This window comes from Coenobita brevimanus, chromosome 8 (genome assembly GCF_032717465.1).
Source record: "Coenobita brevimanus isolate Jiangsu-jjx chromosome 8, ASM3271746v2, whole genome shotgun sequence".
NCBI classification, from domain to species: Eukaryota; Metazoa; Arthropoda; class Malacostraca; order Decapoda; family Coenobitidae; genus Coenobita; species Coenobita brevimanus.
In genome coordinates, this window is record NC_136961.1 from 37,297,357 (window position 1) to 37,369,445 (window position 72,089).

At 42.9% G+C, this 72,089-nt stretch overlaps 1 protein-coding gene and 1 pseudogene across 1 annotated transcript; both read left to right on the forward strand.

The window, feature by feature from the left end:
- The first annotated feature begins 4,850 nt into the window (after nt 1-4,850).
- LOC145407545 (glutamate receptor ionotropic, kainate 1-like) lies at nt 4,851-53,361 on the forward strand. Its single transcript, XM_080278471.1, has 9 exons — nt 4,851-4,923; nt 5,664-5,733; nt 8,036-8,126; nt 13,132-13,432; nt 14,477-14,694; nt 42,276-42,456; nt 43,051-43,150; nt 45,505-45,634; nt 53,242-53,361. Exons 1-9 carry the CDS (start codon nt 4,851-4,853, stop codon nt 53,359-53,361), a joined length of 1,284 nt encoding a protein of 427 aa, XP_080134597.1.
- Nucleotides 37,644-37,762, forward strand: LOC145409090 (5S ribosomal RNA; annotated as a pseudogene).
- Nucleotides 53,362-72,089: the final 18,728 nt, after the last annotated feature.

The window sequence follows — 72,089 nt, forward strand, 5'->3', positions numbered from 1 at the left end:
CTTCTTTACCCCTGCACAATTGTTGACTCTATACACGTGTTTTATCCTCCCCTGTGTGGAGTACAACTCTCATGTGTGGGGAGGCTCCGCACATACAGCTCTTCTCAATAAGGTGGAGTCAGAGGCTTTTCGTCTCATTAACTCTCCTCCTCTTACTGGCTCCTTTCAATCTTTGTCTCTTCACCACATTGTTGCATCTTTATCTCTTTTCTATCGTTACTTCAGTGATCACTGCTCTTCTGAACTGTCTGCATGCATTCCTCCTCCTCTATGATGGGCACATGGCACCTGTCTAGCAGCAAACTCTCATCCTTTTCTGTCCAACTCTCTAATGCAAGAGTTAACCGTTACTCCCAGTCCTTCATTTATGCAACAGGTCAACTCTGGAACTGTCTCCCTCTGTCTGTATTTCCTGCTTCCAATGATCTCCAGTCTTTCAAACGCAGTGTGTCTTGGCATCTCGGAATGATCGGATCTTGAATTTAGCTCTCTCTTGTATTTTGTTTTCTCTTGGAAGGAACAATAATTGCAGGCCCGTGGCCTTTGGTTCCTTCTTCCTTGCATAAAAAAAAATGTTAATCTCAAAAAGTTCAGAGGTAAACACAGATTTATGAGTTGACAACCAATACCTGAAGGCACGTTCAGTCAAGCACACACTACTGTAGTACCCACACATTCACTTGACTTGGAGCCATCACTGTACGACTTGTGGGACCTCAAATGACTAACGATCATGTTACCTGACAAATGGTGGAGCCACGCCTCCGACGCCTTGGTTTTCGGTGCTGGGAGCCATGAGACATCAACAGTATAGTTGGGTGGCTCCCAAGATGCTATATTTTAAAGCACCGACTTGTCACAGCCATTGAGGTCCACAGCAAACTCCATAGTCAGTAAGTGGAGGCAAATGGCAAGTGGCTGACGAACCCCCTCCCCCCGAGTTGATGGTATTGACGCATGGGGGCACAGGCCACATTCACTATATCACTTTTCTCATTGTCCTGACGTCATAGGGCAGCAGCAGGTGGTCGTGGTGTAAATGGAGGGGAGGCATTCACCTCTATTTCCATACAAGCTACACGTGTAGACCTCAAGGTTCCAAGACACATTCACAAATATTTATTGTGTTACATATCCAACATCCTCAATGTGGCATCGGACGTCGATCCATACATCTTTGAGTCATAGTCCAGCAACTTATATGTCATAAACGAAGATCGTCCGTCGGTACCTCAAGAGGTACCTGCTAGGTACCTGAGGACATTTAATGGTTTACCACAATGAGCAAGCAAATTATTAACATAAAATATAAAGTTAAATCTACGGTCAAAGTGAAGGCCCAAAAATTTAACAGACTTTTGAAAAGGTACTGCCTGATTATCATGAGTCAAACACAATTTGGGGGCATTAAGATTAGTAAAAACTATGGCGGCATACTTAGGGATGGAAAACTTAATTCCCACTGCAAGGCCCATTGGTGAACGGAATCAAGGGCTGCTTTAATCTGCCCTGCCCAAAATTGTGCATTATGGGAAGAGTGCCAATCATCAGTGTAGAGTGAATATTTAAGATTCCTGGGGATGGGAACCGATGGCATAATATCATTCATCATAATACTAAGGAAAGTGAGACTAAGCACACTTCTCTGAGGCACCCCGTTTTCTTGGATAAATATATTCGATGTTACAATACAGGGGAAATTGACAGAATGTTCTGCTTCTTGAGAAATTGGATATTAAAATGGGTAAATCACCTCTTAAACCATAAGCATAGACCATTATTAGTATACCGCGTTGCCACGTCATGTCATAAGCTTTATGGATGTGCAAGAACAATGAGTTCTTTATATGCAAATACCACTGAAGTACAATGCTCCAAATTCATTAAATGATCTAGTGAACCTCTGTATTTATGGACGCGACACTGTCGATGATTTAACAAATTCCTTGACTAAAACAGAAAGAAACCTATTATTGAATATTCGTTCCATAACCTTAAATAGACAAGAAGTCAAAACAATAGGGCATAATGAAATGGGGCTCATAAGAAGAGCGGTCTGTTTGGGTATTGGTATGACGTGCGCAAAGTGCCATGAGTTTGAGAACGATTGGGACTCCCAAAGCTCATTGTACAATGCTAACAATTTAATCAGGTTGTCCTGATTAAGATGCTGGATCATACCGTACATGGTGGTGTCTGGTCCAGGGCTGGTGTCTTTACAGGATTTAAGAGCGAGGAGCAGCTCACCTACCATAGTTGTACAGGAAGCCTACGTCTTCTGTGGCAAAGTCTAATATTTGTAGCTCAGCCATGCGTTTATGATGTCGGAAACACTGGTCATAATTGGCTGATATACTTACATGAGTAAAACTCCTGGTGAGGATGTTAGCTACGTTCACGGGATCATCATAGATGTTATTATTCACCTGCAGAGTGGTAACAGGGATGGAAGGGCTTTTATTATTTAGTAATTTAATGGCTAACCAGACTTTACGTAATGGGGTAAAATGATTCATCATGGACACAGTAGACCGCTTCACGTTCAGCCCTTCAGATAATTCTTCTTGCCTCAGCCCGTGCCTGTTTGTATGGAATGAAGTTTTCCTCAGTAGGCTGGCCATCAAAAGCCCTGTATTTCCTATTGCATTTCCTTAACCTGCCGCGTCCTGGCAGATTTTTCACCAATGACCCCCCCCCCCCACCAATTTCGGCAGGTTTTCGAAAAATTTCCTTTTTTGGCTAAAACCTCTGCTTTTTATGAGAAACATCGAAAATTCAGAGAGAAAATGCTCAGTTGAGTTTAGAAATACGGTAGAAGTAAGAGTACCTTTACCTTGTTACCATGTTCTCTCAGGCCAGGCTCGAGAGAAAACGTTTTCTATGGGAGGGGTAGCTATTTCAAACCATTCATAACTGGTTAGATATTTATTCATTTGGTACGAATTTATATGTAGTACAAGAGTATATTGGTTTTCAGATAATAATATTGATGATATAAGCATTGTTCACTCACGAAAAACATCACCTCTGCTTGCTTCTTCCTCTGGCGTATTTCTTCCTTTGTCCTCTACCTCAGGAATCACCCGAGACCGTAGTGCAACATGTCTTTACTGGACAGGTCACTACTAACAGGTGAGTTGCCGAGAAAATGGCGTGCGGGGGGGGAGGGGGGTCAGGTGGTGCCAGGGATTATCCCCGCCTGGTGTTGGGTAGAGGAAGGTCTCCCACATATGCCTACCAAAAATCACTCGTGAAACTTGAGAAGTGTGCAAATGATGGACCTCGCAATTGCAAAATGTATGGACATGTCATTGGGTGTCACTATGACAGAATGTGGTGATGTATCCGTACGTCGTCAGGCGGCCTCAGGTTAATGCTTGTCGGCAATCCAGCATCCACCAGTGAGCTCTATGCTTTGCATGAACTATAGAAGTCTTTGGATCTGTAGCCTCAACTACGTGTAATATGGAATTGGTTAAAGTCTCGATCTTTACATTTATGGTCTTCCCAGACTTATCTAAATCGGCGATCTTTGAGAAGCATCCCCAATCTGCTTTCTTATAATTAAGTTTTGGCGGTGGGGGGTCAGAAATAACGTCACTTGTATAAGAAATACAAATGAGTAAATGATCACTTCCCATGGAGTCATCATAAGGGTCCCACGAGAGATATTGATGTATACCTTGGGAGGCCAGAGATAAGTCAATGACAGTAAAGATCCGTACGATAATCTACATGAGTCGCACTACCATCGTTCAGAAGACAAAGGCTGGACTGTAGTATGAGGTCGGCTATTGGCTTCCCATAACCATCGATCCTCAAGCTACCCCATTCATGGTGATTGGCGTTAAAGTCGCCCAACAATTAGTCCAGACAGATGGTCATATAAAGGATTCAAAGCATCACTGTCACTGGGGCTATGTGGTGGACAGTGGAGAGAGCAAATAAACAGATACGTGTTATTAAATTATACTGTGCATGCGACAGCTTCCAGAGTAGAATTTAGAATGATTCTGTTTGTGGGTGTGATTTCTGTGAGTATATATGGCAACTCCGAGACCATCATGTCGACATACGAGTGGTAGTGTTTGAACTGTGGAGGATCAGATTGATCCACCAAGGGCATCTCGTTTAAATGAATAACGTCTGGCCTGTGAATGAATAGAAAGATTGCTATATTATGTATTTTATTCTTGAGAGTCCTACATTTCTACTGTAACAGAGTGAATGCAACAGTTTAAGATTAACAAAATGGGCTAGCGTGATTATTTATATATTCATTTTTTTTTAAATGCCGGCCGCTGCCAGGCGCGTGACTACAAGCAGACTTTTACCGTCACTTGCAAATCAAAACCTCCATATTATCAACTACAAGGCTCCGAGACTCCCCAGAGGAAGAGCTAACTCTTCTCTCCCATGCGAAACGTGACTGTTTGGGAAGGGTGGTCAAATGAATCTTATCAGACTTGTTGGCCTTCTTAGGCCGTCCTGACAGTGAAGCAGCAGCGAAATGAAAGTATGAAGCTGTAACAGGCATATCAGAAATAGAGTTGGAGCATACACGTGGAGCAGACGAGTGGGCAGAGTGAATGACATGAGTGATGGGGACAGGGTCCGTCTTTTTCTTCACTGTGTACATCACAGGACGAGGCACAACCGCCGATGCCAATTCATAGGAAATATTAGGCTTGGGAGGCGCATGTAACATTCTTACCTTCTTCCTGATATCGTAATAGGATATGCCCTTTGTTGCCTTCACCGTGCAGACCTAGTTTTCGTTCATCCATTAGTACAATCCCTCAAGGAGATGGAGTGTGCATCTGTGCAATGAAAGCAACTTACAGGCTTGGATGTCTAGTGTTCAGCATCATGACCCTGAGCTGCACACCTACCACACATTGGTTGGGAAGCCCGACAGGCCTTGTCAGTAATGTCCATAAAGCTGGCATTTAGAACAGCAAAGGGGATTGAGGATGCAATATCTGACGTTAAGAATATCATACCCAAATTGACACACAAGGGGAGTGTGACCCTGCCAAAAGTTATGACAATAGTAGCATTGTTCTTCCTTATGCCTTCCGAAAATCTGGTGAAAAACCTGGCATGAATTACATCTTGCTCAGTAAGTTCACATACGATATCGTCCTCTTTAACCATGAGGTCCCTGCAGGTGATAACTCCCTTGTAGGAGTTTATGGAATGAGGGATCCTTGGCTCAATATCGTAGCAATGGAACTAAAGCAGCTTTAGCAATTGTTTATCCTGGATTGAGTTTACTGTCCTAATAAGGAGATCTCCAGAAGCAATTTCTTTTTTTTACCTGTTCAACTTCACCATCACAGCCATCAATTACCTTCTTGATAAGAATAGGTTTGATACTAGCCAATGAAATAGACCCACCAGCGTGTAGCAGGACATAAGTTGCATTATGTACAGGTTTGTCATGCGGTGCTCTAGTCTGGGGGCGGTCATGCTGTAAGTCAGTCCATGTAGCTTTAGTTGGATTGTCAAAGCCTCCCTCCTTCCCTATCGGAGGGAGGGACAGAATGGGGGGTCAACATAGTAACCACCTCCCCTTTTCAAAAGACGTGGAAAGAAAGAGGAAGAAAAGCAAAGGACACGATACCGTAGGTAATACACTACATCTGAGATTACTGTCTCAGACTACCCTCGGGACATCGCATCTGTGTTTATTCTCACCCCAGAGCGATCAGTGGGGGAATCACCCCAGAGGTAAGTAAGGAAAGATAATTTTAGGAATCGATACAAATACCTATTGTATCTCTAAACAGGGAAGGGTGGAGCGTGAGTACTAACACCTTATGAACACTCTAACGGTGAACTAAAGCTAAAACTGGTGGGACAGCCCTATATCTAGAGGAGAGCTTAGGGCATACGAGGCGGTGGCTGAATCGGTAGAGAGGCTGCCTGCAGTCCTGAAGGACACAGGTTCGAATCCCGGCTGGGGCAGGGAATAGTTTAAGGATTTGAATTTCATAAAAGCAGACTTTCCTGATCTACCAGATGACCTGCCGACATGTCATAAAAGTACTCCCGCTAATACACCAGTCCTGTATGAGACAGCCCTAGCATGTATTCATTATGGACGTTGGGTGTTAGTGCCGAAGTGGTGACACGTAAAGAGGTGTATGGTATGTAGGAGGACTACTGGGCCTTAAGAGCAGGCTGTGAAGCCTATGCCCAGAGTCGGACACATAAAAAAAAAAATACATCCGTCCCCACAGAGAATATAAAAATAGGAGTCACTGCTGCCTTGTCGTGATAAACCAAGTATAGAAAGCAATGAAGTTTCATTAGATCTGCTGTGCTTCAAAAGGTACTCTACATAACGTACTTATGTAATGTGGGGGACTGTGCTCTGTCTCCAACCGTTTCACGTATAGGTGGGGGCACTCACCGTCCACTCATTCGATGTAGTGCTGCTTTCTGGTGACTGCCCTTTCCTCTCCTCCATCCATCTTTCTTCCATCCTCTTCTGTCTTTTTTTCCTTCATTCTTTCCTCGTCCTTCTGCCTGTGGGTGACTCTACACTGAGTGATAAACATAATGGTTTCCTGTACACCAGGAAACCATTTACTACCCTGGGCGGTAACCATACAACCAAATTTTTCCGCCTGGTGGTTTAGTGGGTAATTATGGCGCTCCAATCGGACTGAGCCGGTGAAGGTTTATGTCCAAAGGATGGTTGGGGTTTATCACTCAGGGATGTGTGAGGCTGGTCACCCATCTTAAATGTCAGGACCAACTTGCCCAGCCCCAGGTCCCTACGCTCCTCACTGGGCGACATAGAACTGGATGATGGATGGATGGATGGATAAATTGTTTGTACATTATAAGAACTAGTATTTTTACCTAGGGATAATCTTTATTCCAGATTGTTCTACGCACTATTTTTATTTATTTATTTTTTTTTTTCAATCATATGCACTGCATAAATGATATTTTATATCTTTAGAATTGAATGCATTGTTCATTATCAACACGGCTTTTACTTATCAATTACTAACAAGTCATGTTTATTTTATGCACATTTTTTAATTTATTGATCCAGTTTAGGGTAGTTTACCCTTGTTTGTTTTATATAATTTCTCTTGTTTAGAAGTTGCAATTATTCCAGTCTAGTAGGCATGACCTATTTTTTTGTCAGTGTAACAAGAGTACTATCAGCAATTATGCACAGTTCATTTATTTGCTATACTGATTACTGTTTGTTATTTCATTAACTAATCTTTATGCTTTGGTTTAACAATTATTAGTAGGGCTGTATGATAAATAATTTCTGTTTTAAATGTAAAAATAGTCTCTTATTATTTCATTCAGTCTATTCTACATTTTTTTTTTTTTTTTTTTTTTTTTAAGACCTGAAGATTGTACGTGTTACCGAAATGTTAGCCAAATTAATCAAGATGATGCTGTTTATTCAAGCCCTGGTAATCCTTTTCATTATTCGATTGCGCCTTCCACGGAAACAGTCTGCAGCTGATATACATGTACAGTACATAATTATATTGGCAGACGCCATGATCCCGTAAGGGGTAGCCGTTTGTCTTTGAGTTAGTTGTTTTACTGGGAAGAGCACTAACCCCCCACCAACCCACTTGCTGACACGTAGGGAACAGGTATGCGTTGGTTATACTGTTACCACCTAGCGTTGTAAACGGTTTCTTGGCTTACAGAAAACCATTAGGCTTGTCACTCAATGTTATGTCACCTGAAAAGGAAAAAAAAAGTGCTAAAAAGTTATAGGAAAGATGGGAGAAATAGGGACAGAGAAAGACAGACACAGAAAACAAAATGATAATGGTGAAGGAAGAAGTAGGCAGCATTACATCAAGTTAACGGATGATGGTCACCACCACCTACCACCATATATCTGTCTATCTATCTATCTATCTCTATCTATCTATCTATGTATCTATTTATCTATCTATCTATATCTATCTATGAGAGAGAGAGAGAGAGAGAGAGAGAGAGCGAGAGCACCACTGGTGAACTCAATGATTTGGTGTTGCAGGTACACGTATATGAGGCCTCCTGACGGCACGTGGGGCACTTTACAGAGTGACGGCACCTGGAACGGTATGTTAGGCCTCATTATTGCTGAGGTGAGTCACTCTAGATCATATTATAAGCAGAGTTTATGGAAGAAAAAACTGCTGTAACATAAGAGAAGTTGTCATTGTGAGGTACGTTCTTTTTGTCTGATTTCTTAGAAGGAATATTACCTTATTATAAAGCAACATAGTGTATGTGAAGGTGTGCTACTCATGCATATTCATGGCTGGGAAGTTCAGTGAAAGGAATCAGACTAACAATTATCCCCTCAATATTATTGCTTGAAGTCGGTCTTGCAAGGTTTACCTTTTCCTCAAATCCTAAAAAACAAAATCCAGGATATGGAATCTTATAAACAACGCCGACAGCACAATAATATTTACCATGCAAGAATTCGGCATGTTCCAAATCAAGGGATGAGACGACTACTTTGTTTAGATGCTGCTGCCTATGGAAGCTGAACCTTGGAGTGCGCAACACGTAATACCTTTGGTTAGTGAACCATGTGGTCATGTGGACAGAAGGTTTGGTCAGACATCAGCAGAATCTTCTGATTGCTACTGTATGTACAATACATGGCACGGCTTTGTGTGTGTGTGTGTGTGTGTGTGTGTGTTCTTACCTACCTTACCTAATTGTATCTTTACAGGAATGAGTCAAGCTCGTACTGTCCCGTGTCTTAAACCATATTTATCGTACATTTCCTTAAATTTGTGAATTGTTTTGGCACACACTATTTCATTTGGTAGTGCATTCCATTGATCAATTGCTCTGTTTGGGAAACTGAATTTCCTTACGTCTTTATCACCTCTCTTCTTATGCAGTTTATTGCAGTGTCTTCTTCTTGCTGATGCTTCTCCATATGTTAAGTAATCATTTATGTCTATTTTCTCCTTCCCTGATATGCACTTATATAGCATTATCATGTCACCACTTTTCTATCTCTCCTGTAGTGTTGGTAGATTCAGTTTATTTAGTCTTTCTTCGTAGCTTAGGTCCCTTAAGCTTGGTATCCATCTTGTAGCAGCCCTTTGAACTTTTTCAATCTTGTCTATGTGCTTTTTGAGATGAGGACTCCAGACTGCTGATGCATATTCCAGGGTTGGTCTAATGAATGATGTTATTATCTCTCTTAGCATGTCTTCATTTACGTATGTGAATGCTATTCTCATATTTGCAAGCAGTGTATACATGTTCCGTACTTTCTCGCTGATGTGGTCAGCCGGAGATAGTCTGTTATTAATTATCACACCTAGGTCTTTCTTTCTGATGTGTATAGGGTTTTATTTCCTAACTTATAATCCCAATCAGGTCTTTTTCCACTTTTACCAAACTTGATTACATGACACTTGTCCACATTGAATTCCATTTGCCATGTACTACTCCATTCATGAAGTTTATTTAATTCTTCTTGTAGCTCTTTACAAGAGTCTGTGTTAGTAATTCTCCTTTGTATATTTGCATCATCTACAAACATATTCAGATAGCTCTCATTTCCAGTGTTACTGTTTATATCATTTATATACACTAAAAACATGATTGGTGCCAGCACTGAACCCTGTGGTACTCCACTAGTCACTTCTTTCCATGATGAGTAGTTTCCTCTTAGTACCGGTACTGTTCTCATTTCTCTTTTTATGAGAAAGTCTTGCATCCAACAAAACAGTTTGCCTCGAATTCCTCCTTGATGGTACAGTTTCCATAAAAGTCTTTGGTGTGGTACTGTGTCAAAAGCTTTCTTGAAATCTAAATAGATACTGTCCACCCATCCTTCTCTTTCCTGTATTGTGTTTGTTACTGTGTCATAGTAGCTCAACAGATTAGTAACACATGCTTTTCCTTTTCTGAAACCAAACTGTCTTTCTGTTATCATACTGTGTTCTAGATGATTTACCCAAGCTTTTCTTATAAGCTTTTCTAATACCTTGCTTACAACACTGGTCAGTGATACTTGTCGGTAGTTGAGTGGATTTTGTCTATTTCCTTTCTTGAATAAGGGGACAATATTTGCTTTTTTCCAAATATCAGGTAGTTTACCTTGACTCAAGGATTTCTTGAAAATTAAAAATAATGATTTACTTAACTCCTTTGCACATTCTCGTAGTACCCAACATGAAATTTCATCAGTTCCACTTGCTTTTCCTCTGTCTATTCTACTTAACTCCTCCTGTATTACTTTTTCTGCTATTTGTATATCTGGTAGTATGTGTGGACATGCATGTTCCACATAGTCCCTCTCAAAAATTTTTTTCTTGTGTAAAAACTGATTGGAAATTCTTATTTAGTGCTTCACAAATATCTTTCTCTTGTGTATAAGTGATTCCCTCGTCCGTAATGGATTGTATTATATCTTTTACTTTTGTTTTGCTTCTGATATAGCTGTAAAATAGCTTTGGTTGATCACTACTTTTATTTATTATATCCTCCTCAAACTGTTTTTGGGCTTCCCTCCTTATTCTTGTATAATCGTTTCTTGCCTGTTTGTAATTATTATACGCCCTTTCACTCTTGTGTCTTCTGTATCTATTCCACAACAAATCTCTTTCTTTTGTTTTTTTACATTCTGTATTGAACCATTTCTGTATTTTCTTATCTGCTTCTTTGTGCTGTGGGATGTGCTTCTTGACTCCTATTTCATAAAATTCACAGATCTTTTTATATACAGCATTTAAATCTTGTCCTCTAAGCTCATTTTCCCAATCAACTTCTAAGAAATACTTATTTAGGTCTTGATAATTTCCCTTTTTATAGTTTAGGCTCTTTTTGTAACTATCATTGCTGTTTACTATGTCACATATGCTATCCTGAAGTTATAATTTAGTACTGCATGATTGCTTTTGCCGAGTGGAGGGTGATGTATTAAACTGTCATTATCATTTTCTTGCCTAGTAAATATTAGATCTAGCACTGAAGGTACATCAAGTCCTCTTTTTCTGGTGGTTTCCCTCACATGTTGCCTTAGGAAAAACTCTTGTACGAGATCCAGGAGCTTTTGGTCCCAGCAGCTTTCTTGGCTAATTATATCTAGAGTATTCCAATTTATATTTGTATTGAAATCCCCAGTTAGTATAATTCTTTCTGATTTCTCTTCCATTTTATGTAGTAATGATCTTAAACTCTGAAGTGTACTCTCTGCCAGGTCCTCATATTCATCTCTTTCCCATGTGTTTGATCTGGGTGGCATGTACAAATTGGCTACAATTACTTTACCTTCAGATGTGTTGATCTCTACTGCAATCAGTTCTACTTGTGATGGTATATCTAGTTTTATTTCATTGACTTTTAGATTTTTCTTAGTTAATATTATAATTCCTCTTCCTTTTTTTAAATTTCTGTCTCTTCTCCATATATTGTATTCCTCTAAGTTTAGTATGTCATTGGATATCCTTGGTGTTAATTTTGTTTCAGTTAGGCATATTATTTGTGGTTCATTTTCTCTGACATAATCATTCATCTCTAGTAATTTAGATACCATTCCATCCACATTTGAGTACATCAACTTTATCATCTTGTTTATATGCTTGTCATGACATGGTTCTACTACCTTCCTCCTTTTTATTCCCTCCTGTTTTTGTACCACTTTCGTACCTGCAATCCTATTACTTTGTAAAAAATTTTCTTCTTCTCCTCTTCTGATCTTCCCTCATTTTTTGTTTTTGCTTCCTCCCTTTTCTCTTTCAGTAATTCCAGTTCCTCTTGTGTTAGGCATCTTTTTATCCATACATTTTTGAACTCCTCTTTTTCCATAAGATTCTTTGCATTTTTTAGTATCTCTTCCACAGTGTTTACACTCTGGAAAGTCACCTTTAGAGGTCTTGTCTTGCTTTTCTCATATTTCCCTAACCTTTTGTGTTCCTCTGTGTCTTTACTACAGATTTCCTCTGATACTTCTTTCAGTAAGCTCATTACATTTGCCATCTCCTTTTTGTCTCTTGTGATCTTGTTTTTTACTTCTTCCTCTTCTATACCAGTGATTACTATAGATTTGTTTATATCTACTGAATCTTTGACTAACTTTGGATTGTTTTGGATTATTCTTTTCACTTCCTTTTTAATGCTTTTTTCCTCCACCCTTGTTTCTAAATCTTTCTTTACTTTCACCATTTCAGCATACATGGTTTCCACATCATTTTTGTAGCTTTGCACAGCTTCATTCACCTGTGTTATCTTCTCCTCAATATCACTGCTCTGGTCAATAAGACTGCTTACTTGCCTAATTGTCTCTGTGTCATTTTTGAACTCTTCCATAACACTCTCGTGATTGACTACTGTACTTGCCATTTCACTCATTTTCTTCCTAAGTGTACTTAATTCCACTGTTAGTTCACTGATGGTTGTGTCTTTCTTATTGGCCTCCCTTCCTAGTTTTTCTATTTCTTCCTTTTGCAAGTGCATCTGCTTGTTTATTTCATCAATTTCATTTTTGAAAGCCATTTCTAGTTTGTTTACACGTTCAACCAGTCTATTGTGGGTCTCCACTTCAACCAGTTCTTGGTAGAAATCATCATTTTGCTTTTTACCTTTATGCCTATTCTTTTCTAAATTTGCTTTACTAAAATATGTATCCATTTTGGAATACTAAAAGTGCAGAGTATGTACTTACAATCCCCGTGTTGTTGTAGTCTAAACAAACCTCAGATGACTCAGTGTATTCTTTCGTCTTGCTTCTCTTTCCTGTTTGAACAAGTCTTGTTTAAACTTATTATTTTTTCCTTTTAATAATGAAAAATCATTTAGTCTAACGTGGTACAGAGCTTGACTCATACAAAGATACTAATTTAGTTAATGCCACTGGCCGTGTTGGTTCGGTACGGAGCGCCGATGTCGCACGTCTGCCTCGGTTGAATCCCTATGTGTGTGTGTGTGTGTGTGTGTTCATCAAAATCAGAGCGCTATTAAATATATTGCTTGATTTCCATGCTGATGTTACTTTAACATCGATTTGTGTCAAAGAACTGTTTAGTAGATAATAATGTAGGAATACTCTGTCAGTGTATGACATGCTTATGGTTTCTGTAATTTGGTTTGTTACTTATTGCGTATGATTTATTTCAGAAAGCCGAGATGACTCCAGGACCTTTTTTCATGGGTTATGCACGAAGCAAGGTGCTAGACTACAGTTCATACTACATAAACTCCGTGTACCAGATTCTTGCTGCCCGTGGTCGTCCAAAAGTGGACCCGTGGGGTTTCCTGCTGCCTCTGTCACCATTGGTTTGGGCAGCTTTGATGACGGCGCTGCTGACAGTGATCATTGTCATGTTGATCCTGCCATCATGGCTTCCCCCAGACAGTAACCAGCCATCACGGATAGAGACCAACATCTTCAACTGTGTCCGGGTTCTTTTCCAGGAAGGTAACTTTAGTGCTGTAAATGAGTCACGAAAATATCACAGGCATTTATCTTTGCCCGAATGAACTGTCCGTCATATTACGTGAAGGTGAATCAGGGGAGAGAGTAAAGTATTCCTCTGCATTGTCAGATGTGCATTTCAAGGGTTCATCAGAAATAGAGGTGATTTGCTGTCCTGGAGATTTGATAGCAGCTGGTTTTCTGCAAGAAAGTTTCCTGTGGAAGGGTTAAGTGTCTATAATCAGATCAGTTTTTGCATTCTGGTAGAATCTGGCCCAGTGCAGGGCTTAACGTACGGCAATAAGATGTGTCAGAGCAGGAGGGTTTGCAATGTACTAGTTTTCTACTACGTCCTCTTCATGAAGTTTTAAAGAAGCCCCACTTGAGCTGCTGTAGTCAGGTTCTATTGAAGGATCATTTCCTTGGAACACACCCTTCTTTCCGTGTATGGTTGATTTCTAGTAGCTTCTGATCCTTTTGCTCTCTTTGACAGTGGGACCGCACCTGGCTGCTTCATAGGGATTATAGGATATACATGAAGAGTGAAGAGACGTAGGTTATGCTGTGGCATGGAGCTTGCATATGTAATGTCTTTCTGGCGGTGTGATATGGGATGCTGACTATTCTGAATGAAATAGATGAGAGAATGATACTGACAATTTGAGAAGTTACCGTACTTTTTATTGAGGAAATATAACAATTTCGTCATGAATATAATCCTGAAAAACGTATAAGCGGGAGTTTCTCGCCTATAAACAACTTTTGGAGATGAATATACTGTTTCTCCAAAAATACTTAGTTATAACATACCTTAGATAAGGACCTAGAACCACAGGAGTGACTCTCCCTCCCCCTCATCTAAATAAAATTGTTTGGCGTTAACCAAAATAAAGCACTGAAATGCAAAACCGGAGAATGGATGGACATCATGCACCAGCAGCACCTGTACTAATTTATGAAGTTTTTGAGTCTCTTTAGTTCCATTAAGAAATTTTATGAAGTACTGCCGGCTCACTAATAAACAAAACCTTCTTCTTTTGTAAATAGACATAAAGAGAACGACTGGTTGGTGGTGGTGGGAGCGTCTGGCACTGGGGATGTGGATGATGATTATGGTAGTGATGACACAGAGCTACACCGGCAACCTCATGTCTCTCCTGGCCGTCAGACACATTGACCATCCCTACCAGAGTCTCGAAGATGTTCTGGACCATGGCGTGAAGATTATTATTGTTGAAAATACAAATCTTCTGCCATATTTCCAAGTGAGTACTGCTCTTGCAGATAGTTACATAAAGTAATAGAGAAGAAATACCAGTACTACTGCTACAACAACTACTACTTTTTTCTAGTAAATAGCAAGATTTTATATTTCAGTATGTAAACGCATACTCTTCACATCTCGATCAGACTCCTGAATCGGGTGACATGGTATATTGAAAATGATTGTTTCCTTAAAGAATTATATGGTCAATATTTATTTTACAGGCTTCTCTTTCTAAGTGGTTTACTTCCATCTCCCCAGCTTATTTTTATCCTGTGTGGAGTGATTTCATGCTGCAGGTTGTCGAAAACGCATTTTTAGTTATTAAATTAACCTTATCTGTCTCTGGAAAAGATATATAATGAAGGGAATGAAGTGTTTTTGGAGACGGATGGACACCATTATTTTATATATATATATATATATATATATATATATATATATATATATATATATATATATATATAAATATATATATATATATATATATATATATATATATATATATATATATATATATACATATATACATATATATATATATATATATATATATATATATATATATATATATATATATATATATATACAGTATATATATATATATATATATATATATATATATATATATATATATATATATAAAAAGTAGACTGTAGCACCAGTCGAACAGGGCAGTACTCCCGAGGTTGATGGCAAGCTGGTGATAGGGAGAGCTGGAGCTCCCGTTTCACCAGCCCTCAGGACTTGATCCTGACCATCTCCCTTTTCTGAACATTTTCAGTGAATTCATTTACACAGAGAGTAGGCCAGCATGCTCTCATGATACCTCTACCTTCAACTGTCTACACCACACTACATGCGCATAACATATCACACCTTCTATTCACATCTTTAGTAATGGCCGCTGCAATCTCACAATCAAATGAGGTGGTATCTCGGATTGCCACCACCGGCAGGGTAGGGCTGGAGGCACAGGGTCCTCCCGGTCGCTATCAAGCGACTGTGCCAGCAGCGACTGTTGCTATTTCCGGAAAAACTCGTCGGCGAAGAGGTGACGGTGTGGCCTTATTCTTTACAAACATCCGCGGCCTTACCACGAATTTAAACTCAGTTCATTTTTTCCTTCAGTCCATATCCCCTTTGGCCCTTTTCCTCACAGAACCACAAATCTCACCCTCTACCGATATATCTCCATTTCGTTTTCCCGGTTACCATCTCCTTACAAACTTTCGAAACAAGGGCGGCACCTGTTGTTATATCAAATCCCAATATGCAGTTGATACTATTTTAAACTTCACTTCATCCAGTTTTGATTACTCATTATATAAATTAAATTGCCAAAACATTACCAAATATATCTGTGTAGTTTATCGTTCCCCCAATGCTTCTTCGGAACCCAGTGTATTTGATTCCATATCCACTCAGTTGAGTAACCTTGACCTTGCCCTTGGCAATGAAATTACCATTTTGGGTGATTTTAACATACACAATGTTGAATGGCTATTGCATTCTGCCCGGACTGACGACGCTGGTCTAGAATGCGAGCTATTTGCGGAATCGTTTAATCTCACCCAGTTGGTAAAGCAACCAACCAGAATACCTGATAACCCTGACCATAATGCCCATCTCTTGGATTTATTCTTGACAAATAATCCAGATCAATACAGGATAGAGGTACTGTCACCACTTGGATCCTCTGACCACAATCTCATCAAAGCCTCATTAGTTAACCCTCCTACACCTCCCCATTCCGAACCTGTCAGGGTGACCCGATGGCACTTTGACAGGGCAGACTGGGATGGATTTAGAAATTATCTTGCTGATGTTCCATGGCAGTCTTTCTTCTCTAGTGATCCCAATTCTACCCAGTCCCACATTTGTGACTTAATACTAGCTGGTATGGATTTATTCATACCAAGTCAACAATTCACTAAAAGATCAAACTCTTCAAAATGGTTTGATGGCAATTGTGCCAGAGCAACAGCCCAAAAGTCATTAGCATATAACTCTTACTTAAAATCAAAAACACCTGAATCACTCTCCCAATTTAAAATTGCTAGAAATCATGCAAAAGCTGTATTAAATCTATCTAAATCAAACTTTCTTCAAAAGCAAGCATCAAAACTACTTAACAACCCTAATGACAATAGAATATTCTGGTCAACTCTTAATTCTTTCAATAATAACTTTAACAAGTCATCTTCCATTCCCCCACTAAAATCTTCAGATGGCAATATTACAAATGACCCACGTGGGAAAGCAGATATCTTTGCTAGTACCTTTGCAAGAAACTCTACCATAGATGATACCAGCCAGAATGTCTCAGTACTGGAACTTGATTCTCTCGAAATTGCCCCACTTAAAATACAGACAAGATTTGTAAAATCCATCCTAGACAATTTACCTACCAACAAAGCTCCAGGTCCAGATGGAATTCCGCCAATTGTTTTGAAAAAGTGTTCCCCTGAACTTGCCTCTGTCCTAGCTAAATTATTCAGACTATGCATACGTACTTCTTTATTCCCAAATTCATGGAAAGAAGCCAATATCCACCCAGTTCCGAAGAAAGGAAGTTCGTCTGACCCCTCCAATTACAGACCAATAGCTATCACATCTTCTCTTGGTAAGGTATTTGAAACTTTAATTAATAAGCATATTGTTAAACATCTTGAATCCAACAACTTAATTAATGACAGACAATACGGTTTTCGCCACGAAAGATCCACCATTGACATACTCAATCTCTTAACTCATACCATCCATCAATCAATAGATCTTTTTGGAGAAACTCATGCAGTAGCTCTTGATATCTCTAAAGCTTTCGACAGAGTATGGCACCGTTCCCTGCTGTCCAAACTCCCTTGCTATGGACTAACGTCTTTTGTTCCTTTGATTTCTTCTTATCTTAGTGACAGGAAAATAAGAGTAAAAGTAGATGATGTATATTCGAATTTCCACTCAATTAACGCCGGCGTGCCGCAGGGATCAGTTCTGGCGCCAACCCTATTTCTGGTTCATATTAATGATCTCTTATCTGTCACTCACAATCCCATTCACTCATATGCAGATGACTCAACACTACATAGTTCATTCACACTCAGACATCCATTTACAAAGTCTAATATCTCTACCTCTCAACTCAATACAGCCATCTCCATAAATGAAGATCTATCTACAATCAGTGAATGGGGACAAAACAACCTTGTCTCTTTTAATGCTAGTAAAACTAAATATATACAGTTTACCAATAGACAGATATTGCCAGACTCGTACATTACCTTCAGTGCTACTAATATTCCCATCTCCAAAAGTATTGAAATTCTTGGTGTCTCACTTAACAGTGCCCTCAGCTGGACCTCTCATGTCAGATCACTTGCTAAAACCGCCTCAAAGAAACTTGGATTATTGTACAGAGTCCGTAACTTCTTCGCTCGATGAGCAGTTAGCTATAATTTATAAGAGTCATGTGCGCTCTCAGCTTGAATATTGCTCACCCTTGTGGAATGGTTGTGGAGAGGTTGCATTAAGGCAACTAGACAAAATTCAGAATAAAGCTGTTAGAATCATTAACAACCCTGCCATTACATATAAACTACCTCCCTGCAAGTAAGAAGGAATGTTGCCTCCCTTGCATTATTTTACAGATATTTTTTTGGCAAATGCTCAGACGAAGTTGCGTCCATGGTGCCACCTCTCCATGCCTTCCCTCGTGCTACACGGGCATCTGGTAGCGCTCATGACTGGAATGTCACTCAACCATATTGCAGAACTTCTGCCTATCAGAATTCTTTCATTCCCCGAACTGCATCTCTCGGGAACACGCTTCCCAGAGTTGTTTTCCTCCAAATTTCAACCTACAACTCTTCAAGTCTAACTGTTACAGATATTTTATGAACAGAGGACACCAGTAATCTGGTGTATGGATTATTTTTTTCTCCATTTGTTTTTCCTTCCTCCGTTCTGTTATTTAAAAAAATATATATATATATATATATATATATATATATATATATATACATATATATATATATATATATATATATATATATATATATATATATATATATATATATATATATATATATATATTTGCCGTCCATGGCAAAGTAATGCCATTTAAATATGCTGTTGTTACGTCCCCGTTCCACAGTGCCACAGGCTCCAATGTCAGTAGTACAGCACAGGGAGAACGTTGTCCATTGAGTTGTACTTCCAATGGTCAGCCTTTAGGTGTACAGTATACTGGATCAGCTCAGGCATTGTAAATAGACACCGGCTTCTTAAATTCACTGTCTTTATTTTCCAAGTAATTACACTTAATGCTTTCCAGCTGCACTATTTTCACAAGGACTATATTGTTCCAACTGCAGTCACACTTATTTTCACACGTTCCAGTGATATACAAACTTCAGTAACTCTTCACTATTTGCCAACAACACTTCATTGTTTTCACAAGTACCGAAAATATACAAACTTCACTGACACTGCACCGACACTCAAAACTGACTGACTTGAAATAGTCTCCCCCCTACCCCCAAACAAGCCTGCATCACTCGACGGTGAAACAGCTAACAGTTACCCACTAGGAGACATCAAAACATGCCAGAGTTCTCTTATATTACTTAACACAGTAAATTATTTGGCATATAAACTTAAACTGAATTACACAATTTAACAATCACATAAATAAAACATGAGAAAAAGAGCACAAAAATTAAGGATACCTTACAAAATAACTACGCTCACCAACAGCAGGAAAACTGGCAACTCGACTCGTACCGGAGCTAGCCACCGAAAACATTGGGAATTAGCGAAAAGCTCTGAGACTACCTAACTACCAAATCCTGCTTCTTAACACTACCCTCTCCCTAGTTCTCTATCGTTCCGACAAAACTACACAGTATATACAAACATAAACCTTAATCCTAATGAATCATCTAACTATACACAAAATAATCCTTCAACTTGTCACGTCTTCTTTTGTGCCACTTCTGATGACGTCCATGCCCCTTCACACAGTCCACTCCTCCTGGAATGTCTTGGTCCTCTTCTTGATTCACTTCTTATCTTGGGAAACTGTCACCATCCTCTTGCACTTCAGCTCCTTGGTTCTCCTCAACATCCTCGGCTGCAGGAGAGAGACGTCCCAACTGTACTCTCCTGGCCCATGGTACTGCCACAGACGATTTACGTGTACCACCTTTGGGCAAGACTTTCTGCCTCTCTGAATCCGATACGTTATGTCTGATAGGTGGTCCAATACAGTGTGAGACCCGTCCCACGGGCTCTGCAGCTTCAGTGACTGTCCCTTCTTTCGTTAAGGATTTTATAACCAAACTTGATCACCATCCTTGAAGCTCATCTCACTTGCCTTGGCATCATACTTGCACTTAATCACCTCTCCTGAAAACTTGAGGGCTCCTCGCACTTGGTGACGTATCTCAGCCAGCCTTTCGTGAAGGTGCTTCACATAACTTCAAGTGTCTGTAGGCAACTCTTCACCAGGTGGTCTTCCCATTAACAGTTCAATGGGTAAGTGTAACTCGTGGCTCAACATCAGTTTGCAGGAGTGTAGCCAGTAGATTCATGTGATGCACACCAGTATGCCATCAGCAACTCAGGTAATTTCTGGTCCCATTCCTTTTGTCCCTTTACACAGTACTTTGCCAGTTCTTGTCCCAGGGTCCAGTTGAAATTCTCCACCATCCCATCTGACTGTGGCCTTAGTGGGGTCGTCCTGGTCTTCTTGATCCCCAATAACTTGCAGCACTCACGGAACACATCAGACTCGTAGGTTCTACCCTGGTCTGAATGTTGCTCTTGTAGCATCCCAAAACGACAGAAAAACTGGTCAACCAACACCTGAGCAACAGTCTCAGCCACTTGATCAGGGATGGCATAGGCTCCTGGCCACTTTGTGAAGTAGTCCATGGTGACAAATATATATCGGTTCCCTCTTTCAGTGAGTGACAGAGGTCCAGCAATGTCCACCGCAACTCTTTCCATCAGTGCATCCACTTCATACAGCTGGAGAGGGGCCCAACCATGTTTCTTGGGTCCTTTCTTGGCACAACACACATCACAGGCCCGACACCACTCTTCAACATCCTGCCACATGCCAGTCCAGTAGAACCTCTGTTGCAGCTGGCTTAGAGTTTTCTTCACTCACAGGTGCCCACTAGTGATCTGGTTATGGGACTCATCCAAGATCTTGGACCTCATCTTCTTCAGAATCACCAATTGCCAATACTTGCTGAGGCCTTCATGTGTCTCCCACTGACTCTCCAGTAGACAGTTATTCAGATGAAGAAGGTGCCACTGACTCCAGTAGCTCTTGGTTGCAGGGCTTAACCTGGAAACATCTTCCCAAGATGGTTGCACTGTACTCTGCTGCGGCCACTCTAGCAGTGGTTGTAAATCTGCATCCTGCATCTGCATCTTCTTCAGGGCTTCTTCAGCTGACGCTGGCCTTGTCACTATAGTATGGCAGCATTTATTACTATGATTCCCATTCCTACTACACTGCTTGTCATCTGTTCTTCTGTCTTCTTGCACACTGTTCATCAAGGTTCTCCTTCATTTCCTCAGTGGTGGGGCTTCTTGGGAAAAATTGGCTGGTTGTTGCCTCACGTCATCAGCCTTAACTAATTTACCCTCATCCTTCACAACTGGACACTCATAGCTGAAGTGCCCCACCTCCCCACATGTCCAACACCCGTTTGTTGCAATCATGGGTTTCCATCCACTGCTCCATTCTTGCTCCTTCTTCCATTGGTAACAATCTACCTTCTTGAGTCCTGGCTTTCCTCAGAACCAACAATCTCCATGGATCTTCTCCTGTTCCCTCATCCACTTGTAGCAGTCCTCTTTTCTGTGTCCTGGCTTTTCACAGTACTAGCAACTTCCCTCAAATTTTTTCCATTTCACATACCTGGCCCTTTCTTGCCTTGAATCCTACTCTTCGACCTGTCTGAAAAGTGGACGTCCTGGACCTGACATAGGACTCAAACTCTAGAGCCCTGGCTCGTGCTTCTTGCATGCTTCTTGGTTGTGCTTGCTTCACTTGCAATGTCAAGAGCATCGATGAACTGGTCCCTCAAAAGAATAGCCAACAGGTTAGGTGCTGCTCCTGGGTGCGTCTTGTGTGCATGAGCAAGCTGATGTAGGGACTCTCCTTGACCCCGTACACGGCCCCAGAATCTTGCTATGTAAACCTCAGTCTGGTACATGGTCCCATATATGCGCTCCAGCACTTCTACAGGGTACTAAAAACTATTCCTCTCCATCACTGACATCTGGCCCAGAATTTCCATTGCAGCACCCTTAAGGCTAGTAGCAGGCTGCATTGCCCTCTGCGTATCATCGCAACCATTCTGATTCACAGTTAACTCAAACTTCGCATGGGAAGCTTCCCAAGATACTCTACCATCAAATTCCTAAGGTTCCTTTTTAATTGGACTCCTATCATAGCCATGCACTTCACTGGTTCTGGGCCTAAAAACTGGGGCATCAGAATTAAGTCCAGGACTTAAATCTCTTACATTCTGATTATTCAACCCTGTAATGTTACCTTTAGATGCCTGTGATCCGTCAAGATTGACCATAAGCTGTCCATTCTTTTCAAGTGCTCCCTGTACACTAACCTGAGGGTCAGCATTGCAATATTTCTCTGCAGCCTCAATTTTCTCACTAATTATCTCCACATGGTTGGCTCCATGCTTCAACTGGTTTTCTAAATGCTGTCTGCACTCCATCACTGTTTCCTTACTAATCTTTTGCTTGTTGTCTACATGCTTTCTGCACTCTGTCACTATTCCCTTGCTAATCTTTAGCTGGTTGTCTGAATGCTTCACCTGGTTGTCTAGATGCTGTCTGAACTCCATCACGTTACTGCTTACCTCACACTTCTGCTGCTGTAGCTCTGCGTATACTTCCTGTTTCAACTGCTGCTCCTCTTCCTTCATTTCTCCTCCCCCCCATGGGGAGCCACTTTGTCGTGGTGGGGGGGCTTGCGTGTTCCTGTGATCCCAAGCCTGCCCGTGGATGTAACGACATCTAGCAGGGTCTCCTATGCAGGTAGGGTTGTGGGTGAGGGGTCTGACTAAGCACTGTCCAAAACCTAGCTTACCAGTATGGGTCATCGGTGCTGCCCACCAAAGAGGTCACCTTGGTGCTGTCCTGAATTGGTTGGTTGGGTGTCTAGGCTGGGGGGTTTTGGGGAAGGGGGTCTTTGCACTGGTGGGATTGAATTTTTGCATCACAGGATGTCCTTTTTGGGTCACCCTCTAGGGACGAGGTACCCCGCTCCCATCAGACCATACTCGGTCCCCTCACGCCCTGGAATGCGGTTTCCCTTGGCTCCTGGTGCCATTTTATCCCTCAGTAAAGTATATTTGGATACATTAAACACTTCAACCATTCATGTGGTCGGTGACCAGCCACACGAGTCGGTATCCCCTGGTCACTCCCTTGGCGATGACCCTGTACCCTCCGGGTCATCTTCCAAAACTGCGAATCCAGATGTCCCTTCTATCGAGCTGTTACCTGGTGACTTTGTGAAACACTCTTATACCAAATACATAGTACTCAAAACGGATGATGGTACTTCCTTCTGGAACCTGAACTGTTTTAAGATTCACAATGGTCTAGTTACAGCATGTGGATTTACCCCCAAAGTCTCGTTGCAGGGTGATGGTTCTCTGTTGCTAGAAGCCAGAAATGCAGAGGAGAGTTCAGGCATCCAGTCTCTTACTATGGCTGCCGGTTATCCAGTATCTGCCTCTCATCACTCGGTCCTAAATCAGTCCCGTGGGGTTGTGTATTCTCGGGACTTGGTCTCCTATTCTGATTCTTCCCTTGTGGAGGGGCTGGCTCCTCGGGAAGTCGTAGCAGTCCAGAGAATTATGAAGAAAGTTGATGGGGTTTTAACCCCCACACCCACTCTTATCTTGATGTTTGATCACCCTACTTTGCCGGAGGTTGTCACTGCTGCATGGTGGAAGCTTAAGGTAAACCTTATGTTCCCTGACCTAGAAGGTGCTATTATTGTCAAAGGTTTGGTCATGTTTGCTGTTCTTGCAGGCGGGAAGCATCTGACCTTCCTGAGGTTTGTGGAAATTGTGGTGAAGTTTCTCATGGTATGGTTGATTGTTCTCAACCCTCTAAATGTTTGAAATGTGTAGGAGTGCTTGCGGCCTCCTCAAGGGATTGTGATGTATACAAGTTTGAGTATTAGATTGTTTCTGTTCAAATGAAGGAGAATATTTCCTTTTCTGAGGCAAAGGCCAGGGTAAAGGAGAGGTTCATCCACCCTGGGATTATCTTTGCTGCTGCCTTGTCTCGCCCTAAAGCTACCCGGAAGGTGCTCCTGCCATCACACAATGCCCCATCAAATATTTGGGGTTCTACTTCCCGACCTTCTTGGCAGGGGAGTTCCACTGAGGGAGGGCAGCCTGGAAGTGGCTGTGCTTCCTCTGAGGAGGTGCCTCCTGTCTCGGGGGTGTCCAGTCTGGGGTGGTGCTTCCAGCATCTGGAAGTGCCACCCCCATCCCAATTCCTCCGGTTCCTCCAGTAGCAAACACTCATGTTGATGCTATGCCTTGCTTTGACACATCCAACTCCCAATGTCCCTCCTGTGCATGGCACGCATCGCCGTGGCTCCTCAGAATGCTCAAAGATTGAAGCACTGCTACCTAAGATCTCTGCAGTGGAGCCCACTACTCCTCCTACTTGGGATGCTCAGGGGTCGGAACAGGTGCAGGCTGGGGGTGGCGTTTTGCTGGCAACCCAAACACCACCAGACAGTGGTGGTACTCGGGTCATTACTGCACCTGCTTAGCTGTATGAGGCCTTGCCCTCTCGGGGTTCCGGAACTGTCGGATGCACTGCCAATCGTGGTTCATCTCATAGTGGCACTGCCTGCTCTGTTCTGGCTGGGGCAGCTTGCGATCCCCCTGCTAAACCATCTCTTGCTCCATCACAAAAGAAGACCATTGTCCGGCCCTCTTCTTCTTCCTGCAGGTTATCTTCAGCTAGGAGGCACACCATCCATCATAACGGTGCCAGGTAGCCCCTTTCTAAGGGCAGTTCTAAGCAGCAGTCTAAATCTGGTTGCTTGCTGTGGACACGGTTGTCTCGCCCCTCAACTTGATTCTTCCTTCACCGTGGGTACTATGGCATTCTCATATTACAATGGAACTGTCGAGGGCTGAATGGTAAGAAGGAGCTACGGACCCTCCTGACTCATTTCCGTTTGTGCGTGTGTCTCCAGGAAACCCTTGTAGGGTCTGCCACTCCTCATGCACCACATGGGTACAATGCATTTTTCTCAGCACCAACCCAGGGTCCTCTTGGGGATTGTGCTGTTTTGGTGGGGTTTGACATCCCTGATCTGCCAGTCCACCTCCAGTCTGACATCCAATGTGTTACTTTGCGGTTGTATGCCCACCGCTGGTATACAGTTTGTTCCATTTATTTACCGCCCAACACAACAGTCAGTAGGGTGGAACTTTAAAACCTGCTTGGTCAGTTACCAATGCTCTTTCTTCTCTTGGGGAACTTTAATGGTCACCACCCTTTGTGGGGTGACTCTCTTGTTAACCAACATGGGAGTTTGTTGGCATCCTTATTGGTGGATGAGGATCTTGCCCTACTCAATAATGGGTCATTTACATATTTTAACCCCCAAACGGGTTCATTTACCGCAGTTGACCTCCTGTCTGCTCTTCTGACTGTTTCCTTGACTTTACCTAGGAGGTTATGGAGGATCTCCATGGCAGTAATCACTTTCCCATCATCCTTACTGCAGCAGTATCTAGTCCCTGTTCCTGTCTGGTGAGGTGGAGATTGGACAAGGCAGACTGGTCCCTTTTCTCTTCTCTGATGTCTCTGTTGAAGACTTTCCACGTATTGACGAGGCTGTTTCATTCTTTACCTCCGTTCTGCATTCAGCTGCCCTTCATGCTGTTCCTAAAACCTCTGGCATATCACTATCGACCTGTCCCATGATGGAATGAGGATTGCAGTTTTGCTGTACGTGAGAAGAAGTTAGCTTTCTCCTGTTGTCGTAGACGCAGGAGAGAGCATTATCTTATCGAGTTTAAAAAGACACGGGCTACGGCTCATTGGGTACTGAAACAAGCTAGGCGAGACTCTTGGATGGCTTATGTGTCATCTGTAAACTTACAGATGCCAGCGTCTCAGGTGTGGAAGAGGGTGCAAAAGATCCCTGGAAAATTCACTCAGGGCAGGTCCCCAGTGCTAATGTCTAATGATGAGCCTGTTGGTGACCCTGTAGCTGTGGCGGTCAGTCACAGAAATACTAGTTCCCCAATTTTTGCCAGACAAAGGGAGATAGAGGAGGCAAGGGTGCTGGACTTCTGTTCAGGGAATATGGAGTCCTACAACCTCCCTTTCTCTTTTCACGAACTCCAATCTGCCCTTTCCCTCTGTCATGACACCTCACCAGGGCCGGATGATATTCCCTACGCAATACTTCGACACCTGGATGATGATGCATTGTCTTTTCTCCTGAGCCTTTATAACAGAATCTGGAGGGAATCTTCCCTTCCCACATCTTGGAGTGAAGCAATTGTCCTGCTATTCCAAAAGCCAGGGAAGGAAGGTTACAGTCCACTGGAATATTGATCAATTGCCTAAACATCCTGCTTGTGCAAATTATTTGAGATAATGGTCAACACACACTTAATGTATTTCCTAGAAAGGAATGAATGTCTCTCTCAGTGTCAGTCTGGTTTTTGAAAATGTCGCTCAACAACAGATGCACATGTTCGTCTTGAGGCTGCAGCATGTGATGCTTTTGCTAGACAGGAGCATCTGGTGTGCATTTTCTTTCACCTGGAAAAGGCATTTGATACTACATGGCGATTTGGTATCTTCCAACAACTCCATTCTTTTGGTTTACGTGGTAGGCTACGCCTATTTATATTAAATTTTCTGTGTAACCGTTCATTTAGGGTTAGGGTTGGCATCACCCTATCTCCTTCGTACCCTCAGGAGGAAGGGGTGCCTCAAGGAAGCGTTCTCAGTGTGACCCTTTTTGCCCTTTCATTAGATGGTGTTGTGTTCTCTATTCCAGAAGAGGTGTCGGCCTCCTTATATGTCGATGATTTGGCCCTATGGTATGCTGCTTCCCGAATGGCCCTTGGCTGAACATCGCCTGCAGCTCGCCCAGACATGGTCTCTCAATGGGCCATCATGCATGGCTTCGGTTTCTCCCCAACAAAGATGGTGGCCTTGCATTTCTGCCACTTGAGAGGTATTCACCCTGACCCAGATCTCCAGTTCTATGGCCACATGATGCGATGTGTGGATAAGACAAGGTTTCTTGGCCTTCCTGTCGACAGGAGACTGACGTGGGTACCTCATTTCCGTTCATTACGACTGTCATGTCTCCGTGCCCTGTCTCTCCTATGGACCCTTCTCACTTGTCTTGGGGCACTGACAGAACCATCCTTCTCCAACTTTACCGTGCCTTAGTAAGGAACAAATTGGACTATGGGTGTGTGATATACTCTTCTGCTACTGAGGCATGGCTACAACCACTAAATTCCGTCCACCATGGTGGGATTCATCTGTCGACTGGGGCTTTCCGGTCTTCCCCGATTGAGTCTGTTGGATGATGCGAACTAACTGCCACTGGATCTCTGCAAAGCAGTCCTTGATGGTGCAGTGTTGGCACCTTCACCATCTTCTGGCGTCACTGAGTTGTAAGGCTGTCTCTGAGGTCGCTCTTTTCTCCCTCTATGACACTCACCCTCGCTATCCACACCCATTTGGGTACAGAGTTCGAGCTGCCATGGGGGAGTTAGGTGTCCAGTCCTCCCCTGTTTGCCTTAAGCGTGTCCCCCAAGTGGCTTCCTGGCTTCTCCCAGAGGTACAACCATGTGATTACTTCCTTGAAAGGAAGGCCTCTCTTTCCTCACAGGCAGCTTTGTCTTATTTTTTAGAACATGCCTCTGCTCACAGTGACTCGATCCCTGTAATTACTGATGGTTCCAAATCCCGTGTGAGGACAGGCTTTGGTGTTATTTATCGTGATTTTAGCCGTGGTGGGAGTCTTCCTTCTTCTGTATCTGTTTTTACCACTGAACTTACTGCCATTTTAGTTGTGGTTGAATTGATTTTTAGTTTTCTCTCCAGCATCTTTTACCATTTTTAGTAAATCAACCAGTGCTCTACGAGCTTTGTCACGTGGATTCCCATCACATCTCTAGTCCTGTCTATCTTGGAGTGGCTCTTCATATTATGCAAGCAAGGATACTCTGTACAACTTTGTTGGGTCCCTGCACATGTAGGGGTCATGGGAAATGAGCATACTGACTCTTTAATTAGAGCTGCTGTCTCTTGCCCTTCCTCTCCTCATTACCATGTCCCATCCGAGGATTTATGTGCAGCCACTGTGGAGGCTGTCCGTTTCTGCTGGCAGAAGAGTCGGGATGCAGCAGGGGTGAACAAACTCTGCAACATTCGTTGGAGCCTGGGCGATGTGGGGTAAGTGGGACTGTCCTGACAGTGGGAAATAGCTTTGGCCTGTCTCCGGATTTTTTTTTTTTTTTTTTTTATGTGTCCGACTCTGGGCATAGGCTACACAGCCTGCACTCAAGGCCCAGTAGTCCTCCTACATACCATGCACCTCTACATGTCACCACTTCGGCGTTAACACCCACCGTCCATATTGAGTACATGCTAGGGCTGTCTCATACAGGACTGATGTATTGGTATTAACGGGGGTATTTTTACGACATGTCGGCGGGTCTTCTGGTAGATCGGTAAAGTCTGCTTCTTTATGAAATTCAAATCCTTAAACTGTTCCCTGCCCCAGCGGGGATTTGAACCTGGGTCCGGTAGGACTGCAGGCCACCTTTCTACCGATTGAGCCACCGCCTCCCCCACACTAGGCTGGCTCATGGTTTTTTAATGGAGAGGGCACCCCCTCCCGACTGCGATGACTGTCTGGTTCCTTTGACTGTTCACCATCTTCTTGTTGGTTGTCCCAGTCTTGGGGTCCTTCGTTGGCAGTACCTTTCCGGGTGCCGAGCCGGCGACAGATTGTACCTTCTCTCCTCAGTGCTTGGGGACGAGGCTTGCACTATGGGGGAGAGGCACATTCTCCTTTGTGTTGAGTTCTGGTTTTCTTGACAAGCTGTAGGGCCTTACCATATTTTAGTTTGTGTTTTATTAATAATGTTCTAGTTTTACCCTCTATCTTTCCACCATGTTTTTAGTTTTGGTTGTTTCTTTTCTACTGTAGGTTTGTTTTATTCATTGTTATTCTCTTTGCTTTTTATCATTTTTTTTATATATATTTTGACTTTCTTGTAATGTCTGTGTTCAGGGGCATATGACCTCTGCTGTTGCACCGCCATGTCACATATTCTTTCATTCATTCATTCAATTCCCCCATGAAAGCATCCAGCTGTCCTTGCATCCTCAGTTGTAATTCCCTCTGTTGCTCCTGTAATGCCTCCTGAAGCTGTTCATATCGTTCGTCTTTTCTTCATTCTGTACCTGTAATTGTTCTTTCAGTTCTCTCTGTCCCTCATTCTGTGCCTGTAATTGTTCTTTGAGTTCTTTCTGTCCCTCATTCTGTGCCTGCAGTTGTACACTTTGTGCTTGTAACTGACCTTTAAGTTCTTTCTTTTCTGTCTGTAATTCTCCATTTGGGGCCTGTTACTGTTCTTGGAGTTTTTTCTTTGAAGTTTGTAATAGCTTCACAATTGCAGCCACCTCCTCCTCCTGCCCAGGTCGGGATCTTGTTTGCATACCTTATTCATGTTAAGGTTAGACTCACTGCATCCCTTAATAATCCACACTTCTGACACCAGTGTTATATACCCATCCCACACTGCCACAAGTCCAACAGCAGTAGAACAGTACAGGAAGGACATTACCCAGTGAGTTGTTCTTCCAATGGTCAGCCTTTAGGTGTACAATAGGCTACACTGGATCAGCTCAGGCGTTGTAAATAGACACTGGCTTCTCAAGTTCAGTCTTTATTTTCCAAGTAATCACACTTAATGCTTTCCAACTTCACTTCACTGTTTTCACAAGCATTGGAGCTATACAAACTTTACTAACTGCAATCACTCTTAATGCTTGACAACAACACTTCACTATTTTCACAAGTTCCGATGATATACAAATTACAATAACTCTTCACTGTTTGCCAACAACACTTCACTGTTTTCAGAAGTACTGAAAATATACAAACTTCACTGACACTGCACCGACACTCAAACTGAACTGAAAACCGACTGACTTGAAATAGTCTCCCCCCACCCCTACACAAGCCCGCATCACTTGAGAAACCCTTAGCACAAACTCGACGGGGCAACAGCGAACAGTAAACAACTAGGAGACATCAAAACATGTCAGAGTTCTCTTACATTACATAACACTGTAAATTATTTAGCATTCAAACAGACTGAATTACATAATTTAACAATCACATAAATAAAATATCATAGAGAAAAAGAGATAACTACGCTCACCAAGAGAAGGAAAACTGGCAACTCTGACTCGTACTGGAGCTAGCTATCGTAAACATCGGGAATCGGCGAGAAGCTTCAAGACCACCTAACTACCGTATCCTGCTTCTTAACACTGTTATCTAGTTTGATTTGGTTTGGAGATGTTAGTTCAAGATCTCAAAACCCGTTTCTGAAAACATTCAAACTCAAATTAACTTGCACAGACAAACACAAGCTAGTTAAAAGGAGAAAACCGCCTAAGTAGGGGAGCCCATAGGGTAAATTATTGACCATATTATTCATATTTTTTAATAAGATAATAAAGACTATAACCAAACTTTGTAGTGTGAAACTCTAACCTGATCTACACAGTATTGTCTGAAGATAGCAAGTATGAACTGCATCAAATGTGTCATTGGACTGAAGGGGTTTTTATGAACTGCCTAAGCTGGGTAGTACGTGCAGTGATAAAGAATATTTCTTGTGGAAGGAAACGAAGGCCATAGAGGATGGTGCGAGCAACAAGGGTAAAATAATAAATGCTACGAATAGCGCAGTAAAATGGTTGAAGATGAACTTAGAATACTGGGAGATAGGAAGATGTCAGCCATGGTCTTGTTTGTTTGTTTTTTTTTCAAAGATCCTAACAATATTCTGCACAAGCAAGTCACTTAAGAAGTAAGCTTTTACCAGAAGTCTTATTGTTTTTTGTTTTCTCTCTGTAATTCCCTTAGTTGTTGCTACAAGATAATTGTACTCATTTTAGGAGAGACCCTTGCAGAAAAGAGGTTGATGAGGACATTATGAAACACCTCAAGTAGAAGAAACTCCAAAGTTTATTAAAACTGACTCTCCCGTTCCCTATATATATATATATATATATATATATATATATATATATATATATATATATATATATATATATATATATCCGTCTATATACCTTGGCTGCTTCCCCCAAGGAAAGGTAGGTAGCCGAGACAGGACGACACACTCCCCATTTACTCAGCCATTCAAACACATTCATTCGCATCTTAGCCCCAGAGGGGAGAAGGGACAGATCCTCATCGCACCACACCGCACAAGGGTCGACTGCGCAGTGCAATCTGTGACATCTGCAGCAGGGCCTGACAGCAGAGCTGGGTTACCCCTGCCGCATCATAATAGACCCATCCCCTTACCCACACCTGACCTGACTAGCTGATCAGACCAAATGCAGGAGAATATCCTCTCAGGGCTGCATCATCATTTATTCATACACAATTTCTCTCCATTTATTTCTGTCACACACAGCCACTCTTCCTTGCTCAACAGACATCCCTCTCACATCCAGCGTTCTCTTCACACTGTCCATCCATCCTATTCGTGGTCTCCCTCTCAGCCGTACACCTCTCCCATCAGATCTAGTTATCTTTTTCACCAGTTGCTCATTATCCATTCTCTCCATATGCCCAAACCATCGCAACATCCTCTGCTCAGCTCAATCAGCCATCTCCCGAACAACTCCAGTTCTCCTTCGCACTTCATCATTTCGCACTCAATCCATACGCGTCACTCCAAACATACTCCTCAGACACCTCATCTCCATTACATTCAAACTTTTCCTCTCTTCTACACCCATATTCCATGTTTCAGCCCCATATAATGCAGTCGGTACCACAACATCCTTATACAGCCTTCTCTTTACATCCATTCTAAGCGAACGACATCTAAACACCATTTTCATTCCTCCCAGCACGTTTCCTACTTCATTCATTCTAAACTTCGCTTTTGCATCTATTCTTCCATCCACACCAACATATGACCCTAAATATTTAAAACACTCTTCCTCCTCAAGCAACTCACCATTCAAAACTATATTCATCCCCCTACCATCTACCAACCTCGTACAATTCATCACCTTACTCTTATTCTCATTTACTTTCAATTTCCTCCTTTCACACACCCTTCCAAACTCCTCTACTATCTCAGTCTCTCCTCTGAATCAGCCACCAGTGCAGTATCATCTGCAAACAGCAGCTGCTTCAGATTCCACTCTCCACCATCAACATTCACCAGACTCAGACCTCCACCTAACACTCTTGCATTCACCTCCCTTACAACACCATCCATATAAATATTAAACAACCAAGGCAACATCACATATCCCTGTCGCAGCTCCACTCTCACAGGAAATCACTCTCACAGCATTTCCCACTCTTACACACGCTCTACTATTTACATAAAAACTCTTCACCAGTTTTAGTAACCTACCATCAAGTCCATACAATCTTGAAACAGTCCACAAAGCCTCCCTATCAATTCTATCATACGCTTTCTCTAAATCCATGAATGCCCAAAACAACATCCTTGCCTTTCGCTAAATACTTTTCACACACTTGTCTCACAGCAAACACCTGATCCACGCATCCCCTCCCTCTCCTAAAGCCACGCTGCTCATCACCAATCACTCCCTCTGTACCCTCTCTAACTCTCATAATTAACACTCTACCATACACCTTACCTACAACACTCAACAGACTTATACCCCTAAAGCTAGTACATTCATACTTATCACCCTTGCCTTTGTACAATGGGACCACACAAGCACTTGCCCAGTCAATTGGCACCATACCTTTCACAAAGCACACATTCAACAATTTTACTAATCAGTCAACAATAGTCACTTCACCACCCTTCAGGCATTCCACAGCACACCCATCCATACCTGCAGCTTTTCCTGTCTTCATATCCTTTACTGTCTTCTCCACTTCCTCCTTCGTGATCAAAGAATCATTCAGCTCTCTCAACACATTTATTCCTTGCACCCTTCCATCTGCCACAATCTCAGCCACCCTTTCCTCCTCTACATTTAACAATCTTTCAAAATACTCTGCCCATCTCTTCCATACTGCATCCATCTCAGTTAACATCCTTCCATCCTCTGCTTCTACTCGCTCTTCCTTCCCAGACTCTCCCTTTCGCACCCTTTTCACCTCCTTCCAGAACATTTTCTTATTGAAAATTCTCAGTCAGCCCCCTACCCCACCTCTCATCTGCTGCCACTTTAGCATCACACACAGCCCTTCTCGCCCTATTCCTTTTTCCTTATAACTCTCATATGACACCTCATCCTTCCTCTGCAGCCACACTTCATATGCACGTCTCTTCTCAGCCACAGCCATACTTCCTCACACCACCATTCACTTCCTTTTCTTACACCACCACCCATACGTCTCACACCACACACCTCTTCTGCATGCCCCACCACAGCACTCTTAAACAACTGCCATTCCTCCCCCACACTGCCATTTTCCTGATCTTTCATTGTGTTCCACTCATCTTTCAATTTCTCCTGATACTCTATCATTTTCTCTCTTTTATCCAACTCACTCACTTTCAAAATCTCCCTGCCACACTTAACCATCCTAGCTCTTACCCATCTCTTACCTACTCTTAACTTTCCCTCCACCAGGTAGTGGTCAGACATACCTCCACCCTCCCCTCTCAGGACCGTCACATCCAACAATCTTCCTAATACATTCCTGGACACAACCACATAGTCCATCAAAGCTCTATCAACAACCCTTCCACCCTCCTGTCTCACTACCAGGCCCATATGCACTCAGAAACACCCGTAGCTCACGTTCAAATTTCGCTTTCACCCACATCAGTCTCGATGACACCTCTTTCCATTGCATCACACACTGCTGTACTTCCGGACTCACTAACAAGGCCACACCTTAACTTGCCCTTCCTCTATCAACACCTGATAATCTTCCAATCACACTTCCAAACATAGACTCACCCTTCCCTTTCATCTTCGTTTCACTCAAAGCTAACACATCCAACTTCTCACAAACATTCTCCTAATATCTTCCCATTTAGTCTCATTCGTACATCCATGCTAATTTATAGATCCAATCTTCAGGGTACGGGGATAACTCAGTCCCCCATCCCTTTCTCTGGCCTATCTCTTTTTAAGAACTAAAAATCAGAGGAGGGGGTCCCTAGTTCCCTCACCCCGCCCCTTTTAGTCGCCTTTTAAGACACGCAGGGAATACGGTGGCAGTATTCTTCCTAACACAACGTGGCCGCAGAGTAGTAGTAAAACTCCATATTGCAGCCAGATTGTTTCCCTCCCCCCCCCCCACCACACACACACAAACACACAAGCCGGTAGGCGACGATGGCCAGCTCTAAGCGGGCCTATCGAGTTTTAGCTGCTGCTGTTCAGCCTGTGCATACAAAGGAGGACGCTTGTCTGGCTAGACCACCCAGACATCAGAAATAGCTCGATACTAGAATAAGCACAATAAACATAAATCTGAAAAAAACGAATCATATACATATTTTTTTTAATGAAACCTCCTATACTATGCACTGATTTAGTTTGTAATACACATAGGCCTATCTAGTCATTTCAGACCATTTCAGCACCACTGACATTTTTTTTTTTGGGGGGGGGGTGAAAATGTGGATATTTATTAGTGTGATATTCTTTAGCTCCTCTGCTTGTTATTCACCGGCGTGTAGGTTGCGAAGTCATTAAAAAAAAAATTGCTCTTCATTGTGAAGCACAGGATGGGTATAGGAAGCTAAGAGTTGCATTGTCAAGTGTGTCAGAAGTTTCTCTTCAGTTTGATTGAAAAAAAAAAAAAAGTTTATTTTCGAAATTTGGAAAAATGGTGCTAGGTCAACCAATGGGTCCTGACTAATTCCAGACACATGGCCAACAAGGGGCTAAGGGGGCCCTTGCCAGGCAGCAAGTAGTTGCCTGCAACCAATACATTGCAGACACAACAAACTCATAGGCTGGTCATTGTGTCCAGGATTGGTTGGAATTAGTTAATTCTAAGGGGTAGAAGTGTCTGCCAGAATTAAATAAGAAAGAAAGAATACAAGAATGACTAAAAGAAAGAAAGAAAATGGAACTAAGAATTAGAGCAGCGTGGAGCTGGTATATATATATATATATATATATATATATATATATATATATATATATATATATATATATATATATATATATGTGTGTGTGTGTGTATATATGTATGCCAGCTCCATGCTGCTCTAATTACAGCCCCCACAAACTCCTGATAGCTGCCAGTGTTCGTCAGATCACTAAATAGTGTGGGGTCACTACCCACTCAGAGCTGGCGTACCTTCCTTTAAAAAAATTCCTATTGGGATTATTACTCATACATAATGCATTATACCAGTATTATAATCGTCTGAGATATTCTGCTGATGCTTTAAATGAGATTTACACCGAAAAGTTCTCCATAGAGTATATTAAAATCCATGAAAGCTTACTATGTGTTTTTTTTTTTGCATTCAGCACATTTTTACCAAGTGTTGTGAATCTCAGTTGCTCGAAAAATTTATCATACAGTTTCCAAAGACTGTAATCTTTCATTTGACAAATCCTGACATGATTCAATCCGTTATACACTTAATAACAGTAAGAATTGTACAGCCGAAATCTTACGTGGCTGAGATCAGCGACCTGAGTTTTAAAAGGCACAGTATTAATCTTCCTTTGAGAAAACGTCTCAGTTCTGCTACACTCTATTCTTCCGCATATATTTTAGCTGCTCAGTCAACCATGGCACTATATTTTCCGGATTTATTGTTTGATTTCAAAAGGCGCAGGTGTCAGGAGTGGTGTATACACATCAGCAGCACCACCCTGGGCCCCTGGCGGTGGGCACACAAACTACGCGCCTCCATATGAGCTCAGTGAGTTCATACGATCTTTGATTGTTTAACCCCTTAACCGCGGGGCGTCACTTTCATGGCGCTTGGGAGCAAGGGATCATACCGCGGGGAGTCACTTTTGTGATTCTGTTATTTTGAATTCACCCGGGCTTTCAAGTGGTGGCTTGTATCATCTATCAGTACAGCCAATGTCCAACACTAGTCAGCACTCCTAATCTCATCTGTACTCCCATCCATTGTTGACAATTTAGCCATTTCTCCCCGTTCTTGACTCTCCTCCCTACCCCCCCTCCATTACCCTATCCTCTCGCCTGCCCTATGCCCTATTCTTATACCAAATAATATATACAAGAAAGAAATAAGGTAAGTGAGAGTGCCATACACCTAGAATTGGCTAATTATCACCTGACAACACCTCACGTGCACTCGTTCGCTAATTTTCACTGTTTATTTCCCCTTCAAATATGCTGTATAATCTATTTTCGTAGTAAAAATATATATAAGAAAGGAAGGGAGAAGCCTAAGTGATATTTACATTCACCTGGAACTACCTATTTATTGCAGGCCACCACACTGTATTCTACGCTAAGTAAATCTTCCCTGGAATTTTTCACTGATTTCATCCATTGAAATACGCCCTATGCCCTATTCTTATACCAAATAATATATACAAGAAAGAAATAAGGTAAGTGAGAGTGCCATACACCTAGAATTGGCTAATTATCACCTGACAATACCTCATGTGCACTCGTTCACTAATTTTCGCTGTTTATTTCCTCTTGAAATATGCTGTATAATCTATTTTCGTAATAAAAATATATATAAGAAAGGAAGGGAGAAGCCTAAGTGATATTTACATTCACCTGGAACTACCTATTTATTGCAGGCCACCACACTGTATTCTACGCTAAGTAAATCCTCCCTGGAATTTTCCACTGATTTCATCTATTGAAATAAGCCCTATGCCCTATTCTTATACCAAATAATATATACAAGAAAGAAAGAAATGAAGTGATAGTGCCATACACCTGGAATTGGCTAATTATCACCTGACAACACCTCGCGTGCGCTCGTTCGCTAATTTTCGTTGTATATTTCCCCTTGAAATATGCCGTATAATCTGTTTTCGTAATAAATATACATATAAGGAGGGAAAGGAGTAGCCTAAGTGATATTTACATTCACCTGGAACTACCTAATTTATAATGTATTGTCTAGATTTCCTGCCAATCATTTCACTGCTATATATTAGCAGCTGTCAAGAGGCTGACGTTGGCAGTAATGCATTTGCCTAGGTAGGCCACCCCGGCCCACCCCTATCAGTTCAGTCATCTTCCAATGTGAAGGTACGTCTGTTTGCTCCTGCTAACTTCAGCCACTTTTCACCCCCATGTAAAGGGCCCTGTGACCTTTACCCCCTACTAAACCTCGTGTAGAAAGAGGTAAAGGGCTGACAATTGATAAAAGAGTGACTACGTTCTTTCTATTGAGTAAAACAGTGCAAGTGGAATTGTAATTAATGTGTAAATAATGTGTAAACAGCAAGTGAAAGTAATGAATGTAAATATACGTGAACAGTGGAAAATAGTTTTATATGTTACTTCAAGTGACAGTGCATAATACAGTGTAAATAAAATAGAAATGTAAATAACGTAAATAAAATAGAGAACGTAAACAGAAATGTAAATGAGTATTATAAGAATACGAGTATATACCCTAGGAGTAATGAAAGTGAAAGTTTCACTCTAGCATGTATGAATACGGGCATACCATGTTGAGTACACCGCTTCCCGGCCGATCAGCGAAGTTAAGCAACGTTGGGTCTGGTTAGTACTTGGATGGGTGACTGCCTGGGAAGACCAGATGCTGTTGGCATAACGTTCTCCCTACGTGTCAAGTGGGGTTGGTGGAGGATTAGTGCCCCTCCCTGTAAAACAATTAACTCTAAGCCCTTGACCACCCCGTTTGGGATACATGGCGTCTGGCAATGAATGAATGAATGTATGAATACTATGAGTTATGAGAGTGAAGGTGAAGGTGACATTCACTCTCAATGCTAGTATACAGGACGAGAAAGTGAATGCTACATATTTTACTGAAAGAAATTGAATCCCTACAGTGACAATAAACTACTATTACTGAAGGAAACTTATGGATAAAGATTGTAGATATATATAAGTGTTATACAGTAACAGAAATATAAACTGTGAGTGTTTTTATGAATAATAGACAACACTAGCGGCAAACGATCGGAAGTGGGATGGTCATACGCCCTCGTAATTTTCATTGCTTTCAGTGTTTTTTGAGAGGAGTATGGATTCCAAGCTATTTGAGAATCATAGATTAGTGTTTCTAGTGATAATATCAGGCTGTGGTAATCATATTACGAGTTGTCGGGAAGTGTAAAGTGGAGACTTCGCTACCCAACTTCAGAGGTCTCCACAAGTCCTACGGTACTCGACGAAGGCTCAACAAACACCCAAGGAGAAAGCTGAAGGTATGTGCCATAAGTATATTTGATTTTAATATTCTAGGACTAATAACTGATTTTTGGCAAATATTTTTAGAGAGTCTGTCGCGAATATGCCCGCAGGAGCCGCAAGTCAAAGCAAAACAAGCCCGCGGTGTAAAGGTTAAGTACCATACTTCCTTCATTTGTTATGTAAGATACAATATCGTTATATTCATTTACCATTTTTCCTTACAGATGTACACTCGGCAAGAGTTCCGACTGGACCACCTGGTGGCGAGATTTGGCTAACGTGGCAACAGTGCACGCCAATGTGTGTTTGTGTGTGTGTGTGTGTGTGTGTGTGTGTGTGTGTGTGTGTGTGTGTGTGTGTGTGTGTGTGTGTGTGTGTGTGTGTGTGTGTGTGTGTGTGTGTGTGTGTGTGTGTGTGTGTGTGTACACACAGCAAAAAAACTATCGTTACAGGGGGGTCCGATGTGTTTCATACTGAACAACCTGGCTGTCTCGCTAGGGTTGGTAAGCCTGACACCAAATAGGACGAGGTAGAAATATGCATGGGAGAAGCAATGGATATAGCTTATAATAAATATGCAACAAACACACGCAGGGATACCAATGGAGGAGGCTGTTATCAAAAACCTTCATTCGTCTGTCATTTTATATCGCGCAGAAGGTGTAACGATAGTTTTTTTGTTGTGTGTACATGCCCGACAATTTTTCAAATCGCTAAGCTTCATCCTCCGAATTATATTATGTGGCCATTGTATTATGCTGTGATATAGGCTAATAAGAATTATGTGATTGTTTGAGATAATGGGCTGTGCACTATACAATTTATGAAGTCTGAGTTATATAAAATAATCCTCTTGCCTTGTAGCGTGAACCACGATACAGGTTGAGTTGTGATTCAGAAACAAAGGGAATGGTGCGATGTAAGGGAAAGGGGAGAGTATGCAAGTGAGCGGCCAACAGTTATACATTCTTAGTCATTACAGTGTAGTTATTAAGGTGTCATTGATATCCAGTATCCTAAATAATAATAAACCTATTCATTTTTATTATCTTTATATACAGTAGACCCGATTACACACTTTACATTACACCAAACGTAGGATACCCTATCCCAACGGGAAAACATTCAGCCTGCTCCACCACCTCAACTCTCTCTCTCTCTCTCTCTCTCTCTCTCTCTCCTCAGGTGACTACAGTACACACACACCACACACACACACACACACACACACACACACACACACACACACTTATTATCAGTTTGTGCTAATGTGTAATGACGTTGCATTTAATATGTTTAGGTAAAATTTAATAGTGTCAAACTACATTTGCAATACATAACCACCTCACGTTACGGATTGCGTTAATCAGTAATCAGTACTTATTTGCATAGTCTATGTTTCAGTAATAGTCATGGAGTAGCCGTGATATTTTCGTTAATGTTAAAGGTAATCATGTGTTCAGTGGCGGATACCAGTTGGAGGGGAGGTGGCCGCTGACACCCCCAATCCTCATAGCGACGCTGGTGAGCTGTTGTGTCACTGCAGAGGTTCTTGTTCCTCCAGTTATGTCAATAATTAAACTTAACATACCGATGAACAGCCATTTCTTATGAAAAATAGAAACAGCCTACATGGAACTCTCAAAATACATTATGGAGCATATTGTGGGAGCTTTGCAGCTCCCACGCACCAGTCACCGTCTTGGTCCTGTGTTTCAGTATTGCCAGCCTGACAGTGTGCAGTGTTAAAGAACATGCTTTTAATGTTAGTTCTGTATGCTTTTTTACACGTGGAACAACAAAATTCAAAGCAGGATTTCATTCAGTACACAGAATGCCAAATACAGTATGTGTGTGTGCGTGTGGGTGTGGGTGAGGGACAATACGTGTGGTGGGGGTGGGGGCAGTATAGTGAGTATAAAATGTGTGCCATAATGGTAATATGGGTGTGTGTATGCGTGGGTAAGGACGTCCAACACTGATACGAAATCTTTGCCTCACACACCTCTGTATTTATTAGGTTCTCTTCATAAGTTTATAGCATGTTACATTATTATAATGTATATGATTATGTTTGGCGGGTGAAACCTTGAACACCATATAAAGACAAACACTGAAATATTAGAAAAATGCATTATTTGTGGCAAAATACACGAATAGCAATATTTCAGGAAGAAATAATACTGTATTATAACATCCATTTAAATACGTTGTAGGTGCAGCGTTTCTTAAGCTTAGATTATCGGATTTCCTTTGATCAGTATGTTTCGTTATACTGTAGCTTTGAGTTAAGTAGTATGTTATATATTGTATTATACGTGATGTCATGGTGGACGTTCACTTAAAACTACATCGAACAGATAGCAAATGCAGTTGCCATTTTTTTTTATTATGCAAGGAAGAAGGAACCAAAGGCCATGAGCCCGCAATAACAGTTCCCTCCAAGAGAAAAACAAAATACAATGGAAAGCCAAATTCAACATCCGATCATTTCGAGATGCCTGGACACACTGCGTTTGAAAGACTGGAGATTATAGGCAGCAGGAAATACAGACAGAGGGAGACAGTTCCAGAGTTGACCTGTTGCATAAATGAAGGACTGGGAGTAACGGTTAACTCTTGCATTAGAGAGTTGAACAGAAAAGGGATGAGAGTTTGCTGCTAGATGGGTGCTACGCGCCCGTCGTAGAGGTGGAGGAATGCATGCAGACAGTTCAGAGGAGCAGTGACTATTAAAGCAGCGATAGAAAAGAGATAAAGATGCAACAGTGCGGTGAAAAGACAGAGATTGAAGAGAGTCAGTAAGAGGAGGAGAGTTAATGAGACGAAAAGCCTTTGACTCCACCCTATTGAGAAGAGCTGTATATGGGGAGCCTCCCCACACATGAGAGTTGTACTCCACACAGGGGCGGATAAAACCCCTGTATAGAGTCAACAATTGTGCAGGGGTGAAGAAAGAATGGAGTCAGCATAGCACACCCAATCTCTTGGAAGCAGATTTTACAAGAGATGTATGATCTTTCCAAGATAAGTCCCGAGTAAATGAAACCCCAAGCATGTTCAAGGATGATGCAGGATTAAGTTGAATATTATTAAACATTAGTGGGTATACCTGTGGAAGATTTTGCATGGTTGATAGGTCCAAAAACTGAGTCTTTGATGCATTAAAAACAACCAGATTATTTTTAACCCAGTCAGAGATACGAGCCAAGTCAGACATTAGGTGTGCCATAGCCTCATCCTTTGTTTGTTCAAGTAACTGCTTCGATGGGCATTGCGGGAATCGAATGGAAAGGTGAAGGGTCGAGTCATCAGTGTATGAGTGGATAGGGTTAGATGTACAGCTTAGAAGGTCATTGATGAATAAAAGGAAGAGAGTTGGTGATAGGACAGAGCCCTGAGGAACACCATTGTTGATAGATCTAGTAGAAGAACGATGGCCGTCTACAACAGCGGCTATAGAACGACCAGAAAGGAAGCTAGCAATGAAGGCACAGATAGAAAGATAGAAACCGTAAGAGGGCAGTTTGGAAATTAAAGATTTATGCCAGACTCGATCGAAAGCCCTTTAGATGTCAAGTGCATTGGCAAAGCTTTCGCCAAAGTCCCGAAATGAGGATGACCAGGAGTCTGAAAGGTAGGTGAGAAGATCGCCAGTGGAGCGTCCCTGACGGAACCCATACTGGTGATCAGAAAGAAGGTTGTGATAGGAAAGATGCCTTAAAAGTTTTCTTTTGAGAATTGACTCGAAAACTTTTGAAATACAGGACATTAAAGCAATTGAAGAGAAAGCCTATAGATCTACTAACCTGAATTAACCATCTCTTTCTGAAAGGGATGCATTACTGAAATAGATAAATTGAAGACCTTTTATTATTTAAGATGATTTTTTTATGTTTTTGCAGCTGGCAGAGTCAGGTATTTTCCGAGAAATAGGTGACCTACTGGGGACGGATCAAGTGGTGTTCAACAAGTTCTTTGAACTCCCCAGCAGTATGAGGACCATCGTGATGGACGGAACGCACGTTCTCTTTGATATTGACATGAACTACAAGCGGATGATACCCACTGAATTCTCTCTTACAGGTTGTATGGTGTTTACCGTTTCACGATCGGGAGGAATTTAGTAGTCCATTTCAGTAATGTCAAATGGGTTTATTCAGCTGTCAGTGTGTCAGAGGGGCCTTAGATCGCTAATACTGTCATCATTAACTCTTTCTTTGTCAAGATAGCTCTCGTGTTCCGTTCCAGGTAAAGCCAGACGGTTTTAATCAGTTTTCAGTGAGTCATAGTCTCCTGAAAGAGTTAATATTGTCACCAGTCGCCCTCTTGTGGTCGAGAAACTTCCAGTATTTTTATTCCAGTTAATACCATGCAATTTCATTCACCTGATATTGAGACATAGGAGCTTAAGAGTTGTATAGGTGCTAGCGAGGGACACCTTTATGTTGTAGCAACCGTATAACCGTGCCGCTCAACTGCTTGGATGTGCAAACGTCTTTCAGCTACTTCCCTATCCCCCCCCCCAAGGACTGTAAGAGAAGGGCAACTTTAGCCTGCAGTCCGCCGGGCTAACCGTTCAGATGAATCTACGACAACAATAATAGCAATGATGCTATGTGTTATAGGAAGCTAATACCTGCCACAGACTTACTCCACTCTTTCCTCTCCTCTTGTCAGGAAGGTGTGACTTCTACCTGTCTTTCAGCACCTACATGCCCACGCCTGTCGCCATGGTTACCAGAAAAAACAGCCTTCTTATCCCAGGCTTAAATAAAGTGTGAGTATTTAACACCTTCAGCCCAATGATGTCTGTATTTCCTTCTTGCTGCTACTGGATTAATACACCTGTGTGAGCGAATGAGCGAGATAATTGTTTTGCCTGGTGTGTGTGTGTGTGTGTGTGTGTGTGTGTGTGTGTGTGTGTGTGTGTTTAAGGAAGTAAAGTTTTGATTCAATTTTCATCAAACTTGTTGAAAGGATTAAATATCCACCAGTGGGTCTTCTTTGTATCGAAAAAAAAAAAAAAGGGGGGGGGCTTAAGGTCAAGGTCGTATGCAAAGTAAACTCAAACATTTATGATCTGATCTGGATTAAACTTAGTGGAAGCTTAAGGGTCCTTGGCAAGGATGAAATATTTCTGTTTTTAGAACAACCGGTCGAAGGTCAAAATCACAAGGCAAAGTCAAACAATCGACCCTTAGACCAACCGTAGGGATTGGGCGTTACACTGTACATGTGTTCCTTCTTGTTTAATTCTGTTTAGGTAAGGTTTTTCTAAATGGGGGGGTTACAGACATCCTTCATCAATCCCCTCAATATTAGAGGACTTACATATGAATAAAATTGCCTGGATGTGGCACGAATGAAAAAATTTTCAGTGTTTCAGTGCAACAGAACTTGACTTTCACGAAAATGTACCATTAAAACTTCAAACTAGACAATTTACCAACCAACAGTGCTTCACGTTCAGATGGAACTCCTCCAATATTTTCGAAAAAATTTTCCTCAGTACTTGCTTCAGTTCTAGTTATATGCTTTTTCATTCTCCAATTCTTGAAAAGAAGCCAATATCCACCCATTTCCAAAGAAAGGAAGCTCCTTTGATCCCTCTGATTCCAGACCAATTGCTATCATATCTTCTCTGGGTAAAATAGTTGGGACTGTGATAAGCACATTGTTAAACATCTTGAACCCAACAGCTTAATAAGTGACTGACGGTATGGTTTTCGTCACGAAAGATCCACTGTTGATATACTCAGTCTCTTGACTCATACCATTCATTAATCAACTGACCAACAAGGAGAAATCTATGCAGTAGCCCATGATAATTCTAAAGTGACAGAGTGTGGCACCGTTCCTTGTTAAACTCCTTTGCAACTGCCTATCATCTTGTGTCTCACTAATTTCCCCATATCTCAGCAACAGAAGGATCAGAGAAAAGGTAGATGATGTATATTTCAGTTTCCACTCATTTAATGCTGGTGTGCCACAAGGATCAATCTTGGCTTCAACCCTGTTCCTCATTCATATTAATGATATCTTGTCCGTCACATACAAACCCATTCGCTCGTATGCAAATGACAATGTTTCACAGTTCCTTTACACTTAACCAACCATTCACAAAGTTTGATATTTGTAACTCCCAACTCAGTATAGCAATCTCCATAAATCAAGACACTTTTAAGATCACACTGTCTCATTTAGTGCTATGAAAACCAAATATATCCAATTGCAAATAGACAGATATCACCTGATTCCTATATTACCTTCATATAACCACTATTCCTATCTCAAAAAGTACTGAAATTCTCGGTGTCTCGCCCAGTAGTACCTTCAGTTGGATCTCTCACGTTAGATCACTTGCTAAAACCGCCTCAACGAAACTTAAATTATTATACAGACTCTGTAGCTTTTTGACTGACGAGCAGTTAGCTGTGATTTACGAGAGTCATGTGCATTCTCACCTCGAATATTGCTCACCTTTGTGGAGTGGATGTGGCAGCGTTGCATTAAATCAGCTTGACAACATTCAGAACAAAACGATAAGAATAATTAATATCCCGGCACTTACAAATGAACTGTCTCCCTTACAAGTAAGACGAAATGCTTCCTCCCTTGCATTACTATACATATATCATTATAGCAAATGCTCAGACGAAGCTCCATCCACTGTGCCACCTCTCCATACCTTTCCCCGTGCTACACGGGCGTCTGGTAGTGCTAATGACTTGACTGTCACAGTGCCATACTGGAGAACTTCTGCCTATCAGAATTCTTTTATTCCCCGAACTGCTTCTCTTTAGAACTTCCCCAGACTAGTTTCCCCCCAACTTCAACTTACAGCAGTTCAAGTTCAACTGTTACAGACATTTTGTGAACGGAGAACACTTGTACCATGATGTATGGATTGTTTTTATTTACTTTTCCTTCCTCTGTTCATCTTCCCTAATTTTAAAAAATCAGATCAATGAGGATAAATTTCAAGTGACTGCCGTTCATACTTTTATAATAGGTCGCTAAGAGAAGGGAAGCCCAGCATGTACAATAATTATGAAAATATATTTTACATGTCAGTCATTTTTCAAGTTAAGGTGGATGTACTATTGTAAATGTTTTACATTGTGTTATCAGGGCCGAAGTGTTGGTTGAGTCTGGGATGTACCGTTATAGGCTGTTCACCTCGCAGCCCAACTCAACCACGTGTAACAACCCTCCCAAGATTATCAGCGTCAGCACCGTTTTGGCTCTGTCTAATGTCTGGGTGGGTAGTAAAATTTAAGTGAGTCCAATATGCTGTTATCAATCACTGTATTGTATTTAGTCAATGATACACTATATTGGTACTCAAATCCATGTGTCAGTTTCTCCTCTCTCTCTATAACCCTGCACATGGATGGAGGAAGTTGTGATCAAGGTTCCTTCACTCCCTATCCAGTGTTAAGTGATTCTTCGAAGTATTGCTAACTAAACAAGGAACAGCTGCGATGACTCTGTTACTCGAGGTGTATGACAGCTTCAAACCACCACCAACAACAACAGGTCTTCTCTGCCTGGGGTAGGGGTAATGCAAGAGCCAAAGCTATGGTTCGTGAGTTAATTTACTGTAGCTTTATACAGTTATACAGACAAATAGTTCTATAGATGACCTTTAGACATAATTAAATGCACGTAGGATAGGGTACAAAGGTAGCGACAACAGACACCAGTGCAACAGGGCAGCATTCCTTAGGTTGATGGAAGTCTGGTGATAAACCTGCTGGAACTTCCTTTACGCAGCCAAGAGTCTACTCTTTCCTGAGCATCCTCCTTTGTTGGTCTTATGAATTAAAAGAAATCTTCCTATGTGACGCGAACAACAGTGAATCATGATTAGAAATTTACACATTACCAACACAAAATTATTCTTTTAAAAACTGTTGCAATGCAGCTGTATAAATAGAAATATCAGTTCCACAGACATTCTCTCTCCATTCCCACTCTCTCATGTCGTTTACTGACCAGTATATACATCTGCACTGCGAGCTTACCGAGCCAAAATTTGATACATTCCAGGTTGCATTACCACTACACCGTCAACAGATAAACATGCGTACTTGAAACCATTATCCTTCCTCCATTATTTGATTCTACCACACTTATCAGTATACCTTAAGAAATCAGTGATAATTTATCATGGTTAAAATATTATATTAATCTAATAATTCATCATATATTCACCCAGTCAGTACAGCACCTACACTATACTTTGGCCCATCCATCCATCCATCATCCAGTCCTATGTTGCCCCATGAGGAGTGTAGGATCTCGGTGACAGGCTTTTTTTTTTTTTTCTTAAGGAAGGTGGGTGAAAGAAGAGGAGAGAGAGGAAGAGGAAAGTAGGAAAAGAAGAAGGAAGGGGGAGTGGAAAGGAGGTAGGCTGACCATCTTGCTTTTTTTTTCTTTTTTTTTTATCTAGCTAGCTAGCTAGTTGGGTTGTGTTTGGTGTTCCCGCTATGGGAGATATAAGGTTGATGTTTATTGATTCTTTTTAGGGAGAAGGTTCAGTAGTGGGGAAGCGTTAGTATATGGGGTTAGGGATAGTTTCAATGGCTTTAAGGCTGCTAGGAAACCATTTGTGGAAGGTGAGATTTTTATCATCGACAATGTCTTTGAGATAGGTGTATGTCTCGCTGTTTTGGGTATTGAATTTTTCCCATTTTTTTTTTTTTAGCCTGATTGTGTAATCTGATGTTAAGAGCTTTAGTTTTTGTATGTTCGTGTATCTGTTCAGTGTTTAATGTGTAGCGGTAGTGTTGGTTAGTCGCAAATCTTAGAGCTTTGTTTTGTACAATTTGAAGTATCTTTAACTGGGTGTGATTGAAGGTGTGTGTAGGAATGGGGGGAAATTCAAGTATGGGGAGAACCAGAACGTTAGCCGGGTGGGTTTTTATTTTTGTTGGTATATCTGTAAAGTCGGGATAGTGGTCCAGAAGCCTTTTGTTTTCTGTTCTTTACACTAGCGAGATAACCCCTCGTATTTAGCTTAAACCCAAGGATTTTTCCCCCAACTTTAAATTGAATTAGTTCATCATTTATTGTTAGTGGTTCTCACTTAGTGTTGGCCAGCTGAATTACGGAAAATTTGTTGATGTATGTTTGTATCTTTCATTTAATTTCGCGGGAATTAATTTTTTCAACGTCGTGTTTCGTTCTGGACTTCATGATATTTCTTGATGGACCGGAATATTTAATGAGCTGGGTAATTTCATCGGCGTAGCTGATGTTAATGTCGTGTGTAGCTTGTGGGGTATCCCTTGTATAGATGGTAAAGAGGGTTGGAGATAGAACACTTCCCGGAGGGACTCTACAACCCAGGATGAAGCTGGTACCAGTGAAGTTACTGACCTTAATTTTTGCTTTACGATCGTCTAAAAAATCGCATAGTAATTTTTCGGTTATAGCTGGAAGATCGAGGTTAAGCATTTTATATTTGAGGCCGAGATGCCATACCTTATCGAAGGCTTTGGTGATATCTCTTAGAACTACATGACCTTGACCCTTGTTGGATTTATTGATGGCAATATTTTCTGTAGCGATGGTAATTGCGTTTATGGTGCCTCTGTGGTAGCGGAATCCATACTGATTTTCGTTATATAGAGTGTCCGTTTCAAGATATATTCTTAGCCTTTTATTGATTATGCGTTCAAGTACCTTCCCAAGCACGTCTAGGAGTGACATGGGTCTATAATTTTCTACAAGATGAGGATTTTAGTTCTTTGGGGGGATTAATTTTGTGCTGGCCTCTTTGAACTTGTTTGGGAAATACCCCTCAGAGATGGTAGCATTAAATATGTTTTTTAATACTGTTATGGCTGAGTTGGGGAGGTTCATTAAGATGGATTTATTGAAGCCACTATCACCTGGGCAGGTCTTTTTAAGTCTTTTATGATACTTATAATTTCTCCTGCAGTGATGGGAGAAGTGAAGAGGGAGTTTGCATCTAGTCTGGCTGGGTCTGCTGAAGGGTTTGGAAATATTCTGTCCAAGTTCTCATTTAGAAAATCTGTAAAGTTATTATCATGAATGCGGTTATTTCGTGTTGCGTCGGCCTCTTGGAAAATGGCTTCTCAGTGTTTCCTGTGGGTAGCTTCTTTTTCTGAGGAGTGTTGTCTATTGCCCCGCGAGTCGAGTACGTAGTGTGGGTCAGGGTTATAGCTTCCAGAAAAAATTTAGATTTTTCGCCAAAAAGTGGAAGGATCATTGTATATGTTTAATGTGTTGGTGATAATTGTACCAGTGACTGTTCTGTTCTGTTAGTAGGGAGGTATGTTGTTGAGCATGGAATAGTTTGTATTGTCTATAGTGTGCACGTGTCCAGCCGAGTGTTTGCGAGTGGGTTCTGAGTGCGTTGTACTGGTTAATGAGGATTTGTGTGACTCTGCTGTGTCCGGAGTAAGTGATTGTTCTTTATGTAGTAGCAGGGATATTATTTCCGATAGCTGTTTCGATGTAAGAGTAGCAGTTCTCGAGGCATTGATCAATTTCTTCTAGTGTACCCACATCTGGATTAGGGAAGTTTTCAAAAGATGTTTCAAGTTCTAGTTTAAAAGTTGTTCCAGTTGGCCAAGCGGAAGTTTGGTCTAGGTGGAATAGGGGTGGAGACAGGGGCAGTGGAAATGTTGGCAATAATAGAGGAGGTCGCTGTTGGTGAGGGGTCAAGGAGAGAACAGGATGTTGTGATGTGCCGCGAAGTTGCTTAGTGCTATGTCTGGGGTGGTGGTGGAGTTGTGTGAATAAAATGTGGGAAAATGTGGTCCTATAAATCTGAGTGTGGTGTCGGTAATTAATCTTACAAGTTATTTCCCAACACTATTAGAGTTTCTATTGCCTAAAAGATGATGTTTTGCATTAAGGTCCCCTATTAAGTATACTGGATTATTTCTTCGAAATAGGTTAATGAAGTCTGGGGTAAGGAGGAATGGTCGGCTGGGAGGGAGGTATACTGTGGCGATGAGGATTTTTCCTGTTTGTGTTTGTATTCCTGCAGCAATCATGTCTGGTATAAAGTGATCTAGGATTTTGTATTGTAGATTATTTTTCACAGCTATGGCAGTTCCGTCCATGGGACGGTTGAAGAAATGTATAGAGGAGTCTGAGTAGTGGTGCTGTTGCTGTTTATCAGGATAATCTCTGGGTCTATGTTCTTGTAAGTGTTGACTAGGCCGAACCTTCTTCTAGACCAGTTCAGTATGTTATGTTGAAGGACTTTCCTTGTTTGTGTCTTGTCTTTGTGGTCTAGATTGGGTGGGTTGCGGTGTTTTGGTGGTGAGGTCCAGAAGGAGTCTTTCTTCGGTGGAGTTTGTAGGGCTGATTAGAATTTAAAAGTTTTCATGTTTTTCGATGATTGTTCTAAGCTCATTGATTGCAGAGTCTGGGTTCAGAATTATATTGTGTTCTTTGACGAAAGCTTTGTTTTCTTTCAACGCATTAATGAGTTCTCTTGGCCTGAACTCTTTGTTTGGTTTAAACAGTGAGGGAACTACCGCCACTTCTGCCTCAGCGCCGTTAGAGGTTGTTTCTTCGTCATCATTTTCGTCTTCTGAGGATCGTCGTTCGTCTGTATCACTATCCTCTACATAGGTAATTCCAGCATTGTTGTCGTCAGAGTTGGTGTTCTCGTGTGGAAGACTCGCTTCTGCCCCGAGGATGGATGTGGAAAGGGTAGCTATGTCACGAGAAAGTACTTCTGTAATAGTGGTGGTTGGATCTTTTAGCCCAGTTGCTGGGGAATTTTCATCTGCAGGATCCGGAGGGAAGAGTAGATTCTTAGTTGCAGCTGGAAGGATAGATTGAATTATTTTGTATGAGGGAGGGTTGGGAGGTAGTTTCAGAATGGGAAGTTCATTGAGAGTGCAGCTTTGTTCGAGTATCTTATTGAAGCTGCCTGGAACTGCAATTTCGTGCATATGTGCATTCATGATTAGGACCATTTAATCTGAGAATTTTCTTGCACTAGGTGGGGAGTAGTTGACTTGGTTTGATGGAACTGTTTGCTTTAAAGCTTGAGCAAAGCTTGTCCCTTGTCGAGTTGTGGCTGAAGTAGTTTGAGGAGAGTTAATTGAGTTTTTTATTAATTCTTTTCTTTAGGGGCACTTCATGGCGGTGGTGCGGTGATCTCCCTCGCAAATGATGCAGTTTTTTGTGGTGGAGCTGCATTCTCTCCATGAGTGTTCTGAAGAAGAGCACTCAGAGCAGATTTTGAGCTCTCTTAGTTTGGGGCAGTCTTTGGTGAGGTGTGTGTCCAAAGCATAGGATTTGATGGTTAGTGATACAGAGGTGAAATAATTTGAGTCCATCCTTGACTTTCTCCGTCATTTTTGCCTCTTCAAATTCAATTTTGAAGGTGTTTTTCTTGCCAAATTTGGTAACTTTAGTAACTTTAGCCCAGTCACGTTGATTTGTTAGTTCTTCCTTAATTTCATCCTCAGAGTGACTGTAGATAATATCGTCCACATTGGAGAAGATTATACTCCTTTTAGCTTTAATTTCTGGAGGGAAAGCAGGAGTGAAATCATTTTAGTAAGAGAATTCTCATCAGTGGAGGAGAGAAGTTCCTCAGTGTCTTGTTCAGTGGCTGTGGAGACAATGATAAATTCTTTTGAAGCATGGATACCTGTGAGTTTGATGTTAAACTGGGCTACCGTTTCAAGGAGTTTCAGGTTTGTTTGAGTGTCTTGTGGGGATCTATGTTTAATTTTCAGTCTACCCATTGTTGATTCGCATCGGGTGTTCTAAAGGCCACTAAAAGGCCTCCTACTGGTCCGGCCTACCTATGATCTAAGGGTTGTAACCTATTCTTCCCCCCCCTCAAGGGGGTGACCACTTGCAAGGCCGAAGGAGACCAAAGGTCCCTAACCCTACTGAGAAGAAACCCACCCTAGTGAAATCTAAACTACCTCAGAACGTGGCCCCCTCGTGCGTATAGCCTTGGGGCTCGGCGTCGTCTTCTCTAGGGCATCTACTGGGCAGGCCTAACAGACCAATAAGTCTATCTAAGGGTATCACTGTGACGTGGAGGCGATGATCGAAGTTTCTCCAAAGTCAGGAAGACCACAGTCTAAGTAATATACAGTCGTCTCATGCGCAGGTGGATGACGTCATGACGACAGATGTCCTAACATAGAAAACGAAAAGTAAAGGGAAAACTCAAGTGACAAGTATACCCTGTTCACTCAGCTCCACTGGCTAGAGCCAAGAAACGTTTGAATTAAGGCTGCCCTTTGGTTTATGCAACACTGAGGAGCATGGTAAATCTACAGCTCTTCTTATTTTAATGCATATATTTGTAATCTGGTTGCAATATAAGCAGCCAGTTTAAATATGGAATAATTTCCAAAGCTACAGAGGTCAAAGTTAGCTTTAAAAGTTTACCATTATCAAAGAAAATTAGAGTTGATTGTAAATTTTAATAAAACGATGAATGACATTTGAAGTAAATGTAGAAATGCATTATATCACAACATGCGGATGTACATGTACGCAGTGGTTGGATAATAATCTTCAAACGTCATTCATCGTCTTATAAAACTTTATAATCTTTAATTTTCTTTGAAAAATGTAAACTTTTGAATCTAATTTTGACCTCTTTAGCTTCGGAATTTATTCCACATTTAAACTGGCATGTTTTCAAATGCCTCACGTCTGAAATTCCTGCACGAGTGAGAATAGACTGAGAGGAGACACATCTTATCCCCACCGCTGCCCCGAGCCAACTGACGGCTGCGGGACCCCGTGACGTCATGTGTGGACTGCTCCAAAAGTTGAACCAAGCATGAAACAACTGTATATTACTTAGACTGTGAGGAAGACCGTGTTGAGTGTCCACAAGTTAATGAACCAAGGATGGAGGGTTCCGCGAAGTTGAGCACGGTGGGCTGAGAAAGTTAAATATTGGAATGTACCAGGCGGCCACCCATCCAAGCACTAGCCAGACCCAGCATTGTTTAACTCAGTCGGTATGTGCACGTTGCGGGAGCAAGCAAGGATGAGATCGGCAGATGGAGATAACACTGTAGCGACCACATGAGATGAGATCGATGGTTCCGACATTTAAGATGAGAGTGATATATTAATATAATTCGCCGCTATTGTTTTACATGATGTTTGAGCTCAGTTCGTGACAATTCCAGATCATGAAAAGATTTTAAGCCATCAATGTCCATGGTTCCTCTTAGAAGGATTTTTGTTGGTCCTGCCTTTCGGCTCATTGTCACAAAGCTCATAGCTACAAATCGTCTGGTTCTCCCTTTGATTAACATTTGAAAATTCTTAGTCCCTCGTCGTTTAAGGGACTCTGGGCACAGTCGGTTAAAGAAACTGATGAATTTACCAGTGTTTAAGGGAAACAGAGATAGGACAGTTAATTTGATACCGTAGTATGTAACACAATAGAGGCCAACATTTTCATCCGTTTGCAGCTAATATCACGTACCTCAGTGGCAGAAAAAGCAACATTGCAGCTCTGATTCCTTGCCATTGCAATTCTTCGTCACTAGCAACTAGCATAGTGTCCTAGTGCTAATCTTTGTTACAAGTGAGTGCTTAAGATAAAGAGAAGGTAATTATAGGGCAAATTAGAGTACAGCAGGTAGCTCACCTTATCTTACCTACTGTAACGACGTGTTTTTAAATTTACATTGCTACATCCAGACGATTTTATTTAAAGTTTGGGAAACGTTTCGCAGTGAATGGGTTAAAAACAATCCGCATCAAACTCCTTCACGATGGAAAGTCTCCTCAGAGCGACATATAATATAAGGGTCTAATATCAACGAAAATGAAAAATGTTATTGATCTTTTACGCTTATACTAATAAGGTATTATTTTCAGGGAATGTTTGCCGTAATGGGAGGCGGATTCCTGGTCAGCCTGATGGTGTTGGTGCTGGAGAATGTGGTGACTGTGGGTAGGTGCGGACGTTTAACACCAGCAGCACATTCTCCACGCTAACCCTGAGTCTACGAAACCATTACCATTCATCACCATATCTACCTGAGACTACATCTTCATTGGCCCTGTTTAACCACCACCTCTACCACAAACTACCAACTCTACAACTACCACCATCACCACCAACCACCGACTCTACAAGAATCACCACAATCATCAACCACCGCCTTCATCACACCTACTGTCATCACCACCTGCTATCAGTTCCACCACAAGTACCACAAACACCACCATCACTGACACCATCTCTACCACATTCGCCACCACCACCACTTCTGTAACCACTCCACTGACGATCGGCTCATCCATAATTTATTCCTTCATCACAGCCATCACTTATTGCCAGCTCTACCACAACCATCACCACCACCAGCCATGAACTCCACCACAGCAACCACCATCATTAACCACAAACTCTACGACAACAGCCACTACAACCGTCGCTAAGACAATCATAACCACTACCAACAGTCATCAACACTACCACATCTTCCACCACCACTACCAGTGACCAGCAATGTTACCACCACCACAACCACCAACCACCTACGCTATCACAAGTATCTGCACCAGTACCATAACACGACAAGACCGGGCCGACAGCAGTGGCGGTGGACTCATCACCCTGGTACACAAATCCATCAACTTTGCAGATACCAGTGCACACACAAAGTCACTTCTCCCCCCACGTGACACCACAACAGAAATCTATCTATCTATCTATTGCCAGACGCCTCAATCCCGTTTGGGGTGGCCACAAACAAATCGCCTCCAAGTCGCCCTGTCCCCTGCCATTTCACTGCCCTGTTCCCAACTCACACCCTCTCCCATATACCTCTCCACCCCATCCCTGCATCTCATCCTCGGCCTCCCCCTCCCTCTTCCCCCCTCCATCTCACTCACATACACTCTCTTCGTCAGTCTTTCACCCTCCATCCTCTCCACATGGCCAAACCACCCCAGTGTGTTCCTCATAACGCTTCCTATCACATCCACATCCACACCACAACGCTCCTTTATATCCTCATTCGTCAGCCTGTCTCTCCATGTGACTCCACAGGCTCCTCTTAAATAACTCATTTCCACCGCTCTCACCCTTGACTTGTGTCCTTCCAACAACGTCCAAGCTTCACTTCCATATCACAATACTGTCATGTAGTAACTTTTTCACTTCCATGCTCATTTCCCTGTTTCTTATCACTGCTTTCAAAGAACCAGCAACCTTTCTTCCCTGCTGTACCCTTTCAAGCACTTCACCCTCCAAACCTCCATCCTTACTCATCACACTACCCAAGTACTTAAATGTACTCACATTTTCCAATTCCTCACCATCCAACCTCGCTGTACATTCACTGACTTCACTTCTCTCAAAGACCATCACTTTACTCTTCCCTACATTCACTTTTAGATTCAGTTTCTTACACACTCTCCCAAACTCATCCACCAAGCCTTGCAGTTCCCCTTCGTCTTCACTCAAAAACACAGTATCATCTGCAAACAACAGTACAAGGAGTTTGCAAACACTATCCTCTCTCACCAGGGCCACTCCAACATCCACTACCCTACCTTGTACCTCTTTTATTACCCCATCCATGTACAGATTGAACAACCATGGAGACATGACACATCCTTGTTTCAATCTAACTTTCAAAGAGAAAAATTCACTTAGTTCACCATCCACACACACTGCAGCCTTCGCACCATCGTACATACTCTTCACAGCATTCAACAGCTTCCCATCTACTCCATATATTCTTAACACTTTCCACAATCCTTGTCTATCCACCCTGTCATATGCTTTCTCCAAATCCATGAAAGCCACATACAACTTCTTTCCCTTCTCTAGAAACTTTTCCACTAAAGATCTAAGAATGAATATCTGATCTACACAACCTCTTCCCTTCCTAAAGCCTCCCTGTTCTTCTCCAACTAATTTCTCTGTTCTTTCTCTAACTCTGTCAATAAGTATCCTACCATACACTTTTCCTATTATACTAAAAAGACAAATGCCCCTATGATTACCATACACTTCTTTTTCCCCTTTTCCTTTGTACAAGGGAATAATTATACCTGACTTCCAATCCTCCGGGACTCTACCTTCCACCCAGGCCAATCTGCACATCTTCCACATCCATTCTACTACTATCTCTCCCCCATACTTCAGCATTTCACCACACACTCCTTCAATTCCTGGGGCTTTCCCCGATTTACCTTTCTTCATTGGTTCCACAACTTCTATCCTACTGATTTCTTCCTGTCTTCTCACCTCCCTCCTTCTCCCAGCCATTCCCCAGCCACTTATACTTGCATTACTTTCATCCTTTATGTTCAACAATTCCTTAAAGTGTTCTCTCCATCTGCTCACTTTTTCTCCCTTCTCCACTAGTAATCTACCATTTTTACCTTTCATTCCCCTGCTAACTTCACTTCCACCCTGTCTTACTCTTTTCACCTCTTTCCAGAACATTTTCTTACAGTCCCTTCACTTTACACTCAAATTCCTTCCAAATTCCTCATCCACTCTCTTCTTACACTCTCTTACTAATCTTTTCACCTCTCTCTTTCTCCATATAACTCTCTCTTCCGCCTCTCAACTTCTTCCACGCCCCTATTTCTCATGCATTTATTGTATGCTTTCTTCTTTTGTGCCACACCCTGTCTCACCTCTTCAGTCCACCACGCTGTTTCTTGCACCCCCCTCCGGTTTCTCTTCCTTCCACACACCGCATCACATGCTGCACATATTTCTTCTGTAAATATCCTACACACACCTTCCACATCTCCCATCTGCTCCAATTCATATTTGCCCAATCGTTCCTCGACTTCTCTCTTATACTCTGCCTTTTTCTCATCCTCTTGTAACCTTTCCACTCTCCTTGCATCTACTCCTTCCTCTCGTCTTTCCATTCTTCTATTCCTCCATCTTACTTGAATCCTAATTTTGGCCACCACCAAGTAGTGGTCAGAAAGTCCACTCCCCCAATCTCTATAAGCTCTTGCATCCATTGCACATCTTCGCATCCTTTCATCCACACACACATAAGCAATCATTGCCTTCCTTTCATTCAGTTCACCACCCACCCTTCTCATCACTCGCCATGTATACCTGTGGATCATTTTATGCCTGAAGAGAGTATTGGCTATCACCAACCCCCTCCCACCACAAATGTCCACTAACGCACTCCCATTCTCATCTATCTCAGCAAGCACACCCCACTCACCAACTATTCCATCCACCTTCACATTCCCAATTTTACCATTCATATCACCGATCAAAAGCACTCTCTCATTCCTTCCAAACTTTTCCATGCACACTTCTACATTTGTCCAGAACTCTTCTCTCACTCTTCTAGCACGATCTTGCATTGGCGCATACACACACACAATCGCCCACATTTGTATTCCAACTTTCAACTTTACCCACAAAATCCATGACCCAACTGATCCATACTCTCTTATGCTCTTCTTCCATCTTTTACTCACAACTATATATACTTCTTCCTTTGCCCTCTCATTCTCACCTACTCCTGCACATATACCCCACCCATACTCCCATTCTCTCACACTTTCTCCTCTTCATTTTGTTCCAGTTATTCCACATACATCCACTTTCGCACCCTCAAGCACCTGGACAATCTCTCTCTCTTTCACCTCATTATACAATTAATTAAAATACGCACTGGCAACAAATGTGTAATAAATATTAACTCGATATATCAGTGTGTATTCCTTAACCTTCAGCTATACAACATACTTTCATAAAGTGATATGGAAAAAGCTATATCCAGCTAGAGAGACCAGATCTGACAGCCATGGAAGGTGCACATGCCGCTGACACTGGCTGCGATCCATTGAGGGGGGAAACCAACCAGCCACAGTTCCCTGTAGCCCAGAAGATCCGGGGGACCATGGTTTGGTTTAATGTACTGGCGGGGTACAGATTCATCAAATGCCAGGATACTGGCATTGATGTTTTTGTGCACCGCCAGGCGACTGTAAGCCAAACCCACGGCACCTCCAACGCTCCCTAGGTGATGGAGAACCAGTTGAGTTTAGTCTGTTTGGCACCCCTAAGGGTTCTGAGGCCCGGGATGTTGCTGGGCCGGGGGTTTGACCATGCAAGGTTCTCCCCATGCATGACGACATCTCACAGCCAGTGGACGTCAGGCCAGGGATCCTGGGAGTCCTGGACAGCTAAACCTCTTCGTGGAGATGTGTATCGTGACGGCAAAGACTTTTTGTGGGGGTGATAAGGGGGCTTTGCGTATTCTTCTCCCTAAGTACTTTGAGGAGAACAGGCTGCCTCTCCTTATCATCCCCGAGTGCTTTGCCCGCAATCTACACTCGCTCCCTCGCCAACGGGAGCATCAGGCTTGCCTGCCACGACCTGCCAGATGCAGAGGAAGATTCTCCAGCTGGATGCCTCCCTCAACAGGAGGACCACTACTCATAATACTGACCTGGCACCAGAACAGACTGTGGCCCAAACAACAGCAGATGTCCATCATCCACCATCAATGACTGAGGAGGGGCAGGATTTGTCAAACACCACCTCCATGGCCGAGGATGTATCGACCGGCTCCTTGGATGGGGAGGAGGTCAGCGGTCCTCTCCTCAGTGTCCACACCCGGTTGTACCAGCTTGGAGCAATGACCTATTCCACCCTGTACGATCTGCTCCGGGCTGCCGACCAGGGTGAGGGGATACGACCTGTGCTGATCGTCAGGGGGGAGGAGGTGCATCTAGCTAATCTTTGAGCTTTCTACCACATGCTCCCTCCCCGCTTGGCCCCCTAGAGCAGTGGTACTGTGCGATGTGGTAGTGGCCTGGCGAATTCCATAAGGAAGAAGCTGGCATAATGCCACTACATGCGGGTGATGGCCACTAACCGAAAAGAAAAAAAAATCCAGCTCAAGTGTATTTCTTGACTCTAATGCAAAGAGCATAACTTTATAAATGATATGCAATAAGCCTTGTCCGTTCTCTTGTGTATTTCTTGTCCTTGAAACTACACAACATATTTTTGTAAAAGAATATGCTCAGTACTGGAGAGCCCCTATGACTGAAAGGTTAATGAAGGACGTGGTATGTAAACCAAGTTCCACGGGCATGACCTAAGCTGAATTAATCGTATAAGAAATCCGCCAATACTTTTAGTTTACCCTTATGTCGGGACATTATTATTGAGTTTTGTGGAGAATATCTGAATTGTGAGACTCAGATATAACATTCATTATTCTCAGTAGTTTGTGAGGTCTTACCCAATGTATATAAAATTGTCTGTTGGTATGAAGAAAAATAAAAGTAAACTACGTCATTGAAATTATTAAAAAATCATTTTAATGAAGAGGTACCCATTATCGTCTGAAATCGGCAGTTATGACATTCCATTAAAAAGAGAAGATTCATCCAAGTCATTTAACTGATTATGGCAGTTTTATTCTTGTATCACAATTCTGCATGGAATCTGCTTATCTCCTCCTCTGCCATTACGTATTTTAAATTTTACTTAGTCAAACAATACATAACATTTACATATTTAACTTAAAACGGATCGCTAGGAAACAAGAGGTTAATAAATTCTGTATCTAACCCCTCTAGTTCGTGAAGTGTATGCTAAAGCTAACTATAGTCTTCTGAGGTTGTAAGTATCTAATAAGAAATACGTCCCCTGGCTTTAGTTGTTTATCTGTTATTCAGATTCAGATTCTTACCGTCATTTCATTAAACTCTAAAACAATGGTCTGACAGATTGTTCGATGTGGGTTTTGCACCTGCGGTTACCCAGTGATATTGATAAAAATCTCCATATGCCCTTCATACAAACGATTACACACACACACACACACACACACACACACACACACATTATCTATATACCTAGGCTGCTTCCCCCAAGGAAAGGGAGGTAGCCGAGACAGGGCGACACAATCCCCATTTACTCATCCATTCAAACACATTCATTCGCATCTTAGCCCCCAAGGGGAGAACGGACAGATCCTCACCGCACCACAACGCACAAGGGTCAACTGCGCAATGCAATCAGTGACATTCGCAGCAGGGCCAGACAGCAGAGCTAGTTTACCCCTGCCACATCATAACAGACCCATCCCCTTACCTGCACCTGACCTGACTAGCTGATCAGACCAAATGCGGGAGAATATCCCCTCAGGGTTGCGTCATCACTTATTCATTCACAATTTCTCTCCATTTATTTCTGTCACACACAGCCACACTTCCTTCCTCAACAGACATCTCTCTCGCATCCAGCGCTCTCTTCACACTGTCCTTCCATCCTATTCGTGGTCTTCCTCTCAGCCTTACACCTCTCACATCAGATCTATTTATCTTTTTCACCAATCGCTCATTATCCATTCTCTCCATATGCCCAAACCATCGCAACACCCACTGCCAACTCTACCAGCCATCTCCCGAACAACTCCAGTTCTCCTTTGCACTTCATCATTTCGCACTCGATCCATGCGCGTCACTCCACACATACTCCTCAGACACCTCATCTCCATTACATTCAAACTTTTCCTCTCTGCTACACCCATATTCCATGTTTCAGCCCCATATAACGCAGTCGGTACCACAACACCCTCATACATCCTTCTATTTACATCCATTCTAAGCGAACGACATCTAAACACTTTTTAATTCCTCCCAGCACCTTTCCTACTTCATTTATTCTAAACTTCACCTCTCCATCTATTCTTCCATCCACAGCAACATGTGACCTTAGATATTTAAAACACTCTACCTCCTCAAGCAACTCGCCATTCAAAACTATATTCATCCCCCTACCATCTACCAACCTCGTACACTTCATCACTTTACTCTTATTCTCATTTACTTTCAATTTCCTCCTTTCACACACCCTTCCAAACTCCTCTACCAACTGTCTCAATCTCTCCTCTGAATCAGCCACCAGTGAAGTATCATCTGCAAACAGCAGCTGCTTCAGATTCCACTCTCCACCATCAACATTCACCAGACTCAGACCTACACCTAAAACTCTTGCATTCACCTCCCTTATAACAGCATCCATGTAAATATTAAACAACCAAGGGGACATCACACATCCCTGTCGCAGCTCCACTCTCACGGGAAACCAATCACTCACAGCATTTCCCACTCTTACACACGCTTTACTATTTACATAAAAACTTTTCACCCCTTTTATTAACCTACCATCAAGTCCATACAATCTTAAAACAGTCCACAAAGCCTCCCTATCAGTTCTATCATACGCTTTTCTCTAAATCCATAAATGTCCAAAACATATCCTTGCCTTTCGCTAAAATACTTTTCACACACTTGTCTCACAGCAAACACCTGATCCATGCATCCCCTCCCTCTCCTAAAGCCACACTGCTCATCACCAATCACTCCCTCTGTACCCTCTCTAACTCTCATAATTAACACTCTACCATAAACCTTACCTACAACACTCAACAGACTTATACCCCTAAAGCTAGTACATTCATACTTATCACCCTTGCCTTTATACAACGGGACCACGCAAGCACTTGCCCAGTCAATTGGCACCATACCTTTCACAAAGCACACATTCAACAATCTTACTAACCAGTCAACAATAGTCACTCCACCACCCTTCAAGCATTCCACAGCACACCCCTCCATACCTGCAGCTTTCCCTGTTTTCATCTCCTTTACTGCTTTCTCCACTTCCTCCTTCGTGATCAAAGAATCATTCAACTCTCCCAACACATTTATTCCTTGCACCCTTCCATCTGCCACAATCTCAGCCACCCTTTCCTCCTCTACATTTAACAATCTTCCAAAATACTATGCCCATCTCTTCCTTACTGCATCCATCTCAATTAACATCCTTCCATCCTCTGCTTTTACTCGTTCTTCCTTCCCAGACTCTCCCTTTCGCACCCTTTTTACGGTCTTCCAAAACATTTTCTTATTCTGTTGAAAATTCTCTGTCAGCCGCCTACCCCACCTCTCATCTGCTGCCACTTTAGCATCACGCACAGCCCTTCTCGCCCTATTCCTCCTTTCCTTATACCTTTCATATGACACCTCATCCTTCCTCTGCAGCCACACTTCATATGCACGTCTCTTCTCAGCCACAGCCATACTTACTTCCTCACACCCCCATTCACTTCCTTTTCTTACACCACCACCCACACGTCTCACACCACACACCTCTTCTGCATGCCCCACAACAGCACTCTTAAACAACTGCCATTCCTCCTCCACACTGCCATTTTCCTGATCTTTCACTGCGTTCCACTCATCTTTTAATTTCTCCTGATACTCTATCTTTTTCTCTCTTTTATCCAACTCACTCACTTTCAAACTCTCCCTGCCACACCTAACCCTCCTAGCTCTCACCCATCTCTTACCTACTCTTAACTTTCCCTCCACCAGGTAGTGGTCAGACATACCTCCACCCTCCCCTCTCAGAACTCTCACATCCAACAATCTTCCTATTACATTCCTGGACACAACCACATAGTCCATCAAAGCTCTGTCAACAACCCTTCCACCCTTCTGTCTCACCCATGTATACTTATAAATATCTTTCTTCTCAAACAGCGTATTTCCAATCACCATCTCTCGCTCAACACACATCGCTATCATTTGTTCCCCATTTTCATTCCTTCCAGGCACACCATGCATACCAACTACACCTTCAACTGCTACATTTCCCACTCTAGCATTCAGATCTCCCATCATTACCACATTCACATTCGCTCCAAAACTCTGCAGACACTCATCAACATCATTCCAGAAAGACTCCTTCTCTTCTTCATCCCTTTCACTACCAGGCCCATATGCACTCACAAACATCCACAACTCACGTTCAAATTTCGCTTTCACCCACATCAGTCTCGATGACACCTCCTTCCATTCAATCACACACTGCTGTACTTCCGGACTCACTAACAAGGCCACACCTTCTCTTGCCCCTCCTCTGTCAACACCTGACGATCTTCCATTCACACTTCCAAACGTAGACTCACCCTTCCCTTTCATCTTCGTTTCACTCAAAGCTAACACATCCAACTTTCTTTTCACAAACATTCTCCCAATCTCCTCCCTTTTAGCCTCAATCGACCACGCACATTCATATACCCAATCTTCAGGGTACGGGGATAACTCCATCCCCCATCCCTTTCTCTGGCCTGTCTCTTTTTAGGAACTAAAAAAACAGAGGAGGGGGTCCCTAGTCCCCTCACCCCGCCCTTTTTAATCGCCTTTTACGACACGCAGGTAATACGGTGGCAGTATTCTTCCTAACACAACCTGGCCGCAGAGTTGTAGTACCACCCCGTAGTGTGGCCAGATTGTGTCCCTTCCGCCACAGGGGGGTACACACACACACACACACACACACACACACACACACACACACACACACACACACACACACACACACACACACACACACACACACACACACACACACACCGCTCGCTGGTGCAGTTGTAACGTTCTCGCTTGCCAACTGGTGGACGGGAGTTCGCGCCTCGCTCAGGTTGCGAAAAGTTTCACTACCCCGACCCCACACCCCCAACCTCCCCCGCACCGCCCTCAACTTCCACATACGAGTGCTACACTTCCTCCTCGCCCTCCCCCTCCGGCCCCCCTACCGCCTCAGCCTCCCCGGCCACCACCACCCCCCGCACCTCACCTGACATCTCACCCGCCATACCAACCTCCCCTTGCTCTCCCTCACCCCTTCCCTCCGCCGCCCCACCCTCACCGCCCAACCCCACGTGTCCTGCCCACGCCGCCACACCCTCACCACAACCCACTACCACTGCCCTCCGTCCACTGCCCTTGCATACACCCACTCCAATGGCCTCATCTCCCACTGCGCCCCCCTACTCGCACAGCAGCCCATACTACCCAATCCCGCCCACCCCGCATGCCCATTTCCCCACCCACTCCAACCCTCAAAACCACCACCACCTGCTCAGGCCACCTCTCATGCCCACCCGCCCGATACACCCATTCTCCTACACCATCTGCCTCCCCACGACTTCACACTGTCATGATACACCAAGCCCAAATCCCCTCCACCTACACTCCCCAGAGACTCGACGCCGCATTACCACAGCACAAAGCCCGACCCCGACCCTCTGTGTCCAGCATACAGCACCCTACCACACCAAGCAAGATGAAAGTGCAATGGGCCATATGGGCGCCTACCTTCGGCAGGAACCACCGGCTCCGTGGACAACACCACCTGCTGACCCTTCTCCATTCCACCCTCACCACCTCCACGCTCTTCCTCACTTGCGACGTGGAGCAGGAAGAAAACCACTACACTGCTGCCTGGCAGGCCCTACTACAACACCTCCAGCCTGTGTACGCCACAGACGACACTCACGTATATCACCTCCAGCCATGGGGATGTGACTTTTTCCAGGGGTAGAGTGGTGAAATGCATCATGTACAGCATAATGCCCCCGGAAACTCACTGACACCCCCACCTGGACCCCATGGAGTAGCCGCAGCTGAACCACGGGATGCCGTGCGACAACGACGTAAGTCAGCCCTGGCCGTGTGCCCCTATAGTACCCAGCCGTCGCACCGTCGCCCTAGCAGGAAGATGACAATACCTTCAGGGAGTGGGGCCGCCAGATCAGATCGGGGTGGAGCTGCCTATCCAGCTCCAAACAGCACCCCTCAGGAGTGTGCCTGTAGCCGCTCCTGCCTTCGTCAGATGGCCGATTGCCGCTCCGAAGGTGCCCCGAGTCGGCCTATTGCCACTCCGAAGGTGCTGGCCCCGAGTCGGCCTATTGCCGCTCCTCCCTCTAGCAGAAGGAGACGGCCTGTGGCGCTCCCGCCTTCGTCAGACGGCCGATTGCCGCTCTGAAGGTGCTACCCCCAAGTCACCCTATTGCCGCTCCTCCCTCCGGCAGAAGGAGACGGCCTGTGGCAGCTCCCGCCTTTGTCCAACGGCTGATTGCCGCTCCGAAGGTGCTGCCCCCGAGTCGGCCTATAGCCACTCCTCCCTCCAGCAGAAGGAGACGGCCTGTGACCCCTCCCACCTTCGTCAGACGGCCAATTGCCGCTCTGAAGGTGCTGCCCCCAAGTTGGCCTATAGCCGCTCCTCCCTCCAGCAGAAGGAGACGGCTTGTGGCCGCTCCCGCCTTCGTTAGACGGCCGGCTGCCACTCCGAAGGTGTTTGCCGCTCAGGTGTCCAGAGGCATGCTGATTCCCCCACTCAGGTCACGGCCAGTAGCCAGGCCTTGGCGCCTCATACTTGCGCCTTTAGGCAGCCACGACCGATTGCCGGGCCCCACGGCCAGAGAGAGGTGTTGGCAGTGTCATCACCCCAGCGTGAGACGAGAGCCTGAACCTCCAGCATCGGAGAACCCCAACGAGGCCTTACATCTTCCCCTGGCCTCTGCTCCCTACACCTGGCCCCAGAGAAAACCCACCTGATGGATCCTAGTTCAGGTCAGTGCTGCAGCCCCTCACTGACGGCGCCCCTCGACTCTGGGGACTGCAGCCTTCAGTCACTCCAGACCCTCCCCAGGACGCCCGGGCGTGATCTCTTCACGCCCCCAAGATGGCGTAAGAGCTCCACCTCCGGCCAAGACCTGAGCCAGAAATTCCTGGACCTGTTTGGCCCCAGTCCTGAGGGCCACACTCCTGAACCTAGCCCGGAGACTATGGGCCCCTTCGCCACCTGCAGCCCTGGACGAGAGAAGACGCCCCTGCGAGTCGTCCCATGCCCTCTTGGCACGCTTTCCCTTGGTGGTGCCCTCATTCCGGCAGAGTTATCGCTGGCGTGTCTCCCCGCCACCCCCACTATATGAGTGAATCATGTTAAGTGTGGTGTTGCCCCAGAATTAGTTAAGTGACTTATGCTAAGTGTGACATTGCCCCAGAATTAGTGCAACAGTGATACAGTGACTTAATGTATGCTGAATATCGGGCCGAGTGAAATCACGGGTGGATGAGTAAGGACGAGTGCAGAAACTTAGTTCTGGTGAATCAGACTCACGAATGACGTCCTTGCAGAAAACCAATAAGACTACTACCCCGAGAAATCCTCTATAGTAAAATACACCAATGTCCTTTATTACAGGAAACAGTAGAGAAAAGTGTTAATAATATTCTCCCGCTTGTATTACCGTAAACACAGTGAATTCCCAGTGTCCTCCACCCTCTCTTTAAGAATATCCTCCCAGCATCTAGTGTGAACGTAAACGAGGAATAGAATCAATTGTCAAAACCCCTTTGCTATAAAAAAAAAAAATACTAAGTTTGAATTAATAATACTTACTCCCTCCCAATATTACTATAACTCCGTTCTGACCCACCGCGAGGCACTCCCCTGCCCCCCCCCCCCGTGTGAGACCCACTCCCCACGCTCCCACGCGCACCTGTATTCTCTGTACACCTGTGCACTAGAATTACTGCGTTGGCATCAGTATCTGTAAAGCCAGTATCCTGCGAGATACTAATATCCTAGTTAAGGTTTTATTTCTCTACCACATACTGTGTTGTAATATCTGCTGTTTTGTCCTGTGTCTGACTGTGATAATATACGTGTAAAGGTTATTGCTTGGAGTTTCTTTATTGCACTAAGCCCCGGTCTCGAAAGAGGACCCCACTACACGTTAGGTATTCTAGGACCGAGAAGTCGGAACAATACCAATACACCAGTCCTGCATGAGACGGCCCTAGCATGTATTCAATACGGACAGTGGGAGTTAGTGCCGAAGTGGAGACACGTGGAGGTGTATGAACGTAGGAGGACTACTGGGCCATGATAACGGACTGTGAAGCCTATGCCCAGTATTGGACACATAATAATTAAAAAAAAAAGCTGGTCTGGGATTGTCGTCGACTTTATTGGGCAAGTTTTGTTTATTTTACATGAATTTGGCCCACATCCACACAGGGAGGTAAACCTAAATAATATCCCGATGGAAACCACAATTATGGATATCAAGAAGAACAACAGTCTTTAAGTTCACCTAAAACGCCATCAAACTTAAAATCCACGAGCAAAATAATGTTAAGAAGCGAGATTTGCCAGTTCGGTGTTCGAGTGGCTTCTCACTGCTTCCCGATATTTACAGTGGTTTCGGTACGAGTCAGAGTTGCCAGTTTGCCTGCTGTTTGTGAGCGAAGTTATTTCATAAATTATGCATAAATTTTTATTCTCTTTTTTTATCAATAATGTTTTATTTACGTGATTGTTAAATTCTGTAGTTGAAATTAAGTTTGCATGCTAAATAATTTACAGCTTATGTAATGTAAGAAAACTCTGGTATGTTTTGATGTCTCCTAGTTGGTAACTGTTGGCTATTGCCCCATCAAGTTTGTGCTAAAAGTTTCTCGAGTAATGCAAGCTTATATAAGGATCGATAAGAGACTAGAACAAGTTCAGTCGGTTTTCAGTTAAGTTTGAGTGTAGTGCAATGCCAGTGCAGTGTCAGTGAAGATTGTATATTTCTGGTATTTGTGAAAACAGTGGCAAACAGTGACGTGTTAGTGAAGTTTGTATATTTACAGTACTTGTGTGATAACAGTGAAGTGTTGTCAGGCATTAAGTGTAATAACAGTGAAGTGTTGTCAGGCATTAATTGTAAGAAAAGCGAAGTAAAGTTGGAATGCATTAAGTGGAATTATTTGGAAAATAAAGACAGCGAACTTTAAGAAGCCAGTGTATATTTTCGCCTCAGCTGATCTTGTGTGCTGTACACCGAAAGGCTGACCATAGGAAGAACAACTCACTGGGCAACGTCCTTCCTATACTGGAGCTTGTGGCAGTGTGGGATGGGGACGTAACAATAAGTAAACACGCTGTTAATCAATCTAGCGTCGTCTGGCAACTCATCCCAGATCTGTATGTGCTTTGAAATAAGCCTAACTGATACACAGAGGAAAATCTCATTTATATACAGCTTTACTTACTAAGAAAGCAACATTTGTGCAAACATAGCATGCCAGGTGTTAAAAAATGCGCCATAAGATATGAAAAGCAGTTAAGTGGCCTGGTGTATCTAGCAGTGATCATTGATCTTTATACGTACTTGAGTGATGGCCAGCGAACACCCAATGGCTGAGCCATCATGGAGGGTGTCCAGTCTTTCTTTCTATAGGGTGTCTACCATCACTGTTCTCTACCAACTTTATAATCTCCATCACCACTGCCTTGTACCACCACCCACATCACTGTACTCCACCCACATAATTATCTCCATCAACACTGCCCACAGTCACTGTTCTCCACCCACATCATAATCACCATGACCATCCACACTGTCACTGTTCTCCATCCACACTATGATCACCACCACCAACTGTACGATACGTGTTCCCCCAAAGCTTGTATGTACAAGCCTGTAATGTTTTTAGACTTTTTGCCTACAGTACCCTAAGAAAAAGTCACGAATATCCAGCATTTATGGTGTTCTTTTCATTTTCTGGAGTGTAGATGAGGAATCTAGATACGGTTTCAATAAGAGCCTCCACAAACTGGAAAAAGATGCCACCACTCGCCAGGTAACTTAATGTAAAAGCCAAAAGTGTGGTCAACTTTGATTACCGTTTGTTATACAATTTTTTTGTTACTATACTGAAAACAGGATATTTGTTGATTTATCTACATAAAATACTGGAGAAAAAATGGCTTATCAAAATATAAACAGAAGGTTGTCATTTGCTTCTCAGTTTAGGGACAGTCTACATGCGATTATTATATTAATATGTTGCCTGAGTATTGATCACTGTCATGCTTTTAATCTGTAAGGAAAAATGGTAAATGAGTTTAACGAAATTGTATCTTAAATAAAAAATGAAGAAAATATGGTACTTAAACAATTGAAGATCGTATGAACCCATTGAGCTCTACCATGTGCAGGGGCTTTCTCGTGGGTAGTGCCACGTAGTTTGTGATCCCGCCGCCAGGGGCCCAGGGCGGCGCTGATAATGTTTATACACCTAGAGTGACTCGCATCAAGATAACTTTTGGTGTGAATCGTGGGTGAATGTGCTTTAGCAGATGTGGAAAAATGGACTGCAGCATAATTGAGATGTTTTCTCAAAGTTGGAAGAATACCATGCCTTTAAAAATTCGGGTCACTGCTCTCAGTCCCGTGCGATTTCGACCAAAGAATCATGTCAGGATTTGCCAAATGAAAGATTGTGATCTCTGGAAACTGTATGATAAGTTTTTCCAACAAATGAGATTCATAACACTTGGTAAAAAAGTGCTAAATGCAAACAGACACAATAAACTTTCATGACTTTTAGTAACCTCCATAAAGAACTTTTCAGCTTACATCTCATTTAGAGCATCAGTAAAATATCTAAGATGAATGTGATACTGGTATAATGCTTTATGCATGAGTAATAACACCCGAAAGGAATTTTTTAAAAGGAAGGTGCACAAGCTCTGAGCGGGTGGTGACCACACGCTATTTAGTGATCCAGCGAATACTGGCAACTTTCAGGAGTTTGTGGGGGCTCCTACTGCAGTAGGCTGTAGTAGCCTATACTATTCAGTCACGTTCTGAGTTGGACTGATCCACTCCCGATGACTCGCCCACAAGCACTGAGGGTTGAGGATGACAGGGATCAGTTTAAAGTTATGAACGTGATCAGAAAAAGTCCCAGGACTTTGGGGTGGGGGTGGATTGAGCAGGCTGCTGAAGGAGAGGAGGGGGAGAGATGCCAGACGAGGCGGCTGCCTCATCTGCCTCAGGGTGGGTATGGGCATGTGTGTTGTCAGGATAACGTGACACTTCCATAGGGTGTCGTGGGATGTCGTAGCAATGTCTTCGTGTGTCTTAGCACTAAGTGACTGCGTCGTGAAATGGCCGTTTAAGCCACTGTTTGAGGTATGATCGTGGCACTTCACCAAGATCATACCTCGAGGGTAAGATCGTGGTGATCGGGGCCATTCTCGAAGATGAACTTGAATATGGGACATGGGCTTAATGAATAGAAAGCAGAGAGCTGGTGATAGGACAGAGCCCTGAGGAACACCGCTATTGATAACATTAGCAGAATGGTGGCTGTCTACTACAGCAGCTGTAGAACGACCGGAAAGGAAGCTAAAGATGAAGGCACAGAGAGAAGGATAGAAACCGTGAGAGGGTAGTTTAGAAATTAAAGATTTATGCCAGGCTCGATCGAAAGCCTTTGATATGTCATGTGCAATGGGAAAGCTGTCGCCAAAGTCCCAAAAGGAAGATGACCAGGAGTCTGAAAAGTAGGTGGGAAGATCACCAGTGGAGAGTTCCAGGTGGGACCTGTGTTGACGATCGGAAAGAAGGGTGTTAATAATAGTTTCAAAAAATCTTTGAAATGCAGGATATTACAGCAATTGAGAGATAGTTGGAGGGCTGGGAATGGCCACCCTTCTTTGGAACAGGATGAATGAGGGCAAACTTCTAATAGGAGGAAAGGTACAACTTGACAGACAAAGGCGAAAGAGTTTCCCTAGGCAAAGTTTTAAGATGTTATGATTTTCGCTGCCAAACTTATCTCTTTCAATCCGATGATGTATCTCTGTCATTCTTGCCATGTCCACGTGAATTTTTCAGCTTAGGAGAGACTCTGCTGTCAGGGGGGCGCGCTATATGGGGCCTTTCATGAGTTATATCTTATTACTGTTCATTCACTTTAACTTATGAAACTTCTGTCTTTCTGTAGTTTATTTCATGCAGTTCACTGGGCAGCATAAGTAATACTACGGCTCTGCATCTGCATAGCACTTCTTTATGACTAACAATATATTTTAGCTCTAATCTCATAATTAGCAATACACTTCACCTCTCATCTCATGTTAAGATGGGGTTATGCCAATCTTGCATCTGCATGAAGTGAAGAGAGAACAAAAATAGCATTCATTTAATAGAATGTATGTCATTATTATTTTCCTAGTTACATTCGTTCTGACCTTGATGTTGATATGATTAAAACTGTTAAGAGAAATACTTTGAGATGATCTGGCCATGTTGACAGGATGGAGAATGAGATATTGACTAGAAAAGTGTATGTGAGAGAGGTGGAGGGGGAGAGGAGGAGGGGGAAACCAAATCTGAGATGGAGGGTTGGAGTAGAGACGTTTGAAGGAAGGTGGTGAGAGTTGGACGGAGGGCAGCCAAATGACATTACAGAACGACGTGGAGACAATTTGTTTGTGGCCATCCATTACTTACGTGATTAAGCCGTCTGGCAACAGATAGATAGTTATATAGATAATCGTTCATTACGGTGATTTTGTAGATCGTTGTCATTGGTGGGGTTTTAATGCTTGAGATTTTGACTATCAAAATTAACCACCTGTCTCAACAGACTCACAACTATCAGTCAGTACAATCCCTTTTGCCATATTCATAAACCAGTGGCTGCAAAGTGGAAGGCATCCCTCGTACTGATATTATTTAAACACGTACGGAGAGAATAAGAAGCCTGACCTTTTTACCTCGTTGCTAGTTACGTTACATAAAGCTAACCCCCCTATACTTTAACTATCAACAGGTGTTATATAACTAACAGCTTTACCTACATCTGTGGGGGCTTGAGAGGGGTATCCTCATGCAGAACACCTTTATAACCATGCTGCTCTGCTGCTCAGTTATACAAACGTGCCTCAGCTTCCTCCTCTATCCCCCCAAAAGATGATGGCAGGCTGCAGGAGGAGGGCCACTTTAGCCTGCAGTACACTGATTTTACGTTCAGATGAGTCTTGGGTTACTAATACTGCTGCTGCTGCTGCTGCTTAAATCTCCCTGTACTCAGCTTTAAGAAATAATTCGAGTGACTTATTTGGTACTTTGTGGGCTTTAAAGAGTTTCATCGCTGGTGGAGTCTGGAATGTTTAAGAAGTGGCTGAGATTTACATTACCAAACTCAGCCACCTGCCTAAACCAGCCTACTACCATCACAGTCAACACAGTCCTCTCCGTCACCAGCTTGTGGGTTAGTATATCATCATCATCATGAATCAGTAACATCCCCCTCTTTTGTCCACCTGCAAGTGGAGAGATGTAGGGTACAGAACGTCATAACAATAAGGAATGCGAGCACATAAGCTTGTCTCCAAATACAACCCTGAGGAGTTATCTCCCCACTCACTTATTTTTTCTATGGAACTATATTCATTCAATTGACCATTTTCCTCCATGGACCTATTATCCCCCCTTGAACCCATTTCCTCTAACACCACATTCTCTCCAATGACTCATTTTTAACCATGGAGGTATTTCCTCATAGCCAGACATTCTTGGTCCATGGTCCTTTTTTACTCCATGGGCCTATTATCCCTTGTGGATCCCTTTCCCTTATGGATTTGTGTTTCCTATGGCCTATTTCCCTCGTTGGACCTACTTTCCACCATGGACCTATATTTCCTATATGGACCTACTTTTTGTTAAATGCTGTATGTTCCCCATGGACTTATTTTTCCCCATGAACCTATTTTCCTCCATGTACCTGGTTTCTCCCCATGGGCACACAGCAAATCCACACATGGACCAGTTTTTCGCATCGATATGTATCATCCATGTATCATTTTTATCCACTGGACCAACGTTTCCACTTGGGCCTATATCACCGAAGCACTATTCCCATGGACCTATTTTTGACCATGGATCTGTTATAACCATGGACCAATCTTCATCAAAGAACAATTCCCCAGTGGACCTATTTTCTCCTGTCCAACCAGCCCACCCACCCACATACCTGCCCACTCGACCCAGTACAGTAAG

Coding starts and splice junctions, on each gene's coding strand:
- LOC145407545 (XM_080278471.1), top strand. CDS start 4,851: ATGTCTAGTGTTCAGCATCATGACCCTGAGCTGCACACCTACCACACA. Junction 5,734..8,035: donor GTGGGGGAATCACCCCAGAG/GTAAGTAAGGAA, acceptor TTGGTGTTGCAG/GTACACGTATATGAGGCCTC. Junction 8,127..13,131: donor TAGGCCTCATTATTGCTGAG/GTGAGTCACTCT, acceptor GATTTATTTCAG/AAAGCCGAGATGACTCCAGG.